General features: G+C 38.5%; 4 protein-coding genes across 12 annotated transcripts; 2 read left to right on the top strand and 2 right to left on the bottom strand.

The window, feature by feature from the left end:
* Nucleotides 1-27183: 27183 nt before the first annotated feature.
* Nucleotides 27184-39564, top strand: LOC107759763 (ATP-dependent RNA helicase SUV3, mitochondrial). Of its 4 annotated transcripts, XM_016577777.2 has the most exons (17): nucleotides 27214-27502; nucleotides 28096-28231; nucleotides 29371-29494; nucleotides 29730-29851; nucleotides 29946-30136; nucleotides 32401-32541; nucleotides 33245-33367; nucleotides 33926-34003; nucleotides 35344-35512; nucleotides 36186-36298; nucleotides 36486-36566; nucleotides 36840-36905; nucleotides 37054-37118; nucleotides 37394-37439; nucleotides 37526-37642; nucleotides 39018-39109; nucleotides 39189-39564. In XM_016577777.2, the coding sequence occupies exons 3-17, from the start codon at nucleotides 29403-29405 to the stop codon at nucleotides 39307-39309; spliced, it is 1617 nt and encodes a 538-aa protein (XP_016433263.1). In that variant the 5' UTR covers nucleotides 27214-27502; nucleotides 28096-28231; nucleotides 29371-29402; the 3' UTR covers nucleotides 39310-39564. The 4 variants fall into 4 exon arrangements, with proteins under 4 accessions (XP_016433261.1, XP_016433263.1, XP_075085668.1 ...); XM_016577775.2 differs by lacking the exon at nucleotides 28096-28231 and having other exon boundaries at nucleotides 27184-27502; XM_075229567.1 differs by lacking the exons at nucleotides 27214-27502; nucleotides 28096-28231 and adding an exon at nucleotides 27572-27710.
* LOC107759762 (uncharacterized) lies at nucleotides 39498-42626 on the bottom strand. Its single transcript, XM_016577774.2, has 2 exons — nucleotides 42453-42626; nucleotides 39498-41666 (listed from the first exon to the last, which is right to left on the bottom strand). Exon 2 carries the CDS (start codon nucleotides 41654-41656, stop codon nucleotides 39935-39937), a length of 1722 nt encoding a protein of 573 aa, XP_016433260.2. The 5' UTR covers nucleotides 41657-41666; nucleotides 42453-42626; the 3' UTR covers nucleotides 39498-39934.
* A 7966-nt stretch (nucleotides 42627-50592) lies between these two features.
* On the top strand, nucleotides 50593-55631 carry LOC107759761 (protein RDM1). 6 transcript variants are annotated; one of them, XM_075229562.1, is made up of 5 exons: nucleotides 50603-50736; nucleotides 51424-51527; nucleotides 51702-51851; nucleotides 53360-53497; nucleotides 55100-55631. In XM_075229562.1, exons 2-5 carry the CDS (start codon nucleotides 51467-51469, stop codon nucleotides 55480-55482), a joined length of 732 nt encoding a protein of 243 aa, XP_075085663.1. In that variant the 5' UTR covers nucleotides 50603-50736; nucleotides 51424-51466; the 3' UTR covers nucleotides 55483-55631. The 6 variants fall into 6 exon arrangements, with proteins under 6 accessions (XP_075085664.1, XP_075085667.1, XP_075085663.1 ...); XM_016577772.2 differs by having other exon boundaries at nucleotides 50613-50732; XM_075229563.1 differs by lacking the exon at nucleotides 51424-51527 and having other exon boundaries at nucleotides 50593-50732.
* A 361-nt stretch (nucleotides 55632-55992) lies between these two features.
* LOC107759760 (pentatricopeptide repeat-containing protein At3g22690-like) lies at nucleotides 55993-58728 on the bottom strand. The gene has a single exon (XM_016577765.2). The coding sequence runs from the start codon at nucleotides 58573-58575 to the stop codon at nucleotides 56062-56064; it is 2514 nt and encodes an 837-aa protein (XP_016433251.1). The 5' UTR covers nucleotides 58576-58728; the 3' UTR covers nucleotides 55993-56061.
* Between the last annotated feature and the right edge of the window lie 13361 nt (nucleotides 58729-72089).

Below are 72089 nucleotides of genomic sequence, written 5' to 3'. Positions count from 1 at the left end.
AAGGTCTGCTATGTTATTTATAACTCTTCTGTAAAATTTTGTATCATTTGGAGTTGAATTGATAGGATTCGGACGCTTGGTTGCAATTCTAGTAGTTCTTGAAATTTACTTTGAAACTTATACATTTTAGTGTTCTATTTGTAATTTTCGATGTTATTTTTGTGTTTTGATCACGCGAGTGAGTTCGTATGATGTTTTCAGACTTGTGTGGATTTGGTTTGGAGCCTCGATGTTTCGGATGAGTTTCGGGCATGATTCCGAATAGTTTGAACTGAAAATGAATTTGATGGTGTTGCTGGTGCTCAGTCATCGCAATTGCGAGCACCAGCCTCGCAATTGTGAAGGTGATAGTGGGGGGCTCTGATGTCTCAAATGCGACTTCCCCTTCACATTTGCGAAGCCAGCATGCCTGAGAGCTAGTTCGCAACTGCGATCATTTGATCGCATTTGCGAGATTGACCAGCTTCGCAATTGCAATGCCTTTGTCGCAATTGTGACTTATCTTAAGGCTGTCAGGGTTTGCAAATGTGACCCCTAATTCGCAATTGCGAGGGTTCACAAATGCGAACCTTGTGTCACAAATGCGATATCTGCAGCTGATCAGAAGGGCTGGGATGCGGGATTTTTCAACATATTCTCTAATATTAGAACCTTAGACTCGGTAAGAGGCGATTTGGAGAGGGAATTTTCATCTACAAACTTTGGGTAAGTGATTCTAATCTATTTCTAACTATATTCCATCAATATATCTTAGATTTTAACATCAAATTCATGTGAATCAAAGTGAAAATTTGTAAAACTTTGTCAATTTTTTGAAAAATAAGAATTTAAGTTTTGAGAGTCTATTTGTACTCGAATTTTGAAACTAATCATATATATGGACTCGTGGGGTTATGGGTAGTCGAAATCTACTCTTGGACCTGAGTTTTGATCGGGCGAGCTCTGGGTTGACTTTTGTTGACATTTGGGGAAAAGTATAAAGGTCATGGTTTTATCTATTGTAATTGTTTTCTTTGCATTGTTTGATGATATTAAATCAATTTTGTTTAGATTTGAGCCGTCTGAAGGCGAATTTTAGGGGAAAAGCTATTTTCGAGGGTTGAATTGGCCTAGTTGAGGTAAGTATCTTGCCTAACTTTGTGTAGGAAAATAACCCCTTAGGATTTGCATTCTAATATTTCTAGAAGGTTTCGGCACTAATTCGCTAAAGTTAGAAATTTGAAGGTTTGGAATGTTCATAAGTTTGACCGAGAGTTGACTTTGATGATATCAAATTTGGATTGTGGTTTCGGGAATTGGAATAGCTTCGTTATGTCATTTGGGACTTGTGCACAAAATTTGAGTTCATTCCGAGTTGATTTGATATGGTTCGGCACGACTTTTGGAAGTTGAAAGTTCAAATGTTCATTAAGTTTGATTTGAGGCGCGATTCGTGGTTCTGATGTTGTTATGCATGATTTGAGGCCTCGAGTAAGTTTGTGGTACAATGGGACTTGTTGGTATATTTGGACGTGGTCCCGAGAGGGCTCGGGTGAGTTTTGGACGTGGTTCAGATCATTTCAAATGGTTTTGCACTGCTGGTTTTCTGCTGTTACCAGTTGCTTCTGGTGTTTTTTGCGATCGTGAAGGTCGAGCCACGATCGCAAAAGGTGTTTTGGTATGCAGTGAACTTTCTCTCCACGTTCACGTGAGGATGAACGCGTTTGCATAGAGTTGGGAGTGGTCTTCATCGCGTTCATATCTGCTTCTATGCGTTCGCGTAGTGATTGGGCTGAGCTGGGCAGGAGGCCGGTTTCCTCTTCGCGTTCGCGATGTTGTTCCCACGATTGCGTAGTTATGTGAGCCTTGTGTATCGTGTTCGCGAGGCTTTTACTGCGATCGGATAGAGTAATTCTAGGGTAGTGCATTTTTCTTCTTCGCGATCGTGATGGTATTTCCGCGATCGCGATTCATTAATTCGTCCAGTGAATATAAAGTACTCTATTTCGGAGGTTTCGGTCATTTTTGCATATTTGGAGATATGGAGCTCAGATTGAGACGATTTTTGAATCGATTTTCACCATATGGATTGGGGTAAGTGTTCTCTACTCAGTTTTGATGTGAATTTTTGAGTTTTGAACATCGATCCGGAGTCGGATTTGAGTGAAACTAGTATGGTTGGACTCGTAGTTGAATGCGTTGTCGGATTTTGTGATTTTGTCCGGTTCTGAGGTGCCGGCCTGGGTTTGACTTTTTGGTTGACTTTAGGCTTTTGATTAAAGATTCGACCTTTATCGATTGGGTTTGTTTCCTTTGGCTATTATTTAATGTTCTTGAGTTGCTTTTGGCTAGTTTCGAGCCGTTTGGAGGTTGGTATGCGTGGGATGGCATTTTTGGAGTATCGTTTGGCTTGCTCGGTATTGGATTTGGCTTGTTCGAGGTAAGTAACACTTCCAAACTTGGTACTGATGAATCCATGTATATACGTGTTATGTGTTTAGTGTTGAGGTGATGCACATGCTATGTGACGGGTGTATGGGCATGCACCGTGTGGATTGTGACTCGGTTGATCCTTTGGTACTATGTAGCTACCAAATTTTGTTTTTATCCATGAAATTTCTACGTGCTAGAGTAATTGAGTTGTGATCCATGTTAAAAACCATGTTTAGGCTATATGCTTATCCTATTGGGACTCATTGAGGTCAATTCTGCTGTTGAGTTATTTGCTTAAATTGCAATTACATACTCAGTCATATTCATTCATTTGCATATCATATCTCAGTCTCTGTTATCATTTGTTGTCACATCATATCATCATTGTTTGGGCTGATTGGCATGACATCCGCGAGCCTGAGAGATTGGAGAGATTGATGATTGAGTGAGGCTGAGGGCCTGATTGTGAGTGATGATTATGGGATCAGGCTGCACACCACAGCAGGCCATATTGGCTTTATATATGTTATTATTATATGGATCGGGCTGCACGCCACACCAGACCTTATAGGCTTTATTATTGTGGGATTGGGCAGCATGCCGCAGCAGGTCAGATTGGCTTATATTAGCGCTTGGGCAGGATGCGCCCCTCCGGAGTCTGACATACCAGTAGTGAGCGCAGGCACAATGATAGATAAATACATACGTTCTTTGGTGAGAGGCTTATGATCCAGGCACCGTACAGTGTTGAGTGATTGTGTGTGTGTGTGATGAAGTGGCCATTTGAGGCAGACAGCTTGAGTATGTTGAGGGCGAGAGTACCTGGTAATATCATCGTGAAATCATTTATTTGACATGCATACTTGGAATATAGGCAGAGATGCATTTTAATTATGTTATACGGTATTGTGACATTCATGATCTGACATGTACATTTGACATGTAGGCATTGAGATGTATATTCCTCATGCTAGACAGCATATGATAATTGATGACTTGACATGCATATTGACATATAAGCATAGAGGTGTAATTTCCTCATGTTATCTGATAAGATAATATCTTATCTGTTGTTGAATGCTTTTGGGTAAAATCACAGTTTTCTGATATACTCACATTTTGATGATTTCGGTGAAAGATTTGGGTTTTACTGTTATACTTGAAAAGCATGCCTATTTTTCTGTAACTGTTAACGAGTTGAGCATCATATCTTTGAGTAGTTTCATGTACTACTTTTATTATATTGTTATGAGTTGAAGTTGAATATTGGTGTTGGACCCTGACCATTGTCCAAGCTCATCACTGCTCTCAACCTAAGGTTAGGTTTGTTACTTATTGAGTATATGGGGTCGGTTGTACTCATACTACACTTCTGCATCTTGCACGCAGATTTTGGATGTTGATGTTGCTGTGTATGGCGGGAGTTGGCATTGAAGAGGTACCTTCATTTCGGTCATAGCTGCCTCTTATTCTTGGTAGCTTTAGAATTATTAATTTGTTCATGTATATTTCAAACATATGATGTATTTATTTCATACCAAATTTGTAAACTCTAAATCTTAGAAGCTCATGATGTGTACTACCAGTCCTTGGGATTTTGTATAAAAGATCAGTTATTTCATCATTTATTTTCTCAATTAAATCTCATTTGAATAGGATTGTTGCTATTTGGCTTACCTAGCGGGTTGGGTTAGGTGCCATCACGACTAGTTAGATTTCGGATCGTGACACTACTTGGACTCTTTCCATGCTTTAATTGAATTGACATATCATGTTTTAAATTCTCATAGCCAATCTACTCTTACTTGTGTTAGTCTATCCTTACATGCCTTAAATGACTTTGTTAATACTTGTTCTACATCTTACTTGATATTTTGCTATTATGCTTTTGTTGAGCTTGTTGCCTCTTTTATTGTTACATGTATCTCTTCCATTGTTGATTTACCATTATTTTAAGTCATTGTTACATGTTATCTCTTCCTTTGTTGATTTATCATTATTTGAAGTTATTGTTACATGGTATCTCCTTCATTGTTGATTATCATTATTTGAATTCATTGTTACGTGTTATCCCTTCCATTATTGATTATCCTTATTTGAAGTCATCGTGATATGTTTTCTCTTCCATTGTGAATTATTCTTATTTAGTATTGTGGTTACACATTATCTTTCTCATTGTTGAGTTATTGGTGTTGAAGTTGTGAAAGTCGTTATCACATTGAGGCGAAGTGTTTAATGTTGAGATATCTTTCTTGTTGAGAAATTTACATTCATTGTATGATATTCTTGTACACATTGTGGTTGAGCTATGGGATATTGTTGTGGAACCATTGATATTGTTTATTATTGGAAAGTTGTGACATATAGGCACTTGTGGTGCGAGTTGTTATTATGACGTGATATTGATATGCATGCGGCGGTATAAGGATAGGGGTTAATGTGTATGCAGCGGCATAAGGTGGACTTATGTGTGTGTTACTTGTAAGGGAATTACGTGAAGCCACGCGGCATCATAAGGTGGGTGCGTGTAGCTATTTCGGAAAAATTATTTTCAAAACTATTTATATGTAAGGCTCACGCAACGGTATAAGGAAAGATTTTGATTGAAATTAAAAAATATTAATATGAGGCGGTACCTCGGTTATGAGTCTTGTTATATACGAGGCGGTACCTCGGTTGTGATTCTTATTGTACACAAGGTGGTACGTCATAGTGATTCTTGTTGTATATCTCATGTTGCAAAGAGTTATTGGTGAGAACACTTCTTGTTGTTTTGTTCTTCCTTGTTCTATCAGTTATTGTCCGTATATGATCATTATAGTTCTTTTCAATTGCTTCCTTAATGTTATCTCTATTCTTACAATCCTTCCATTAGTCTATGTTATTAACTTGCTCCATATTACTTATTTCTCTGCTTTCCATTACTTTTCATTATTACATTTTCATTGTGTTTATTATGTCCTAGTAGGTGTCTTGATTTGGCCTCGTCACTACTCTACCGAGGTTAGGCTTGATACTTACTGGGTATCATTGTGGTGTACCCATACTACACTTCTCCGCATCTTTTTTTGCAGATCCGGGTACTTCTGCTCGGGCCAAAGCTAGAGGTTGATTGAGTAGCTGCTTTTGGAGACTTCAAGGTATACATGCTCGACGTCCGCAGGCCTCGGAGTCTCCTTCTATTTTAGACATTCTACTATTTACTTCTTGTTTCAAACAATATTGTATATCGACACTATTAGTACTTTCTTGTAGAGCTTATGACTTCGTTCCACCAGGTTTTGGGGAGAGTGTGTGCTATTGTGCTGTCGAGTTTATTATTATTGTGTGAAGGTTTATTTGAAGTTTTAGTAGTATTTTCATTATTTCTCTATGCACGTTAGGCTTACCTAGTCGTAGAGACTAGGTGCCATTACGATATCCTACGGAGGGAAATTGGGGTCGTGACCATTTAAAGGTATACTAGGGTACCTGTTTAATTGCTAAGATCATTAGTCTACTAACCGGTGAGATTTTGGGTAAGTGTCACGACCTAGAATTTCCACCTTCGGGGCCGTGATGGCGCCTAATATTTCACTTGCTACGCAAGCCAACGTTAGAGGATCTTTAAGCCAATTTTCAATCAATTCAAGTAAGTAAAACCAATTAAGCCGAAAAGAAACTAAAACGGAATACAAATGGCATAAAACCAATAATATCTAAGTACAACCTGGATATGAAGTCACAAGTTCACGAGCTTCTAGAATCTCTACAAAATAGAGTTTGAAATAAATACAACTGTCTCGAATGAAAAGAACAGTAAATAGGGGAAATGGAAGGGGACTTCAAAGTCTGCGGACGCCGGCAGATCTACCTCGAGTCTCCATATGCCAATCTGAGCAGGTACGCCTCACGGACAGTTGGGACTAGTACCAAAATCTACACAAGAAGTGCAGAGTGTAGTATGAGTACAACCGATCCAATGTATTCCGTAAGTATCGAGCCTAACCTCGATGAGGTAGTGACGAGACTATGACAGTACACCCATGTAAATAAACCTGTACAAACGGAAATATATGTACATCATAACAACAAATAAAGAATTAACAAATACTAGTAGGAGTGGGCATGCGAAAGGGGTACAAGATACGGTAACTACAACAAGAAAAAATAACAAGAATCAGTCAATAAACCTTCAATCAACAAAATGAACAAGCATAATGGATATAACTGCACGGCATCACCCTTCGTGCTTTTACTCTCAACCTCACTATGAAACAGTAATAATGGCACAGCATCACCCTTCGTGCTTTTACTCTCAATCTCACCATAAAATGATAAATACGGCATGGCATCACCCTACGTGATTTTACTCTCAATTTCATCATGAATCAATAGATACGGCACGGCATCACCCTTTGTGCTTTAGCTCTCAAATACGGAACGGCATCACCCTTCATGCTTTAACACTCTCCCTTACCATATAACAGTGAACATATAACAATAGGGAGATGGAATAAGCAATATCAAGTCTTTTGTAAATCATAGTTCCACAATACCAATCTCAACTTTAGAAACAACACTCAATTATCACAGATAGTTCATAAGTACGGAAAGAACGATCAATTTATCAATTAACTAGTCTAAGCATGGATATCAGGATCAAAGAAAGAGATAAATTACAAGAAACAAGTCACACCCGCATGCTTTAACCCAATAATAATGCATAAGTAGTCGTCACCTCACCTATATGTTGTATCCAACATTTAAACAAGTAGCAAATAGGCAAACAAGTCTTAATCCCTCAAGTCAAGGTTAACCACGACACTTACCTAGCTCCAAAAGTCGACTCAAATCTATATCAGAGCCTTTCCCCTAGAATCCGTCTCCAAACCACTCGTATCTAACCACAATTGACTCAATACTGTCAAATATTACTAAAGGAATCAATTACAATGCCTAAATTTAGGGCTTCACACTTTTTCCCAAAAAGTCAAAAATCGACCCCGGGTCCGCTTGGTCAAAACCTGAAGTTCGGACCAAAATCTATTTTCCCATTCACCCCCAAGCTCGATTATGTAATTAGTTTCAAAATCCGACCTCAATTTGAGGTCTAAATCCCTAATTTGCAAAAACCCTCAATTCTTCCTAAATCCCTAGTTTTCTACCATGGAAAAACAAAGATTAGGGCTAGAAATTAATGGGTGATGTTAGAAATGGAAGAAAATGAGTTAAAGTGTACAAACCTATAAATTGATGTTGAGTTTTCTCTTGAAAATCACCTCTATGCCGAGCTCTAATGGAGAGTTTATGAAAAAATGAAAGAATCCCGTTTTTGGTTTGTTTTTAATCACTGGGCATCAGGCCTTCTTCGCATTCACGAAGGGCCTGACGCCATCGCGATGCAGCGGCTCAAATAACCTATTCGTTTGCGAAATACCCTTCGCGTTCGTGAAGGCTTACACCCACCAGCCTATGTGTTCGCGAGCCTTGTGCCGCGTTCGCGAAGAGTATTGGTCAACTCCCAGCCCCCACCTATATTTCACTACGCGTTCGCGATTGACTGGTCACGTTCGCATAGAGAAAAATCTCCCCCAACCCATTTTACCCTTTCAAAAGGTCCGTAGGCTATCCGAAACTCACCTGAGCCCTCGTGGATCCAAACCAAATATGCACACAAGTACAAAAACCTCATACGAACTCGCTCGCGTGATCAAAATAACACCTAGAATTATGAATCGGACACCAAATCAAATGAAGTTTTCAATGAAATTTTAGAATTTTTATTTTAACAATCGGACGTCCGAATCACGTCAAACAAACTCTGTTTCTCACCAAATTTGGCAGACAAGTCATAAATATAGTAATGGACCTATACCCAGTTTCGAAAGCAAAATACAGACCCGGTATCAATAAAGTCAAACATTGGTCAAACCTTAGATTCATGAAGCCTTTAAACTTCAAAATTTCGACAAAAAAGCAATAACTAGAGCTAGGGACCTCCAAATTTGAATCTGGGCATACGCCTAGGTCCCAAATCATGATACGGACCCACTGGGACCGTCAAAACATGGATCTGGGTCCGTTTGCTCAAAATATTGACCGAAGTCAACTCAAATGGATTTTTAAGGCAACATTTCATTTTTATCCATTTTTAACATAAAAGCCTTTTGGAAAAACACCCTTACTGTGCACGCAAATCGAGGAAGCCTTAAGGAAGCTATTGGAGGCTTCGAAACACAGAATTAAGGTTTAAAACTCTAGATGACCTATCGGGTCATCCATTCTTCACCTCTAAAACAACTGTTTGTCCTCGAACGAACATAAAAAAAGTACCTGGGTTGGTAAAAAGGTGTGGATATCTACTTTGCATGTCCGAATGGGGCTCCCAAGTGGCTACCTCAATGGGCTGACCTCTCCATTGCACTCTAACTGAAGGATAACTCTTAGATCTCAAATGTCGAACCTGCTAGGCTAGAATAGCCACCAACTCCTCCTCATAAGTCAAATCCTTATCCAATTGGACTGAGCTAAAGTCTAACACATGGGACGGATCTCCGTGATACTTCCGAAGCATAGACACATGGAATACTGGATGGACTGCTGATAAACTAGGTGGCAGTGCGAGCTTGTAAGCCACCTCACCCACTCTCTCCAGAATCTCAAAGGGTCCAATGTACCTAGGGATCAACTTGCCCTTCTTTCCGAACCTCATCACACCCTTCATGGTTGAAACCCGAAGCAATACACTCTCCCCGACCATGAATGCAACATCACAAACTCTACGGTCGGCATAACCCTTCTGCCTAGACTGAGCTGTGCGAAGTCGATCCTGAATAATCTTGACCTTATCTAAGGCATCTTGTACCAAATCTATACCCAACAACCGAGCCTCCCTCTGCTCTAACCATCCAACTAGCGATCCGCACCGCCTCCCATATAATACCTCATAGGGAGCCATCTGAATGCTTGACTGGTAGTTGTTGCTGTAGGCAAACTCCTCAAGTGGCAAGAACTGATCCCAAGAACCCCCGAAATCTATAATACAAGCCTGGAGCATATCCTCCAATATCTGAATAGTGCGCTCGGACTGTCTGTCCGTCTGAGGATGAAATGTTGTGCTCAGCTCAATCTGCGTGCCCAACTCACATTGTACCGCTCTCCAAAAGTGCGAGGTGAACTGCATACCTCGATACGAAATGAAAGACACGAGCACATCGTGAAGACGGGCGATATCGCGGATGTAAATCTCGGCCAACTGCTCTGACGAATAGGTAACCGCCACAGGAATGAAATGCGCTGACTTGGTCAGCCTGTCCATAATAACCCATATCGCATCAAACTCCCTCTGAGTCCGTGGGAGTCCAACAAAAAATACAAAGTGATACGCTCCCACTTCCACTTAGGAATCTCTAACTTCTGAAGCAAACCACCATGTCTCTGATGCTCACACTTTATTTGCTGACAATTTAAACACCGAGCTACATAATTAACTATGTCCTTCTTCATTCTCCTCCACCAATAATGTTGCTGCAAATCTTGATAGATTTTGGCGGCACATGGATGAATAGAATACCGGGAATTGTGGGCCTCCTCGGGAATCGACTCACACAGCCCATCTACATTAGGCACACAAATATGACCCTGCATCCTCAAAACTCCATAATCTCCAACTGTAACCTGCTTGGCACCACTGTGTCGCATTGTTTCCCTAAGGACAAGCAAATGAGGGTCATCATATTGCCGCTCCCTGATGCGTTCAAACAAAGAAGACCGAGCGACTGTACAAGCTAAAATGCGATTGGGATCTGAAACATCCAACCTCACGAATTGATTGGCCAAAGCCTGAAATCTGATGAAACCGGTCTCTCACCGACTGGAATGTACGCAAGGCTACCCATACTCGCAGCCTTTCTACTCAAGGCGTCGGCCACCATATTGGCCTTCCTGGGTGATACAAGATGGTGATATCGTAGTCATTCAATAGCTCCAACCACCTCCTCTGCCTCAAATTGAGATCCTATTGTTTGAACAAATACTGTAGACTCTGATGATCCGTGAAAACCTCGTACGACACGCCGTAAAGGTAATGCCTCCAGATCTTCAGCGCATGAACAATGGCTGCCAGCTCTAGATCGTGAACAGGGTAATTCTTATCATGGACCTTCAACTTCCACGACACATATGCGATCACCCTTCCATCCTGCATCAACACTGCTCCGAGACTAACACAAGATGTATCACAATATACCGTATAAGATCCTAAACCTGTGGGCAACACCAACACCGATGCTATAGTCAAAGCAGTCTTGAGCTTCTGGAAGCTAGCCTTACACTCATCTGACCATCCGAACAGGGAACCATTCTGGGTCAATCTCGTCAATGGGGCTGCTATAGATGAAAACCCCTCTACAAACCGACGGTAATAACCCGCCAAACCCAAGAAACTCTGGATCTCCGTAGTTGAAGTGGGTCTAGGCGAGTTCTGAACTACCTCAATCTTCTTAGAATCCACCTAAATGCCCTTTTGTCGATACTACGTGCCCCAAGAAAGCGGTCGAGTCCAACCAAAACTCTCACTTTGAAAACTTGGCATACAATTGGCTATCTCTCAGAGTCTAAAGTACAATCCGAAGATGTCGCTCGTGCTCCTCTCGACTACGGGAGTAGATCAAGATATCATCAATAAACACAATCACAAAAGAATCGAGATAGGGCTTGAACACTCGGTTCATCAAATCCATAAATGTTGCTGGGAAATTTGTCAGCCCAAATGACATTACTAGAAACTCATAATGCCCATATCGAGTCCGAAAAGCTGTCTTAGGGACATCGGATGCCCTAATCCTCAACTGATGGTAGCCAGACCTTAAATTAATCTTTGAAAACACCTTGGCACCCTAAAGTTGATCAAATAAGTCATCAATCCTCGGCAATGGATACTTGTTCTTGATGGTGACTTTGTTCAACTGCCGATAATCTATGCATATCCTCATCGACCCATCCTTCTTCTTCACAAACAACACAGGCGCACCTCAGGGCGAGACACTAGGTCTAATGAAGCCCTTATCAAGAAAATCTTACAATTGCTCCTTTAATTCTTTCAACTCTGGCGGGGCCATACAGTATGGCGGAATAGAAATGGGTTGAGTGCCCAGAGCCAAATCAATACAGAAGTCTATATCTGTGTCGGGTGGCATCCCCTGTAGATATGCAGGAAACACCTCTGGAAACTCACGAACAACTGGTACTGAATCCATGGAAGGAACCTCGCACTAGAATCGCGGACATAAGCTAGACACCCCTTCTCGACCATATGTCGAGCCTTCACATAAAAGATAACCCTGCTGGTAGAATAGCCAAGAGTCCCCCCCCACTCTAATCGATGCAACCCCACAAGGCTAAGGTTACCGTCTTGGCGTGACAATCCAATATAGCATAATAAGATGACATCGAAATCTACCATATCGAGAAGTAGGAGATCTATGCTATTCTCAAGACTCCCAATGGTAGCCTCACATAATCGATAGACACGATCTACAATAATCAAATCTCCCACATGTGTGGACACATACACAGGAGCACTCAAAGAATCACGAGGCACAACCAGATATGAAGTAAAGTAGGATGACACGTAGGAATAAGTAGAGCCCGGATCAAATATAACTGAAGCATCCCTATGGAAAACTGAAACAATACCTGTGATAACAGCCTCAGATGACTCAGCCTCAGGCCTAGTTAGGAAAGCATAACACCGGGGCTAGGCCCCACCACTCTGAACCACGTCCCTAGGACGACCTCTAACTAGCTGGCCTCCACCTCTAATGGCCTAACCTCCACCTCTAACAGCCTAACCTCCACCTCTAGCTGCCTGACCCCTGCATCTAGCTGGCTGAGCAGGCGGTGAAGTAGCCGGTGCTGTAACCATGGCACGAAAACCCTGTTGTTGTGAGTTGTCGGTGCTCGAGGTCAAAATCTAGAAATGTGCCTCGGGTCACCACGAGTATAATAGGACCTCAGCTATTGTGAATGCTGACCCTGAAACTGACCATGTCGACCTGAGTAACCACCCTGAAAACTCTGGAGCAGATGTGCACTAATAGGAGCTGGTAGTGCACTATAAGCCAGCTGATTGGGATAAGACATATGAGGGTCGCGACCCCATTGGTCTCAACTATACCCATATTCTGAAGCACCTCATGGCAGCGGTCGAGATAATTATGTGGGTCCTAAGAAGGAGCACCACTGAAATGAACTGGGAAGAGCTTTGTGAACTTGTCCAGTCTCAATAAGCCCTCAGAAGACATGGCGGTCCTATCACCGGCTTGTACCACAACAACTGGCTGAACTACCCCAACTAGCGGGGCTGCTGGAGACTGATACTGGGGATCCATCTACTCCGGAGTGTGAGTAGTGGGAGTATATGCTCCTCCCCCAGCCTGAGAGACTGCTAGTGCCACTGGAAATGCATCGGCCTGAGCCACACTCTTCTTAAGGCCCACCAAACAGACCAGAGCGTCCTGAAGCATTGGGGTGGCGATGAACCCCTCCGGGACCTAAGCTGGTCCAACAGGTACCATCTGAGCTGGAACATCCTCATCAAAATCTACATGAGGCTCCACTGTTGGTGTTGTTGCTCGAGCTCTAGGCTGAGCTCTGCCTCTGCCTCTGCCTCGGCCTCTAGCGCGACCTTGGCCCCATCCTCTTCCCCTAGAAGGAGCTGCCACTGGGGGCTTCAGCTGCTATCCATCTGAAGATGTTGCACGTGTTCTCGCCATCTGCGGGAGGACAAGAATAGAAGAGTTCAATCAGCAATGATAGAATAAAACCGCACGACAGAGAAGAATAGAAGTGAAATTTGTTCCTAAACTTCATAGCCTCTGGAAGATAAGTACAGACATCTCTGTACTAATCCTTCAGACTCTACTAAGCTTGCTCATGACTCATGAGACCTAAGTAACCTACTACTCTGATACCAACTTGTCATGACTCGGAATTTCCACCTTCGGGGTCTTGATGGAGCCTAACATTTCACTTGCTAGGCAAGCCAACGTTAGAGGATCTTTAAGCTAATTTTCAATCAATTCAATTAAGTAAAACCAATTAAGCCGAAAAGAAACTAAAACAGAATACAAATAACATAAAACCAATAATATCTAAGTACAACCCGGATTTGGAGTCACAAGTTCACGAGCTTCTAGAATCTCTACAAAATAAGGTTTGAAATAAATACAACTGTCTTGAATGAAAAGAACAGTAAATAGGGGAAATAGAGGGGGACTTCAAGGTCTGCGGACGCCAGTAGATCTACCTCGAGTCTCCAAATACCAATCTGAGCTGGTATGCCTCAGGGACAATTGGGAACAGTACCAAAATCTACACAAGAAGTGCAGAGTGTAGGATGAGTACAACCGACCCAATGTACTCCGTAAGTGTCGAGCCTAACCTCGACGAGGTAGTGATGAGGCTATGACAGGACACCCACATAAATAAACTTGTACAAACAAAAATATATGTACAACATAACAACAAATAAAGAATTAACAAGTACTAGTGGGAGGGGGCATGCGATAGGGGTACAAGATACGGTAACTACAGTAGGGAATAATAACAAGAATCAGTCAATAAACCTTCAATCAACAAAATGAACAAGCATAATGGATAAAACTGCACTGCATCACCATTCGTGCTTTTACTCTCAGCCTCAATATGAAATGGTAATAATGGCACAGCATCACCCTTCATGCTTTTACTCTCAATCTCACCATAAAATGATAAATATGGCACGACATCACCCTTCGTGCTTTTACTTTCACTTTCATCATGAATCAATAGATACGGCATGGCATCACCCTTCGTGCTTTAACTCTCAAATACGGCACGGCATCACCCTTCATGCTTTATCACTCTCCCTTACCATGTAACAGTGAACATATAATAATATGGAGATGGAATAAGCAATATCAAGTCTTATGTAAACAATAGTTCCACAATACCAATCTCAACTTCAGAAACAATACTCAATTATCACAGATAGTTCATAAGTACGGAAAGAATGATCAATTTATCAATTAATTAGTCTAAGCATGGATATCAGGATCAAAAAAAGAGATAAATTACAAGAAACAAGTCACACCTGCATGCTTTAACCCAATAACAATGCATAAGTACTCGTCACCTCACATATACGTTGTATCCAACATTTAAATAAGCAGCAAATAGGCAAACAAGTCCTAATCCCTCAAGTCAAGGTTAACCACGACACTTACCTCGCTCCAAAAGTCGACTCAAAGCTCTACCGGAGCCTTTTCCCTAGAATCCGTCTCCAAACCACTCGTGTCTAACCACAATTGACTCAATAATGTCAAATATTGCTGAAGGAATCAATTATAATGCATAAATTTAGGACTTCCACACTTTTCCCCAAAAAGTCAAAAATCGACCCCGGGCTCGCTTGGTCAAAACATGAGGTTCAGACCAAAATCCATTTTTCCATTCACCGCCGAGCCCAATTATGTAATTAGTTTCGGAATCCGACCTCAATTTGATGTCTAAATCCCTAATTTGCAAAAATATTCAATTCTTCCTAATTTCCTTGTGTTCTACCCTGGAAGAACAAAGATTAGGGCATGAAATTGATGGGTGATATTAGCAATGGAAGAAAATGAGTTAAAGTGTACAAACCTATGAATTGATGTTGAGTTTTCTCTTAAACATCGCCTCTAGGCCGAGCTCTAATGGAGAGTTTATGAAAAAATGAAAGAATCTCGTTTTTGGTCTGTTTTTAATCACTGGGCATCAGGCCTTCTTCGCGATCGCGAGGCACCGGCTCAAATAGCCTATGCGTTCGCTAAATACCCTTCGCATTCGTGAAGGCGTACACCCACCAGCCTATGCGTTCGCGAGCGTTGTGTCGCGTTCGCGAAGAGTATTGATCAACTCCCAGCCCCCACCTCTATTTCACTATGCGTTCGTGATTGACTGGTCACATTCGCATAGAGAAAAATCTCCCCCAGCCCATTTTACCCTTCGTGATTGCGGGAGTATATTCGCGACTGCGAAGAAGGAAGCACCAGAAACCAGCAGAAGTGAAAAACCAGCAAACTTTCTAAGTTCAAAAGGTCTGTAGGCTATCCAAAACTCACCTGAGCCCTCGGGATTCCAAACCAAATATGCACACAAGTCCAAAAACCTGATACGAACTCGGTCGCGCAATCAAAATGCCAAAATAACACTAGAATTATGAATCGGACACCAAATCAAATAAAGTTTTCAATGAAATTTTAGAATTTCTATTTTAACAACCGAACATCCGAATCACGTCAAACCAACTCCGTTTCTCACCAAATTTGGCAGACAAGTCATAAATATAGTAATGGACTTATACCGAGTTTCGAAACTAAAATACGGACCCGGTATCAACAAAATCAAACATTGGTCATACCTTAGATTCATTAAGCCTTTAAACTTCAAAATTTAGACAAAAAGCGATAACTCGAGCTAGGGACCTCTGAATTTGATTCCGGGCATACGCCCAGGTCCCAAATCACGATACGGACCTACCGGGACCATCAAAATACGAATCCATATTTGTGTGCTCTAAATGTTGACCGAAGTCAACTCAAATGGATTTTTAAGGCAAAATTTTATTTTTTTCAATTTTTAACATAAAAGCCTTTCGAAAAAATACCCAGACTATACACGTAAATCGAGAAAGGATTAAGAAAGCTATTGGAGGCTTTGAATCATAAAATTAAGGTTTAAAACTCTAGATGACCTATCGGGTCATCACTTTCTCCACCTCGAAAACAATCGTTCGTCCTCGAACGGACATAAAAAGTACCTAGGCTGGTGAAAATGTGTGGATATCTACTCCGCATATCCGACTCAGACTCCCAAGTTGCTACCTCGACGGGGTGACCTCTCCACTGCACTCTAACTGAAGGATAGCTCTTAGATCTTAACTATCGAACCTATCAGGCTTGAATAGCCATCGGCTCCTCCTCATAAGTCAAATCCTTGTCCAATTGGACTGAGCTGAAGTCTAACACATGATACTGATCTCCATGATACTTCCGTAGTATAGACACATGGAACACCGGATGGACTACCGATAAACTAGGTGATAATTCGAGCCTGTAAGCCACCTCACCCACTCTCTCCAGAATCTCAAAGGGTCTGATGTACCTAGGGCACAACTTGCCCTTCTTTTCGAACCTCATCACACCCTTCATGGGTAAAACCCGAAGCAATACTCTCTCCCCGATGATGAATGCAACATCACGAACTCTACGGTCGACATAACCCTTCTGCCTAGACTGAGCTGTGCGAAATCGAACCTGAATAATCTTGACCTTATCCAAGGCATCCTGTATCAAATCTATACCCAATAACCAAGCCTCCCCCAGCTCGAACCATCCAACTAGCGATCGGCACCACCTCCCGTATAATACCTCATAGGGAGCCATCTGAATGCTCAATTGGTAGCTGTTGTTGTAGGCAAACTTTGCAAGTTGAAAGAACTGATCCCAAGAACCCCCAAAATCTATAACACAAGCATGGAGCATATCCTCCAATATCTGAATAGTATGCTTGGATTGTCCGTCCATCTGAGGATGAAATCCTGTGCTCAGCTCAACCTATGTTCCCAACTCACGCTGCACCGCTCTCCTTAAGTTCAAGGTAAACTACGTACCTCGATCCGAAATGAAAGACACAGGTACACCGTGAAGATGGGTGATCTCGCGGATGTAAATCTCAGCCAACCGCTCTGATGAATAGGTAACCGCCATATAAAAAAAATGCGCTGACTTGGTCAGCCTGTCCACAATAGCCCATACCACATTAAACTTCCTCTGAGTCCATGGGAGTCCAATAACAAAATCCATATTGATACGCTCCCACTTCCACTCAGGAATCTCTAACTTCTGAAGCAAACCACCAGGTCTCTGATGCTCACACTTCACTTGCTGACAATTTAAACACAGAGCTACATAAGCAACTATGTCCTTCTTTATTCTCCTCCACCAATAATGTTACCACGAATCTTGATACATTTTGGCGACACCTGGATGAGTAGAATACCGTGAACTGTGGGCCTCCTCAAGAATCTACTCACGTAGCACATCTACATTAGGCACACAAATACGACCTTGCATCCTCAAAACTCCATCATCTCCAACTGTAACCTTCTTGGCACCACCGTGCCGTACTGTGTCCCTAAGGACAAGCAAATGATGTTCATCATGTTGTCGCTCCCTGATGCACTCAAACAAAGAAGACCGAGCGACTATACAAGCTAGAACACGACTGGGTTCTAAAACATCCAACCTCACGAACTGATTAGCCAAAGCCTGAACATCTGATGCAAGCGGTCTCTCATCGACTGGAATGTACGCAAGGCTACCTATACCCACTGCATTTCTACTCAAGGTATCGGCCACCACATTGGCCTTCCTGGGGTGATACAAGATGGTGATATCATAGTATTTCAATAGCTCCAACCACCTCCTCTGCCTCAAATTGAGATCCTTTTGTTTGAACAAATACTGTAGACTCTGATGATCCATGAAAACCACGCACGACACGTCGTAAAGGTAATGCCTCCAGATCTTCAGCACATGAATAATGGTTGTCAGCTCTAGATCGTGAATATGGTAATTCTTCTCATGGACCTTCGACTACCGTGATGCATATGCGATCACCCTGCCATCCTGCATCAATGCTGCTCCGAGCCTAACACAAGATGCATCACAGATCCTGACCCTATGGGAAACACCAACATCGGTGTTGTAGTCAAAGAAATTTTGAGCCTCTGGAAGCTCGCCTCACACTCGTCTGACCATCCGAAAGGGGAACCCTTCTGGGTCAATCTCGTCAATGGGGTTTCTATAGACGAAAATCCCTCTACAAACCGACGGTAATAACCTGCCAAACCAAAGAAAACTCTGGATCTCCGTAGTTGAAATGGGTCTATGCCAGTTATAAACTATCTCAATCTTCTTAGAATCCACCTGAATGCCCTTTGCCGATACTACGTGCCCCAAGAAAGCAGCAGAGTCCAACCAAAACTCGCACTTTGAAAACTTGGCATACAACTGGCTATCTCTCAGAGTCTGAAGTACAATCCGAAGATACTTCTCGTGCTCCTCTCGAATACGGGAGTAGATCAAGATATCATCAATAAACACAATCATGATAGGGCTTGAACTCCCGGTTCATCAAATCCATAAATGTTGTTGGGGCATTTGTCAGCCCAAATGACATCACTAGAAACTCATAATGCTCATATCGAGTCCGAAAAGCTGTCTTAAGGACATCGGATGCCCTAATCCTCAACTGATGGTAGCCAGACCTCAAATCAATCTTCGAAAATACCTTGGCACCCTAAAGCTAATCAAATAAGTCATCAATCATCGGCAATGGATACTTGTTCTTGATGGTGACTTTGTTCAACTGCCGATAATCTATGCATATCCTCATCGACTCATCCTTCTTCTTCACGAACAACACATGCGCACCCCAGGGCGAGATACTAGGTCTAATGAAGCCCTTATCAAGCAAATCTTACAATTGTTCCTTTAATTCTTTCAACTCTGGCGGGGCCATACGGTATGGCGGAATAGAAATGGGCTGAGTGTCCGGAGCCAAATACATACAGAAGTCAATATCTCTTTCGGGTGGCATCCCCAGTAGATCTGCAGGAATCACCTCTGGAAACTCACGAACAACTGGTACTGAATCCATGGAAGGAACCTCCGCACTAGAATCGCGGACATAATCCAAATAAGCTAGACACCCCTTATCGACCATATGTCGAGCCTTCACATAAGAGATAATCCTACTGGTAGAATGGACAGGAATACCCCTCCACTCTAATCGAGGCAATCCTGGCAAGGCTAAGGCCACCGTGTTGTCGTGACAATCCAATATATCATGATAAGGTGACAGCCAATCCATACCCAAGATGACATCAAAATCTACCATATCGAGAAGTATGAGATCTACGCTAGTCTCAAGACTCCCAATGGTAACCTCACATGAATGATAGACACGATCTACAACAATAGAATCTCCCACATATGTGGACATATACACAGGAGCACTCAATGAATCACAAGGCACAACTAGATATGAAGCAAAGTAGGATGACACGTAGGAATAAGTAGAGCCCGGATCAAATAGAACTGAAGCATCCCTATGGAAAACTGAAAAAATACATGTGATAACAACATCAGATGACTCAAACTCAGGCCTGGTTGGGAAAGCATAACATCGGTGCTGGGCCCCACCACTCTGAACCACGTCCCCGGGATGACCTCTAACTGGCTGGTCTCCACCTCTAACGACTTAACCACCACTTATAACAACTTGGCCTCCACCTCTAGCTGCCTGACCCCTGCCTCTAGCTGGATGAGCAGGCGGTGAAGCAATCGATGCCGGAACCATGGCACGAGGACCCTGCTGCTGTGAGCTGCCCGGTGCCCGAGGGAAAAATCTAGAAATGTGCCTCGGGTCACCACGAGTATAATAATACCTCAGCTGTTGTGACTGCTGACCCTGAAACTGACTATATCGACCTGAGTAACCACCATGAAAACTCTGGAGCGGAGGTACACTAATAGGAGTTGGTGGTGCACTGTAAGCTAGTTGATCGAGATGAGACATATGAGGGTCGCAACCACCTGGAACACTATGAGATGCCTGGAGCGTTGAATGATACTGCCTAGGAGGATGGACTCTACCAAAAGTACCCCTGCCTCCATACGAGGTGCCACTGAACCCACCGAAATGACGAGGCATCTTATCAGACCCCGGTCCCCTCTCCTGATCAAGAACCACCTCGATCCGCCTAGTAACATTAGCAGCCGTCTGAAAGGAAATCTCACTCCCGGTCTCCTTGGGTAGCCTGATAGAGTGAGCGAGTCCATCAATAAACCTCCTCACCCTCTCTCTCTCTCTCTCTCAGTAGGAAGCAGAAGGAGAGAATGACGGGCTAGATCCACAAAATGAGTCTCGTACAGAGTAACAATCATACTGCCCGGCTGGAGACGCTCGAACTGCTTGCAGTAATCCTCTCTCAAAGTGATAGGGAGAAGATTCTCTAGAAATAGATGTGAGAAATGCTCCCAAGTAAGTGTAGGTAACCCAGCTAGTCTGGTCAATATGTAATCACTCCACCACCTCTTGGCGGAACCCGTCATCTGAAATACAACAAAATCGACCACATTGGTCTCAACTATTCCCATGTTCCACTGTACCTCATGGTAGCGGTCGAGATAATCCTATGGGTCCTCAGAAGGTGCACCACTGAAGTGAACTGGGAAGAGCTTTCTGAACTTGTCCAGTCTTAATAAGCCCTCAGAAGACATGGCGGGCCTATCATCGGCCTGTACCGCAACAACTGGTTGAACTACCCCAACTGGCGAGGTTGCTGGAGACTAATACTGGGGAGACATATGCTCTGGAGTGTGAGTAGTAGGAGTCTGTGCTCCTCCCCCAGCCTGAGAGACGGCTGGTGCCACAGGAAATGCATCGGCAAGGGCCACACTCTTTATAAGGCCCACCAAACAGACTAGAGTGTCCTGAAGCACTGGGGTGGCGATGAACCCCTCCAGGACCTGAGCTGGTCTAGCAAGTACCGTCTAAGCTAGAACCTCTTCAACAAAATCTACCTGAGGCTCCACTGCTTATGCTAGTGCTATTGCTCGAGCCCTAGGCTGAGCTCTGCCTCTGCCTCGGCCTCTGGCGCGACCTCGGCCTCATCCTCTGCCTTTAGTAGGAGCTGCCGCTGGGGGATTCAGCTGCTGTCCAGCTGAAGATGTTGCACGTGTTCTCTCCATCTGTGGGAGGACAAGAATAGAAGAGTTCAATCGGCAATGATAGAATAAAACCGCACGACAAAGAAGAATAGAAGTGAAATTTGTTCCTAAACTTCATAGCAACACAAACCTACTTCAACATCCAATTACCCTGAAAGCATACCCATAGTCATGGCTGGAAATTAGTCTACAAGACCATGCATTAACATTCACAATAGAAATAGATAGTCAAGACATGATCACCATGATTCAGAATCCGAGACATAGCTCAAATTGTCACGGAGGGGATGAGGATGGGGGTAGACCTCTACAATCAATACCTATGGACGATGCACCTACCATAATCCCTAACCAACTACCACAACACCACCCTCATTCCCCCATTCCCCCATTGTACCCACAACTGTCTCAGTTGCACCCACAGAGTCAATACCCACCAGCTCAACCGGCCATGGAACTCCCATTTTAGCCTCCACAACTACCAACTCACTCCCTTGTTCCATGGATTCAACCACAAGCAGTGATAGCCATGCCCACACCAATGCATGCACAAACATCACCATATTAACCAGTCACCCCATCGACTAGTCCACTACCCTCACCTCATCACCCTCTCAACGAACTCGACGAAATTGCACAACTAGAAGTGCCTGCAATGATGGTGGACATACAGGAAACACGACCAATTCTATGCTTGCTCAACGAGAACAGGTCCTACAACCTCAAAGAACAGTATGAAAGAAAAGTGGTAATTATTTGCTCGCGGGAAATCAAAAGTTGTTCCCTAAATATAAGGCCAACAACCAATCCAGAGGTAGGGGAATATGGGATAGTGATGATTCCATCACTGAGCCAGATGACGGAGACGCAGGGGGAGGGAACACAACATCCTACACCACCACAAGTGAACAATAGATCCATACAGTTTATCTTTTGGAACTGTAGGGGTGCACAGTCCCAGATTTTCGCAAAAACTTTCGTTCACTCATTAACTACCATCGGCCTGAACTAGTGGCACCGCTGGAAATACACATTCAGAGTCATACTCATCTGCGAGATCACTTTGGATTTAATAGTATGGCTCAAGACCCAGCAGAGGGACAGTCTGTAGGAATAATTTTGCTTTGACACAATGAACTACTCAACTTGGACCAAGTAGCAATCATGCATCAGGAAATCCATTCTATAGTACAGGTACCACCAAATCCCTATACTTGGCTTTTTTCTGCCATTTATGCAAAAAATGACTTAGGTGCACGTATAACTCTTTGGGAAAATATGAAAATATTGCATGATACTATACACATGCCATGATTTGTAAGAGGAGATTTTAATGAAGTAGTACGGGCATATGAAAATTTTGGAGGAAATCCTATTAACAATACAAGATGTAATAAATTTATACATTGTCTTAATTATTGTAATTTAATTGATTTAAGTTACAGAGGTAGTAGATACACATGGACAGACAAAAGAATATTTACTAATAGGATTCTTGAGCGTCTAGATAGATGTGTTGGGAATTATGAGTGGCTTACTAAGTTTCCTGAAGCCTATGTCCAACATCTACCTAGAACACACTTCGATCATTGCCCGTTATTAATTAATTTACACAAAAATTATAAAAGAGACCGAATATTCCATTTTGAAATAATCTGGACATCACACCCCCATTTCATTACTTTAGTCTCTAATAATTGGACCCCTAATAAGCATATCATTAATGCCATATTTCACTGAAGAAGTCTAGGAATGGAACAAATCTTCCTTTGGAAATATTCTAAAGAAAAAAACCATCCTAGCTAGACTAAAAGGGATTCAACAGTTACCTAGATACCATACAAGCACCTTCCTACATTATTTAGAAATTGATCTTATTAACCAATATAGTGAAACCTTACGACTAGAAGAAGATCTCTGAAACTTAAATGTGTTAATTGGCTACAAGATGGAGATGCCAATACAAAAAAAAAATCATTTAACGTCTCTCCAAAGATGGAGACGAAATCATATCATGGCTTTAAAAGATTCAGGGGGTAACTGGATTTTTTGAACAAAACAAAATCAAAGAACTGGTTGAATCATATTATAAAACTCTATTTATAACCACACACACCTACTCCACAAATTATTATTCAGTAGCTCTGTACAATATAATCAATGTTGACGATCATCACACATTTACTGGCACACTTAGTATCAAGGAAATCACTACCGCAATAAATTTTTTCAAACCATTAAAAGCGCTAGGACCCGATGGTCTGCACCCATATTTCTACCAAAAGTACTGGTCACAAATGCTAATTGTGTTACATCCTTTTGCCAAGAAGTTTTCACTAACCAACACATTCCTACCCTTGCAAACAAAACAGATTTGTGTCTCATTCCAAAATATTCTCACCCGTCTTCCATTACCCAATATAGACCCATTGGCATTTATAATACCCTCTATAAAATAATAATAAAAATAATTATTAATAGGGTTAAGCTAATATTACCAAAGCTTATTAGTCCAGAACAATCTTCCTTTCTTAAAGAACGTCGTACTTCTGATAATGCCATAATCGTTCAGAAAATTCTCAATTATTTTAGAAAGAAGAAAGGTAAACAAACCCACTTCCTTTTAAAATTAGATTTAGAAAAAGCTTTCGATCAAATGGAATGGGCATTCAGTAAAGAAACTTTGCATTATTTCAATTTCCATACCACACTGATTTTACTAATTATGTCTTGTATCACTACCTCATCAATATTCATCCTTTTAAATGGGCACCTTACTCAATTCTCCACACCTACAAAAGGAATCTGTCAAGGCGATCCTCTCTCACCGTGTATATTCATATTATGCATAGAAAGACTATCTCTTCAAATTCACACAACAGTAGACTATAAACAATGGACTCCCATTCAATTATCACGTAGAGGTCCACCCACATCACACGTATTCTTCGCTGATGATATCACCTTGACTTCACGTGTAACAACTACCAGCATTTATACAATCATCAATATCCTTAACCAATTTACTTATAATTCGGGGCAAAAGATCAATTACACAAAGTCAAAAATCTTCTTCTCCAAAAATACCACTCAATATGATAAACAATTCGTCCTTACTTCTTTTAGTATGAAAGAAGGTGTCAAATTTGGTAAATATCTAGGATTCCCACTATTCACTCAAAGATCCATAAAAGTTAATTAACAATTTATCCTGGATAATTATAAAACAAGGCTCGCTAGATGAAAAATTAGCATGCTTACTATAGCAGGTAAAACTATTCTAATTCAATCCACATTAAATTCACTACCAAACCACGTTATGCAATTCATTAAAATTCCTAAACATATCATCTCTTCTACGGAGCGATACCAACGCAACTTTTTGTGGAGTACTACTCAAAGCAAAAGGAAACTACACCTCCTAAAATGGAATACTATACAAAAATCTAAAGACAAAGGAGAGTTGGGTATCCAAAATCTAACAATAAAAAATAATGCTATACTGGGAGCCTTAGAATGGCGAATGTTCACTTCGCCATCAATACCGTGAGCCTCTATACTAATTAATAAATACACAATGCACTCCCACCCAACTCAACATTCAAATATATGGAAAGTTATCAAACTAGGTTGGGAATTTTGCCAACAAGGTATAGTGTGGCACATTGCCGCATGACAACATATATGTTTTTGGACGGAACCATGGATTGGGCCAAACATAATACTCAGAAAACTTATCGAAGGCTCACTACCAAACCAAGAGTTAAGCTCAAGGGTTAAGGAGCATTTGACTAAAAATATGATAAATATCAATAACTTACCCTTTGAGCTACTAATATCTATTGTTAGATGTGTGCGTCAAATATATGTACCATCACTACATAATCCATGAGTTTATACATGAGTTTATGACCAAATTATCTGAGGACTAACACCTAACAAAAAAATTACAATACAATCTCTTTATTAAATACTACAGAACACACAAGTTATTACAAATTTCAAGTGGATATGGGCCTTACAGTTACCGCCAAAATTTAAGTACTTTCTTTGGTTAATTGAGCACAATCGCCTACCAACTGTGACATACCTATACAAACTTCATATTACTACATCCACAATTTGCTACATTTGTCACCAAGATGAGGAAACCATTGCCCATCTATTATTCAATTGTCCTAATACACAACATCTTTGGAATAACATGGGCCTCACAAGTATAATACAAACCCTTGGGGCTAACGAGAACCACCATTAAAAAACATCCACACCCTCATCCATATTCCACAACCTCTGCCATACAACCTCCCCGCCAAACTACTTTTACCCTATGCCCTATGGCATATTTGGAACTGCCGCAATAAAAATATTTTCGAAAATATTGAAGGAACTCCTAATCTTCAACATATCATATCTCAAACGGCAGAATATCACTACATTATCCAAAAGGCATATACACGAGCACCAATTCGATCCAAGTACGTCAAATGGCACCCTCCCCCCTACTAGAGGTAAATTTAAGCTCAATACAGATGGCTCTTCCAAAGGTACACCGCCTAGAAATGGATTGGGTGGGGTATTCTGCAGTTCAACTTGAAGCAGGCCGGCAGGAGACTCCACCTATATGGAACTCTGTGCTCTGCTAGAGGGATTGCAAATTGCTTGGAGACACAATTTAATACCATTGGAAATCAATGTGGACTCCCCATAGGTAATATCTATGCTACAAAACCAAAACATACACTACTCATCGCTATTGTTTGAATGCAGGTACGTATTCCACCAACTAGGTAGATCACGCATAATGCATACATTCAGGGAGCAGAACTGCATTGCATATAAGTTAGTACAATATGGAGCAACTATGGCCATGAGCGAGACTTCAAATATTCTCCTCGAAACGCCAATTTTTTTGTTAAATGAACTGCTTCCAGATCAAAACGGTAGTGTATACTTAAGAAAAATAAATAGTTCAGCACCAATATCTCCACTATCTTTTTGTTTAGAAGAATAATCTAACAGATATAATAGCATGGGCTCCCATACAAGTCAGCCCATTCACTTACTTAGTACTCTCTCCGTTTCAATTTAGATGAGGGAGTTTGACTCGGCACAGAGTTTAAGAAAAAAAGAAGAAGGCTTTTGAAACTTGTGGTCTTAAAAGCTTAAGGGGTAAAAGTTTTGTAGGGCCATAACATTTGTGTGGTTATAAAAACTTATCATTAAGGGTAAAATGAAGAGTTTAAAGTTGAGTTATTTCCAAATTTAAAAATATGTCATTTATTTTGGAACACACTAAAAAGGAAAATATTTTATCTAATTTAAAATGAAGGGATTACTTTTTTTTGTAACCCAAGGCCATCTAGGCCCCATGGCCCTTGTACTCTAACTCATCTTTAATACTCCCTCCGTTTTAATTTATGTGAATCCATTTGACTGAGTACAAAGTTTAAGAAAAGAGAAAAACTTTTGAATTTGTGGTGTAAAATGAGGCACATATATTTTGTGTGGCTATAAATCATTGCATAAAGTTAAATTGTTTCCAAATAAGGAAATGAGTCATTCTTTTTGGCACGAACTAAAAAGAAAATAAGTTCAAATAAATTGAAACAGAGGGAGTATAATATAGTTTCATCCGTTGACCCAAAAAAAATATTATCAAAGAATAAAGTGCTCTTTAGATTTATTCAAATTTTTGCTTTGTATGGTAATATTTTATAGATTATTACCGAAAAAATAAATTTATCTAACACTATATTTTCTAATATGTCCAAAAAAGAATAACATATTTTTATATTTTAAAATAATTTAACTTTAAACTTCTTATTTTAATGATTTATAAACACATAAATATTTAATTTAGACCACAATTTTAAAATTTTCTTTCTTTCTTAAATTTTACGCCAATCAAACATCACTTTGCATAAAATGTTTTCCTTATTTTTACTTTTAGCAACTATAGAGAAAATGATTTGTTTTTTGTCAAAATAATTAGTTTTTCGGAAAATTAAAAGAATTAACAGTTGAGACCCGAAGGCAGCGGTCGGAGTAGACGCAACAATTTTCTCAGCACCTTTCTCCTCCCATGATTTCTTCTTCTTCTCAATTTCAAATAAGAATTGAAAACACCCATCTCTAGCAATATTCCCAAGAAAAAAAAAAACTGTGTATATACTTTCCTTATTCTTTTGTATAAATTAAAAGAAAAAAAGGAAAAAAAATGGTAGCTTTGCTGTTCCGCCGGAGACTATCACTGGTGAGCATTCCGCGTAAGAGTCTTATATCACATGGTAAATTTTTCAACTTTACTTTATATCTAATATTACCCTTTCCTTTATTCGATGTAGTTCTCAATAGTTCTTATAGTTTTCTCAAAAGATAAGACAGAGAAGCAAAATAGTGATCCTTTTTAAATTCTTGAAAGTTAGTTTCTTTTTCTTTGTTGGGAAGAAAATGATTGATAATTGCATAGACTAGTGGAGAATGAAAAATCTGGAGGTAAAAATTGGATTTCTATTTCTTAAATAAAACTTTTATTTTTATTTTTTGTTTCAGTATTTTATAGAATGATAGTGAATTTATTTGCTTAAACTTTGATTTTGAATCATATCTGAATTGTCAAAATATATAATAGAGCAACTGCTAATCTGTATGCAGATATATAATGGTTTTAATAATGTTTCAATTGATAGCTAAATGTGGGATATTTTTGGATTTTAAAGTTCATTTACTGTATTGAAGGAATGTTGGTTGAGAAAGCTATGGTATTTGCACTTTGACTTTCATCGAGTCGAATGAGGCAATCTTGAACTCCTTGTAGGAAATGAGAATTTTGTATTTTATTTATGATTAAGATTGAGATTAAGTTGTTTATATTGTTCAGAAGAGAAACAGGCGCAAATTAAGCGGAAACGATTCATATAGTCGACGCCAACTTGTTTCGTATTGAAGTACAGTAATCGTGGCTTTTTGTATTGGACATAAGCACAAGCGAATTGACATCTACCGACGAAGAGTTGGTTTGTTCTGAGCAGAAAAACTCATTGTTATTTATATCATCTTTGAGCAGAAAATCTTGTTATTTATATCATATTCGCACCTTTGGTTTTTGGTTTCTCTAGCAAGTCGTCAACAGAAAAATATAAAGATTAGTTTTCCCCGATCTGGTGTTAATACTTATTTGTCTTTCATAATTTGATGCAAGAGGTGATACTGTCTACTAGTAGCCTATCCAGAATCCAGATCTTACTCATGAATCAGCACATGCGATGTCAATGTTACATCTCAAGAAATGTGAAGTTCATCGTAACATGGTAAGGGGGAGGGTGGTTTCTATTACTGACGTTGATTGAGACGTCAAGACCTTCTTAGTTCCTTGACCTCCTTCTGTCTGTATGTTATTAAACTGTTCATGCTGTCTTGTGGAGAACTAGTATGATTACTTGAGATAAGACGATTGCTCATATCAATTTTCTATTTATATTGAGATGACAATCTGAATGATTTGTGCTCAGTCTATGTAGGGCCTTTGGATAGTTCTTGCTCTTTTTGTGCTGTAGCTATGTGTGCAGACATAGATTGACGGCGTGCCAAGTATATGTCTCTGTGCTTTACTGATTCTACTTGCAGATTATAATAAGGATGTGTTTGGTTTGAAGGGGAAATGTTTTTCTAGAAAATGTTTTCCCTGAAAATAAGTGGGTTTTCTGGTGTTTGGTAAGTAAGCAGAATATATTGTCCCAAGAACATTTATATTTATTTATGCAAACACAATGGGGGATGGGGTGGGTGGGGGTCGAGGTTGGCAGTCGGATGTGGCGTGGGAGGGGTGTTGGGTCGGTGGGAAGCGGCAGGGGGCAGGGTTGCGTGGTGGATTGGGGATGGGGGTGGGGGGTGGGTGGGGAGAGATGAAACCACCAATTGGAGAGTTTCGGACTATGTTTTCCCACCTCTTGGCAGGGAAGTCATTTTCTTGAAATTGGAAGAAAATGGGTTCATAAGGAAAATATTTTCCGAAACAGTTAAGCCAACCAACATGGGAAGTTGTAGACATTTTCTATTTGGTCATTTCTAAAACTGTGAAGTTTTAGTTGGAGGACTTGCATTACTATTGCAACCAACCAATTATTAACGATTCTAGCTCTTTCTTGTTGGACAGGTGGCTGGGAGTTGTATTGGCTCCCATGGAATATGGAAACAGAAGCTTCTTTTGCTATTTGTAATCGCTTAAGGCAATTCAGCAGTTCCACTGCTGCTAGAAAAGTCGATTTTACAGACCTTACGTAAGAATTGTATCTCATTTCTTATTTACTGCATGAAAGGAGATCATCTATTGTGTTTGTTGGTTCCTTGAATTTTATATAGTAACCTTTTTGTTTATACCTATTCTTCATCCACTGGATGCATATTAATACAAGTTGTATTACCTGATAAAAAAGGAGAACTAGATCATCTACTGTTGTACTGTGATTTTTGTGGAAGTCCATTTTGATCTCTGTGATCCATTTCTAATTTCAGCCATCCGCATACATGGTACCCACATGCTCGAAAGAAAAGCAGGAATGTCTTTTTACATGTGGGCCCAACAAATAGCGGCAAAACATATTATGCCCTAAAACAGCTCGAGTCGAGTTCTTCTGGTAAACTGTAATACCAATACCTTGAAACGTTCTGAGTTTAACTAGTCTGTTTCCAATTAATGGAATTACCTTAATAGTGGAATCTGATATTCAGGTGTTTACTGTGGGCCTTTGAGGTTATTAGCATGGGAGGTTGCTAAAAGGTTGAACAAGTCAAAAGTTCCTTGTGACCTTATTACTGGACAAGAGAGGGAGGAAGTTGATGGTGCAAGACATAAGGCTGTTACAGTAGAGATGGCTGATGTTGCATCTGACTACGACTGTGCGATTATTGATGAAATTCAGGTGTGCCTTTAACTTATAACGTCATCATTTTTGTGTTTTATGTGTATGTGTGTTTACACTATAAAAATATGAGTAAGCGAACCATCTCCCACATATACTCATGTCTCTCAAAGCCAAGTCATCTCATAGACTGAGATGTGGCCTTTCACTTTGAGAAACTAATCTGCCTTCTTCTAATAATCGTCTTATAGATTCATGGTGCCAACCTGTTGCTGATTTTTCTAGCTGCTTGGTCTAGCTGGATCTATTTTCAGGCTGACCTCAATGACTAGAGTGTAGCTTTTTAGGGATTAGCTGTTGCCACTTGCAACTAGTGATACGATCCGAGATAAACAAAGCAGCGGAATATGAAAATAACAATAATTAAAGCAAAACAAATGATAGGTTTGATTAAGATAATCAAAAGTAGTCTGAATAAGGAAATTTAGAAGAAAATCTAGAACCCTAAGTGAACGTCTCAAGCAACAATCGAAAAACTATCCGATCGCCTCCCAAGAACAACAAATTAGAACCCTAGATATAAAGAAAAGAGAAGAAGATTACTCTCAAGAACCCAAGTCTTGAAAACAGGTAATCCAAAGTCGAACTCAAACCAAGAGGTTCCAAATCTCTCTCAAGAGTTTTCTTATGTCAAAAATATGCTAAGTTCCTATGTTGCTCGAACTCTCCGAAAATGTTGCTGGGTGTGTGTCGGATCCTCCAAAAATAGTGTATTTTTGGAGGATCCGACACGGGTGCGACATCATTTTGGAGAGTCCGCGCAACATAGCTAAGTTCCCAATAAAATAACCGTAGACTGTTATAAATACCCAATGGGTAAAATAGGAAAAGTTTCAAAGTTAATTTCTCAAAAAATCTCGCCAGGCCAAACCGTAGCCGCAACCGTAACACACAACTGAACCGTGACGAATTCCAGAACCTTATTTTCTTCGGTTCTTCAGGCCCCTCTTGAACCATAGCCAACGGTTGGTGAAACCATGTCACACAGTTTGACTTGTTGATTCTTCAATTCTCAAGACTCCAAACATGGTATTCTTTGCATGAATCCTCCAAGTAACTCTCCAAACATCTTCTAGTCAATTGTTGAAGTTCATGCAGCTCCTTTGCGTGCATCCCTTGGACGTTCTTGGACTTGGAGCGGGTCAACGGTCCACTAGATAATTTGGGGTCATTCTCAATATTCTCCATTTTGCCCGGACTATCCAGGATCATATCAACTAGTTTACCGTTGACTTGGCACTTTTGAATCTGGTAACAGCTCTGAAGGTTAAAGAACGTGTTTGGGCGGAGTTGGCACCTTAGAGTGTGAAGGAAGCTTCCTTTCTAGTAGCATCCTGACAGGTTGCTTTTGGGATTGGTTACCTCTGTATAAATCATTTTGAAGGGAAGCTAATACACTTTCCTGGCTGTTCCAGTTGAACTCCTCCTTTTTGAGCTTCTTTTGGGGTTTTCTTTTTTTTTTTTCGGTAAGGAAAGATGAACATTGACAGAGAACCTGTGGGTGATATCCGTTCTGATAATAGAGAGACAAAGAGGGTACATCATATGCTGTAGCGGGATGCATTTCCCGACACGCCTTAGTAACTGGTACATTCTTCCCCAAAATACTAAGGCAACAAAATTTCTATTACCGAAGTGGGCTAATTGAGTCACCTGGAAGCACTACATGAATGCACCTTGAGTGGTTTTGACAAGGGCAGAAGCTTTCAAATAGTAAAGCTTTGAAAAGCATGCTTACCTCCTTATCCTATTAGATCATAGTGTCTTCTTCTAATAGTTCATCTGCAACGGCAAGTTTAACTCAATTTAATTTTCTCAATGAGAGATAAAACATCATAGAAGTGAAATCAGGAAGAGACTCTCCTTACCTAGATTTCCATTACACTATGTAGCCTTTCTAGTTTCTTCAGAAAGTTCAAATTTTGTTGCACTGGAAAACAATAAACTTTGACTTAATATTGGCCTTCAATACAACAACTATAACAACTACTTTGCCTCAATGCCAAGCAAATTGGGGTAATATTGGCCTTCAATCTTGTAATCAAAATCATACAGAGATTTTTTTTTTTTTTTTTTTGGGGGGGGTGGGGGGAGTGGGGAAAAGAGAGAGAGTCACTCTTTGGTATCAGTCTTTTCTTTAAGCCTCGTCGCATTTTCTGAACCAAATGTGTTTCCGTTGCTATTACCTAGTGATCCAGTTCTCTTTGTTACTCTTTTCTTCTGTCCTTGGATATTTTACTGTGTATGACATATTCTTTTTTCAGATGATAGGGTGTAGGTCAAGGGGCTTTTCGTTTACACGTGCATTATTGGGATTAGCTGCTAATGAGTTGCATCTGTGTGGAGATGCAGCAGCTGTTCCTCTTGTTCAGGAAATCCTCAAAGTGACTGGAGACACCATCAAGGTACTGAGCTTTTCTTCTCTGATGTTTAATTTGAAAAAATTACTAATGTGCAATCTGGCCATTTCAATTCTTTTGTCTAGAATTATCTGTTATCCTTGGTTCATTTTAGACTGTGATTGAAGACACCATCTTCAAACTCTGCTAAGGGATAAGGAAAGCTGGATAACCCTTAACTATTTTAAAGAAGATACTCATTTATATGGCCAGTTAGGTGACTAACATATCTTGAACAACATAGTTGAGGCTGAGGACGTATTTCTGACGAATTTCCCCTTTTATTCCATAGTCTTATATGATACTCATTGAACTTGATGTGTACGTCTAGTGCCTAAGTTTAATGGGCTTGGGCTTGTTTGCATGAGACGTAGCTTACTTAGTTCGGTGCCAAAGGAAAGACAAAGAACTAGGAATTCTTCCTGTACTCGCACTGTAAATAGGGTGAATACACAGTTTTTGTGTAGTTTATTTATTAATATACAAATATGTTACCATCCCTTAAAAACACCAAGCTTTCTCCCCACAAGACCCAACAAACACTCCTATCAATTTTTATGATACTCCAAGTTTGTCATAAAAAATAATTATGCTACTTCAAGCTGCTTTGTAATTGCTTCAAAGTTTATTTATGCTAGTAACTTTTTGTTTATTTCTTTTTTGTGCCTTCTATAAATAATGTGACTTTCTTGCTTCCCTTTGCTGCCAGGTTCAATACTATGAGAGGCTCTCACCTCTTGTCCCATTAAAGGTTCCTTTAGGATCTTTCTCCAATATAAGGACTGGTGACTGCGTAGTCACCTTCTCGCGTACGGAGATATACAGGATGAAGGTGAGGAACAACTTTACACACTAATGTCACAGCCACACCCTGGTGCAGTAGGACAGAAAGAAAGAAAGAAAGAAAGAAAGAGTGACGCAAATTAGAGGAAATTACCTTTAGGGGGTAACTTCTTGTATACCATGTATATACTGATAGAAGTAGTTGAAATCAGGTGACATTAGTTGTAATCTGTTGCTACTTTTTTGCAACTTGGTAGATAGCAGGATTAAACTGTTAGGAGAAGTTGGGATCAAGTGAATTTAAATTACTGGAGTAACTGGCTTGGCAAGTCATAATCACAGCACAACTGGGTGGGGCATGCAGTGAATTGGTATGTAGAATGTATGCCCTGATAGGAGCAAGTTGAAATCAACTAGCATTCAGTTGATGAAGTTCTGCTATGAGTTAAAATCTAGTTCTGCGTTGGATAATCCCGCTGATCAAAGTTTAGATTTTGTAATAGCCATTGAACTTCTTATCCTGTTATGCTCAAAGGATATATAACTGATATTTAGATTTTAAATTTCTGTTTATCCTGATTCATACTATTGCTCTTGATGTTAACAGAAACTAATTGAAACGGGGGGAAAGCATCTTTGCTCTGTTGTTTATGGTTCATTGCCGCCAGAGACTCGAACTAGACAGGTTTAATTCTGATCCTTTCTTTTTGTCTGCATTGGAGTTAAGATTGGTTCGTGTCCAGTCATCTGCTGAGTATTCCTACAATTGTTGTTTGATGTTTTATACTTCAATAACACACAAGAGGGGGGTGATTTGTGTGGTGTCCAATTTTTCGCGTGCACAGATTATAGAAAGACCTGGTTCTTCTATGTGTTCCTTATATTACTGTTGCGGAATAATAAATGCAGAATGTAAAAAACACAAGTATTTTTACGTGGAAAATACCTGGCTCAAAAGGTGAAAAAACCACGACCTACAACTCAGTAGGATTTTTCCCAACACTTTACTAAATTACCGAGCCAAAAACAGCATTTACAAAACTCTTTGTAAACCTAAGGATTACCTCTAACCCTTTGTGGCAGCCAGCCTCAAACTGTTGCGACAATTTCAAGTTAACTCTAACTTGAACACTACACTCAGAGTACCTAGTACAAATGCTTCTAGAGAAAGCTGAAAGGTACAACTCAAAAGCCCTACTACAATTGAACTAGAATAAAAGACAGACACTTGGAAGTGGTTCTTCTATCTGGTTCATGTAGCTTCAGGTTCGCACACTTGAATCACACAGGAATTGCTTGCAAAATGCCTTGCTATTTTGCTTTCAACTCTCGTTTAACTTCAGCGTTTTTGTGTGCCTGTAAAATGAGAACATCCTGCAATATATAGAGTTAGTAGAATAAGAAATAACTAGAAGTCTAATGCTTTACTCTTCCTTGGTGGAAGAGTTGTAGTTATCTTCAACTTCTAACTCCTCCCTTATCTAGGATAGAGTTCTCTTCGAGTAAGAAATCCTTCTCCTTATCAATTATGCAACCTTTTCGTTCAGGAGATATCAGATATAACCACTTAAGCTTATCTCTTTCACGTGCATGTCTTGTGCTCGAATCTGCCCGTATCTATGTACGTTGTGTATGGACCTGGTTCATGCTTGAGTTACTTTGTCAATCATCAAAACAAACTTACTTAGGCCAACAATGTTGCCTGCATTTGTTTCTTGGTTAGTTGTAATCCGTTTTTGTTCAGGCTGAGGATATAACTCACTTTATCAACATTATCATCCTAGATGATTCTCTTTAATCATCAACTTTTTACTCTGGCCTTCCTGTCATCTGGCCATACTTATTCTTCTTACAATTGTTTTTTATTTTTTATGTTTTTCCTTCAGTGTGCTATGATAGACCTAGTTTATGTTACAGCTTGAATGGCATTCCATCTGTGATGACTTGCCTAAATTGCAATCTGTTTTGATGTCTATTATCATGCTCTGACAAATTGGTTAGTAAATATATTCTGTAAGATTGCAGGCAACATTGTTCAATGATGCAAGCAGTGACTCTGATGTTCTTGTAGCGAGTGATGCTATTGGGATGGGTCTCAACCTTAACATTTCTAGAATTATATTTTCAACATTAAAGAAATTTGATGGTGTTGAAATGCGGGATCTAACTGTGCCAGAGATAAAGCAGATAGCAGGTATGTTATTTTACTGGAGCACAACTTGGTATAGTGGATCAGATCTGATTGAGTACTCATCTTTGGAGGGATGCAGTATCATCCTTTAACTTCTAACTTACACTGCTGGTGGTCGGAAATGGTTTAGTAGTTTTCTATACGGTGTTTCTGCTTAATTAACAATGCAGTGACTCTGTTTATACGTAAAGTCTAAAGCTTATTGTTGTGATTGGATGCATGTTAACCTCCTTCCTTTTAACATTTGAATTATAGGAGATAAGTTAAATAAAAGCTTAATGTTGTGATGAGACACATCTTAACCTCCTTCCTTTTAATGTGTAAATATATAGGAACAGAACAATGTTATTGCCATGAGAAAAGATACTACCCAAATCAAAGTTTTCTTAATTTCTGATTTGCTCAATTAGTAACGTCTCGTTATTGATGGAAAAATCTGTTTGGAAAGAGTTTTCAAAAAATTCTTCCTTGGTGTCTTGGACTTTGGGCTTTTGGATAGCCGTTTTAGCTGCTTTACTATGTAATCCGAATAGAGTGAGTTTCAAATCTAAACGGTATAGACACTTAGAATGATTTTCAGGAACTCTCTTGAGCATCATCCAACACTTATGCATTTAGTATCTCAAGTATCAATGTTCTCTGAAATGACTATTTCGATGATTACACTTTCTTGTAGGGAGAGCAGGCAGGTACAAATCCAAGTTTTCTGTTGGTGAAGTAACTTGCTTGGACGCAGATGATCTGCCACTACTTCATTCTTCGCTGGATTCTCCATCTCCTGTACTTGAGGTAATTTACTTGCTGCTGAATTAGTGCCACCCTAAATGCTGGAATATCATACTTGCTTTTCTTGTCATTTTATGGTGGAGGCAGCTTCCCTGACAAAATAAATTCTTTAAAATGCTCCAATTTTAGTGGGATTATCTATTCAAGAGATTAGATCATGGTAACTGAAGAGCAATAATTTACAATGCAGCGAGCTGGCCTCTTTCCAAACTTCGACCTTTTATACATGTATTCTCGTCTACATCCAAAGCATGGCCTACATGAGATACTGGTAAGTTACCAACTCAGATTCTCCCCAACATATATTCTCATAGTCTAGTTTTACAGTATTCATCTAACCATAACTTCCAAACAAACTATCCTCGTTTGTGTTTCTATCTTCTCCAAATGCCATTACTAGAAAATTATGGATGTCAATGGATGTGTTCTAGTACAATGGCTTTTGCCACTGAAACTGTTAAACACTGAGTGGTTTATTACCATTTTGCCTTTCTGCGGGATTGCAAGTTGAGTGCTCAGAATTATTCTACCTTTGTCTTTGCAGGAGCATTTTCTGGACAATGCCAAGTTATCGGAGCACTATTTCATTGCTAATTGTGAAGAAATGTTGGTATGGTATTCTTGCTCAATTTGTTTCCTTTCCTTCTAGTAGCAGACTGTTTTTCTAGATTGTGTTCTGTCCTTGCAGTTATTCATTTTGTTGGATTCCTGATCTTTCTGCTCTTTTTGATTATTGATTGTACTGTACCTTGGAACAGAAAGTTGCTGCTCTTATTGATACACTACCCCTCAGTTTGCACGATAAATATCTCTTCTGTATAAGGTAACATCTTTGGCTCTTACAAAGAAGATAATTGGAAGTTATGACATGTTTATAGCTTTCTGTAGCTTGACAATAGTAACAGAGAACATTTTAGGCATGCAAGCAAATGCAGCCAGAGTTACTGTATCAGCTTTGAAATTATAACAACAATTATGAGTATATATAAACACCCCAAGAAATTCTTAAACGGATATATGTTATTTGCATATGCTCCTGATAGAGAATAATCCGATGTCAGAAGAGTATCATTGACTCATTTTATTTCTGGTATGTAGTCCAGTTGACATGGATGATGACATTTCATCTCAAGGCCTCACTCAAGTAAGATGATTTTTCACCTTATAGCATTTCAAGGATGATTGTTTTGGATGAGGAATTTACATGATCACTCTGCTTTGATGCATCAGTTTGCAACAAATTATTCTAAAAATGGCCTGGTACGGCTGCGTGAAATATTTACTCCTGGGACGCTTAAGGTGCCAAAATCTCATACTGCACTTAAGGAGCTTGAATCAATTCACAAGGTTAGCATGTCGTATTTTGCTACTTCACACTTTGTCCACACTTGTTAAGCAGTTCAAGTATTTAGACTGATTTCTGAATGCTTTATGCTTATGAAAGCATTTTGGTAGTCATTACCTTAGTGATTATAATAATTGCATTTATTTTACTCAACTAGTTTAGAGAATCCCTAATTTGTTTTGAAAGACAAATTGTTTACAATAATAGTATGAAATGGGCCCCAATAAAGTGGACGGATATAGAGGGTTCATGTAGCCAACCTGAAGTAGTTTTGGGTATTGAGGTTAAGACAGTCCTATTGTGCAAGGGTAGTGTAGAAGTTCTTGTCACTCCGTCTCGGCTTCTTCTATTCTATGAAAGTTTTCCAGTTTTTGTGCATAGTTATTGTCAGTCACAAACTTTTATGAAATTCCGATTATGTAAATTCTGTTGAAGAGTGGGCTGCTCTAGTGGTGAGAACCTTCCACTTCCAACCAAGAGGTTGTGAGTTCGAGTCACCCCAAGAGCAAGGTGGGAGTTCTTGGAGGGAGGGAGCCGAGGGTCTATTGGAAACAGCCTCTCTACCCCAGGGTAGGTGTAGGTCTGCGTACACACTACCCTCCCCAAACCCCACTAGTGGGATTATACTGGGTTGTTGTTGTTGTTGTTGTTGTTGTTGTTGTAAATTCTGTTGAAGTATGTTAAATTTTCATTTTATTTCTCGACTCCTTGAGAATTTCATGTCCACAAGCTCCTTATCACTTGCGTTAGAGGGAGATTGACCCAGTTTTTTGGTTTCATATGCACCATTTCCTGCTCTATGCTATCAAATGTGCAAACAAAGTCATACAACAACAACCCAATATAATCCCACTAGTGGGGTCTGGGGAGGGTAGTATGTACGCAGACCTTACCCCTACCCTGTGGTAGAGAGGCTGTTTCCGATAGACCCTCGGCTCCCTCCCTCCAAGAACTCTCCACCTTGCTCTTGGGGTGACTCGAACTCACAACCTCTTGATTGGAAGTGGAGGGTGCTCACCACTAGAGCAACCCACTCTTGTCAAATAAAGTCATAACGCTTGAAAACAAGTTGAGGGTGTAACAGTTTTCTTGTTTATTTGAAAATCACTTGCCTCCTGTCACTGCTTTAACATAGACATTAACTTGGTGCAAACTTGTTTTCTGATGTATGTGTTTAGACTGATGTTACTTGGCGACGAAATTTTTGACCAACACAAATGAGCATATCATACACATGAAAACTGATATACACTTCATTTCAAGATGGTTGCTAAATGTGTTTATTTGTTATTGTTGATGAATTTATGTAGGTTTTCACTTGGTAGAATTTCAAATAGATTATACTGATTATATATTTCTTGTGAAATTCAATTGAAGGTTTTGGATCTGTATGTTTGGTTGAGTTATCGCTTGGAGGAGAGCTTTCCAGATCGAGAGCTGGCTTCCTCACAGAAGGCTATTTGCAGCATGTGAGTATAACTTTTAAAAAAAAAGGCCTTTTTTCTGTTTCAATAGTGTCCTTACTCTGATATAATCGTTCATTTTCAGGTTGATAGAGGAGTTTTTGGAAAGACTAGGATGGCAAAGGCCAAGGACAAAGAGATTAACTCAACATAGTAGATTGAATTCACTGTTCTCCAGGGAAGCGAGACAGCATATTAACTCTTAGTGTTACTTTCCAAGTATGGAAGCTTCTGAATCAAAAACACTTGTCCCATGTTTAACAATGATTCTGGTCAAGAAGTTTGGCTGGTTTCCCGTGAATGCATTGGTAGTGATTGTTGTACTTCTCCTTTTTAGGTCCAGCAAATTGGATGTGTTAACTGTACATTATGCTCAAAGATATGTTCCAACACATACTCAACAGTACTCTCTATTTCTTTTCATTTGAATACAATAAGATACGTCTTTCCATTTTGTCCAATTTTCTTTCAAGCAAAGGAATCTTAACACCTTAATGATATGAAATTATGAAGAGCAAATATAGGAGAAACTGCTTGGTTATTATGTCCTAAAACAAGAAAAGAATCCTTAATCCAATTATGAGGCCTGATATGTAATAACTCTACAATGGAAAAGGAAAGTTCTCATAAATTTAGGACCAGCTAATTAGTAAGGTGACTTTACAGAAACCATGGCATTATCGACCAAATCTGACTTCACTTCACTTCACTGAATGTAATGTTATGGGGCTTTAAAATATGCCTCTGAATGATAGAACTAGCTCCATAATAGTTGCAACTAATATCACGAAAAAACAGTGTACAACATTTCCCTTATAAACAAGAAAAGATTCATTCTTCAATCTTTAAATGTCTCTCGGATGAAGTGCCTGATTCTTGCTGCTTAGCTTGTAACATCAGTTCTTCGATACGTTTCTTTTCTTCCTTCAAACCCCTTTCCTCAAGTTCTTTGACGAGATTATCATACATGGTATCCGTAGGGAGGAACCCTCGAAGCACTGCTAGCTCAAAAACAGCACAAGCACGCTCAGGATTCCTATTCCTACAAAGACCGCAAACCAGAAGAGCATATGTTCCAAGATCCATGCTCACGTCATTTTTGAACATGTGATTCAATAGAAAGGATAGCACCTTCATTCTTCTCATTCTGCAGCACATTTTAAATAATGGCGCGTAAGTACAAATATCAGGCTTGCATTGACTCTCCTCCATTTTCTGGAGAAATTTTAAAGCATCCTCCTCTTTAGAGTTCTTTACAGCAATTGTAATCATGGTGTTATATGTGAACGTATCAGGTGAAACTCCTTGCTTTGGCATATCTTCAAATATATCATAACAATCCTTCAGTCTCCCAGTTGCTCCTAACAAGTGGATCAAGCTGCTGTAAAACGAATTATCAGGAACACAACCATTTTGTTTCATCTTCTCATATACATCCAAGGCTTTATCCACTTCCTTTCCCTGCCCTAGTGCTTTCATGTTTATGGTATACGTCACCACAGTTGGTGAGCATCCCTTCATTTGCATCTCTTTGAAAATAGCATCAACTTTGCGAAAGTCTTTTTCACGACAATAGGCTTCAATGAAGCAAGTATATGTAACCACATCAGGGCTAAAACCACGCTCCTCCATATCTTTAACAGTTTCATTTGCTTTGTCAATGTTTCTAGCTTTGCACCAACCATGCACTAAGATATTATATGTTTGGACCGTTGGAGCTATATGATCCTTCAAATCTAGGTAAACTTTATGAGCATGCTCCACACTTCCTCCCTTCACCAATGCATCGATTAATGCATTCATACCATTTGTATCCTTATGAACGCCAAATTTCTGCATTCTTGTAAATGCCTCTATTGCATCCTCATATTTACCAGCCTTGGCAAGCCTTCTCATGATTTTAATCATAGTATTCAATGAAACATACCCTTGCAAGTGACTCATTTCGTCCATCAATTCCCTCAAAAGATCAAACTTCTTTGATTTTCCCAAGTTGTCAACCATTAGATTATACAAATCAGAGGAAAGTGTGACACCCTTTTGCACTTTTGCCCATTTAAAGAACCCGTAAGAAGGTATCCACTCACAACTGAACCTCTTCAAAATTTGCTCAACCAAACACTCTGAAACATCAAATGTGCAGTTATTCAATGCATCTACAACAGCATCAGGTGATTTGAAATGAAACCTCAATAATTTGCTAATCTTATCAACATCGCTGTCTGCAATATCGCTTGCCAAACCTCTCACATCAACTTCCTTTGCACGAAGCTTCTCATTTTTTACCCATTCTGAGAATGAGGGAAGTAAGAAGTCATCATCTCCAAAGTCAACCACTGTTTCCTCTTTCTTTACAATTTTAACCCAATCTGGAAGTTCTGGTGACTCGGTCACCTTTGGCTGCTGATCAGTATTAACTGTCTCTGTCACAGTACAATATCTATTGCACAACAAATCATCAGAAACATAGTAAACAGAACTTCTCCGCACATTCAGACGCCTTCGAGCTCTCAAACACCAGAAGTAGGGGAAATGCTTCAAGTTTGATATCATTTCAACTTACCTGGCAATGAAATGATAAAGGAAGTATCAGCACTGAAGCATCTTTAAGATACCCAATGAAAGCTCATTTGGCTTCCCACATAAAGAAACCTAATAGTATCGCATAAAACTCTGAGCACTTTTGTAGCCGTTGGTTACTAATTTTGTTCCACAAAAAGTTATACAGCAGAAATCTATATACTAGTACTTATTTTTCTGGGATTGAATGTGAAATAACAATACATTAATTAACAATACCCTTAAGACATCTTGTATTAGTTTTACTTAATAGATACTCCTACAAAAATTCCTCTATAGTGAAAATAAAAACCATAATAGTAGTAATATTTAGTTGGAAGATTTTTATTTTAATTAAAATTTGTACACGTATAATAATTAGTAAAACACTCTTCTAACCAATTCCTATATCATTATTATTCGCGGCATAAAAATCCCTGAATTATTCACCGCATAACAACTAATCAGTCTACCAAACAACCCTAAGTTGCTCCCAAATAGCTAATTCAATTTTATGCACTACCAAGTATAATTCATTAGAGCAACCCAGCAAAACAAGTTCAAGTTTGGCTTTTAATCACCAAAAAAGAGAACAATAATAGTATCAAGACTCTAACTTTCAGCATACCCAGTTCACTGATTTCAGTAAAGAATGCTTCCACTAAAGATACAGGCATAAACACATACTTAGTAGTTATTATAGTCCATTTCCACTATAATTCATAATTTACCAGTTAAAATCAGCAAAAAATGATAGACAGAAACAAGGGAAAGTATGTGAAAAACATACAATTTGATTTACAACTGAGGAGTTTGCTGCAGAAAGAGAGAAGAAGTTGGCGGCTTCAGTGACTTTCAGGCGGAAAACGGGTTTGGATTTGGGTATGTTTTGTTTGTTGTTCATGCTTTGCCGTCAGAAGAGCTTTGGGCTTGGGATTTTAGCGAGAAAAATTTCACAAAAGAGCCACTGCTCTTGGAATTTTAACAAAGGGCCAAATATACCTCTATACTTTCGAAAATGGTCTAAAAATACCACTCGTTATACTATTGGGTTATGTATACCCCTACGGTCATACTTTGGGTTCAAATATAACCCTTATTTAAACGGAGGAACACATGTCATCGTCTTGTTGGTCAATTCTAAACATCTCCTAATTAATTAAAAAGACTCATTACCCATACCCGAAAATCAATTTTCTAAAGCAATTTTTTTTTTTGTAAAAACTGGAAAAAACTAAATTTTATTTTACTAAAAATTAAAAAAAATAAAAATATTTTTTTTCCAGTTTTTTCAAAAACACTGCTTTAAAAAAAACTGAAAAATATTTTCTAAAATAATGTTTTTGTAAAAACTGAAAAACAACTGAAAAGCAATTTTCTAAAGCAATATTTTTTGTAAAAACTGGAAAAAATTGAATGTTTTTTTACTAAAAATTGAAAAAATCGGAAATATTTTTTTAGAAAAATATTGCTTTAAAAAAACTGAAAAATAATTTTTAAAGTAATTTGTTTTGTAAAAATTAAAAAAAAAACTGAAAAATAATTTTCTAAAGCAATGCTTTTTTATAAAACTGAAAAAATAAATATTTTCTTTTTTTCAGTTTTTAGGTAAAAAGATTTTAGTTTTTTTCAGTTTTTAATTGTTTTAGAAAATTGCTTTTTATTTTTTTTAAAGCTGTTTTTTTGTAAAAACTAGAAAAAACAATATTTTCGTTTTTTTTCCAGTTTTTAGTAAAAACAATTTTAGTTTTTTCTAGTTTTTACAAAAAAAATTGCTTTAGAAAATTAATTTTCGGGTATGGGTAATGGGTCTTTTTAATTAATTAGGAGATATTTAGAATTGGCCAACAGGACTATGACACGTGTCCCTCCGTTTAAATGAGGGGTATGTTTGAACCCAAAATATGACTGTAGGGGTATAGATAACCCAATAGTATAAGGAGGGGGTATTCTTAGATCATTTTCGAAAGTAGAAGGGTATATTTGGACCTTCGCGTAAAATATATATTCCCGTTAACTTATCCTAACAATGGTTATTTTTTAATTACAAAAATAAAAAATAACTAGTCAGTGCTAGGATCTTACCGTTTAAGTTTTGACCTGTTCGTAAAAGTTTAGCAAAAATAATTTTGCACCCAAAAAGTTACCTGTTGGAGACATAATTAAGTAAATAAAAGTGTGTTTTAAACTATTAAATGAGATGGTTACAATCTTCAACATGATATCAAAGCAAACAGAGATCCTAGATTCGAGTCTAACCGCCACCTAATATCAAAAAAAAATTTCACATGCTTGGCTCATAAAAAAAAAATCTACGCACTTCAATATATTACAACAAATCCCGCAAAAATTTGCTCAGACATAACATTTCACCGATACTTTTTTTCTTCAAATAGGCATGTATCCAAATTAGTCCATATTTACTCCAAGTTTAATGTCCAACCTTCTAATATTAATTTAAACAATTTTCATTATTACTTTTAAAACTTAATAGCCTGTTTGGCCAAGTTGGAGAAATCAACTTATTTTAAAAAGTATTTTTTTTTCAGAAGTACTTTTGAAGAAAAGTAGTTTGTGTTTGACTAATCACTCTGAAAAGTAATTTTGAGTAATAATTTATGTTTGGCCAAACTTTTGAGAAAGTGCTTTTAAGTATCAAATTACAAATAAGGACATGAATAAATTTACTTAATAGTTAATATTATAAGTAAATAAATAATCTTAAAAATTTGTTATTACAGGCAATAATTAATTTTTTTATTTTATTTTGAGTAAAATATGAAAATAAAATTTAAAAGTACTTAATTCTTTTAATATAAGTTAAATATATTAAAAATCATTCAACAACTATAAAAGCATTCACCCTAAAGTCACTATATATTAGAAAGTTATCCTAAAAATAATAAGAATTATTTATACATTAATATCCTAAGTATTAGGTTTAACGGTTATTTTGATATATACTATATTTTATTAAGGGTATTTTTGGTAAGAAGAAAAGTTAAAACTGCTTCTTCTTTTGGGAAGAAACTACTTTTTTTCTACTTCTCACAAACTGCTTCTGCTTTTTCCCAAAAGTATTTTTTTCTCAAAAAAACTTGGCCAAACAATTCAAAGTTAGGAAAAAAAATACTTTTGAAAAAAAACATAAGCAGTTTTGGCCTCTTGAGAAGCTTTGCCAAATACGCTATAGACTCATTTTTGTTATAAAATAAAAGCAACTTAGTAAAACATGAACAAGACATGTTGTTATGAAATAAAAGCAATTTAGTAAAACATGAACAAGAAATGGAGATAGAGAGAAGGAAGAGATTTTCTTCTTCAATTGTATGTATTTTCTTATCTATTACAAGGCCTTTATATATGCATGAAAAGTGAAGAAAAATATGTCATTGAATATGTCATTAAGCATAGAAATATGTCATTGAATATGTTATTAAGCATTTGAAAAAATCATGGAGGAAGAGTAGACATCCACCATAATTTGATTTTTCTTATAACACTCCCCCTTGGATGTCCATAGATAATGTGCCTCGTTAAAACCTTATTAGGAAAAAATCCTATGGGAAAAAAAATCCTAGTGAAGGAAAAAGAGTACACATATTTAGAAATCCGTCTTTTGGTTGCCTCGTTAAAAACCTTGCAAAGAAAACCCAGTGGGACAAAACCTTGTAAGGAAAAAAGAGTACAACGCGTATTAACTTCCCCTGATGAGAGCATCAATTCACATCCTTGAGCCTTCGCATCCTAATCTTGTACACTAGTTTCTTGAAGGTTGACGTCGGTAGAGATTTGGTGAACAAATTAGCCATATTATCACTTAAACGGATCTGTTGCACATTGATATCACCATTATTTTGAAGATCATGTGTGAAAAATATCTTTGGTAAAATTTGCTTTGTCCTAATCCCCTTTATAAATCCTCCCTTCAATTGGGCTATGCATGTTGCATTGTCTTCATACAAAATTGTGGGTAATTTATCACACTTCAAACCGCATTTGTCTCGAATAAGATGTATTATAGACCTTAACCATACACATTCTCGACTTGCTTCATGAATATCAAATATCTCAGCATGATTAGATGAAGTAGTCACGATTGATTTCTTAGTCGATCGCCAAGATATGACAGTGCCTCCATATATAAACACATAACTTGTTTGAGATCGAGCCTTATGTGGGTCATATAAATACCCAGCATCGGCATAACCAACAAGATCGGGACTACAATCATTGACATAAAATAATCTCATATCGGTAGTCCCTTTTAGATACCGCAATATGTGTTTGATTCCATTCCAATATCTCCTTGTAGGAGCAGAGCTATATCTTGTTAAGACATTAACTGAAAAAGTTATGTCAGACATTGTAATGTTAGAAAGATATATTAGTGCACCAATTGCACTAAGATATGGTACTTCGGGACCAATAAGCTCTTCATTATTTTTATGAGGTCGGAATGGATGTGCTTTATCCATATATAATCGCTTTAAAATTATTTTAGTGTATGCTGATTGATGGACAAAAATTCCATCTTTCATATACTCAATTTGTAGACCAAGACAGAATTCTGTCTTTCCAAGATCTTTTATTTCAAATTCTTTCTTTAAATAGTCTACTGCTTTAGGAAGCTCTACTGCTTTAGGAAGCTCCCTGGGAGTTCCAATGATATTTAAATCATTAACATACATGGTGATTATAATAAATTTAGATCCAAATCTTTTTATAAAGATATAAGAACAAATTGAATCCTTCTTGTACCCTTCTTTCAACAGGTACTCACTCAGGCGACTATACCACATGCGCCCTGATTGTTTCAATCCGTATAAGGATTTTTGAAGCTTTATTTAATAAATTTCTTGGAAACCTTAATATGCTTCAGAATAATTTAAATCCTTCAATGATTTCCATTATATGCATATCACGTTTTTCTTGTATTGCCAGATTAAAACCTGAAATAGCGACATCCACCACAGGAGAACATGTCTCTATATAATCAATGCCAGGATATTTATAAATTTTCTTGTGACACAAGTCGTCTTTATGTTTATCGACTTGACTTTTTTTTTCGCACAAGAACGCATTTATACCTCCACTGGCTTTATACTTTTAGGTGTTGGGACTATCCGTCCAACTTCATATTTTTCAGGTGAAATTAATTTTTGTTGTGTATTTTTCATTTAGCCAATCATTTATCTGTCCAAATTTCATGATAGATTTGAGCTCAAGGTCCTCGTCAATATTAATAATATTGAGCGCTACATTATATTAACAATATCGTCGACGATCATTTTATATCGGTTCTACTATTACCCAATAAAGATATAACTTATTGAGATCTCTTTATCTTATTATTTTCAGGTACCTGAGCCTCTCCCATGAGGTCTTATGAAGTGTTATGTCGTAGTGCTATTCTATAGCACTTGCCTCCTTATTATGACCATCTTGAACATTTGCTCCTCTCCCTTTTCAAGGAGTTTTATCTTTGGAACCGATTAGTCTATTATGCTTCATGCATGCCATAGACTACGAACTTTATTTTATTTGGAGCATTAGCAGCTGAATATGATATTTAACTTTGGGTCAGCAAATACGTCTGGAAATATTTTGCAAATGAATTATCCCTTGAACTTCAAGTTCACATTTTCTCATACGAGGATCTAGATGTACTCATAATAATTCATTACATGCATTACTTTTTCAGCTGCCCATTTTCTCCCCCTATTGTTGGGATCACCGACACATATCCCTAGCCTTATTTGGGGATTCATCTTTGTATATTGTGGTAGAATAATTAAATCATATAGCACATTCATATTTCTAGATGGAAATTATTTAGTTCCTGACCCTGAACCGATTGTGATAGGGAGAACTTATCATAATTTGTCTAGATGCGTACAAGTGTTGTTGTATATTAAATAATACATCACATACCAAATTTTATTTTGGCAATTTTGTTCTCATAACTAATGGTTTAGCTATAATTGGAGGCATACAATTTCTGCTAAACCAACTTGAATTTAAATCAGTATTATCAATATAAATAATCATAATTTATATTTTAAAACTGTGCTCTAATAATTTGAGCAATCAATCTTGCAAAAGCCAAACTGCAAGTTGATAACAAATGCACATGCGACCAAAGAATAGATGCATCTATTAAAATTATATAATAGTAAACGGCCGACATGGCATGTGACTGGGCCTATATATTTATCACCTTTTATTAGTTCCAGAAATCAAAGGATTCAATCCCAACTTTAACTGATATATCATGAGAATAAGCAGCACAAGAGAATTCTTGAAAAATCTTATATTTCTTCAATATATGTCAATGTAATTCTCAATTAATTTTTCGCATTATAATTGAACCGAGATGGTCAACCGGTCATGCCAACTAATATTTATTTTAGTAAACCTCTAGTTTACTTGTGACATATGATTCCATCATCATGCTTATATTTGTGTAGTTACAAATAGAAAGAAAATCGGGTAATCTTTCATATTTATCCGTTATGATTATAGAAATATGAAAATATTCAATATTCCTTTCATTTATAGTCTCAATATGCCAACCACTTTGACTTATACATTTGAAACTCAAAAAGTTTCTTTTGAGACTTTACAATATCAATGTCGTGAATACTTTTATTCATCCGAGTAGTAACAAATTAATTTTTCCGGAGCTCTTAACAACTTTTGTACTACAAGATCTTTTGTCACACCATTCATATAGTAAATGTCTCCTTCATGGAGAAAATTATATCATAATAAATTGTCATTGTCAAAATCATCATAAGCAAAGTCATTTTTTCTTTAATTTTGCCTTTAATAACCTTCTATAAGGCACAACAAAATATTTTTTGGCGTATCACATGTACGCGACCAATGACATATTCATGTAACTACACAATAATATTTATTCTCTTTATTTCACTCAAACCTCCCTCAGAGGTGAGTTATGTGGTATTCATCCAATCATGCATTGCATGTCTTTATTCATTACTTTTATCACATATTACAACATTCACCTTTAGGAATGGGTCTGCATTCTCAATGCTTATCACACGTCACATTCTCTTCAATGAATGTATCATAATCGGCGGGGTGCTTTATTATTTTGCATACCAATTTGATGGTAAACATTGCCTTCACATTTTGAAGAACTATTTTATTATTGTGAAGGCAATGTTTACCTCGAGTTAAACTATTCATAATGTTATTTGGATATAATTCTCAACAATACACTTTCGTTTACTCAAATCAGCTAAGTAATTAGTGTCAAACATATATATGAAAATATAAAATAATATTGAAAATTCACATGTGGTCTTTGTTGCAATAAGCTTACTTCAAGATGAAAGTGATATGACTAAAACATTAAAGAAAAATAATGTATCAAATTGAATAATATAGTATTACTAGTTACCATGCACTTTTATAAAAACTAAGTATTATGCTCTCTAATAAAACAAAGAGATATAGCAGAACCTTTAATTGAAAAAATCATTGACAATATTTTTTAACACTAGTGAAAAAGTCAATACTAGAATGACTCTACCATCTTGTTGCCTCCCATATCAGTTATAAAATAGGGGCAGTTATGTATTTTAAGTCACAAGAAACTAAATCCTTTTTTTTAATTTAATGGAATGTACTAAGAATATCGTGTACAAATAATAAAAAATTGGGTTGTAGAGATACAAACTCACTCAATTTTTCAATATACGAGAATTAAAAGTTTTGATCGGCCAATACTAATTCAAAATATTTTTCCATTTGGATCGTATATTTATTTATCAATAACGTATGCTAGTTGTGCTATTAAGATTACCCAAAAAAAACTTACCTTACATTACCTTTTCAAAAGTCAGAATGGCACATGATGGTCAAGCATATATTTTATAGGAAAACGTTCAGTTAAGGGAAACTTTACCTAAGGTTCTTACTTTTTTTTTTAACTAAGGAACCAAAGTTCCTCAAATGACTTTGCAAAAGCTGTAGTAGCTCCCCAATTTCTTATACTTCTTTTAGTCTTTGGTTTAGTACGTAACTCTTGGCTGCATCATTATATACTTCTGATTCTTATAATAAGATATATATAACCAGGATACGAGATGAAAGAGATCAGACCAAACTTACAACAAATATTAAAAACTCGTTCATTAAAATGGATATTGATAATGCAACAAAATAAAATAAGTAAAACATGGAGTAGTAATTAGTTTACATTTAAGTATTTTCCTTTATAAAGTAAAACACTTAAGAATATGAATGGATTTGTAAGAAAAAAATACTTAGCATTGAAAACTTTCATAACAAATAAAGAACCTATGAGAAAAACGAATAAGAAAATGAATTAATTAAAAAGGATTAGAAAACGTATCTTAGCATTAGCATTATATGCCTTATCACAGTGTACTGGTCTCCTCAACCTTATTGTTACTTCAGTTATATTTGATACAATTCTTTGAAATTGCTAAATGAGAAAGAAAAGCTTATCTCTTCAAGATGAATATTAGGCACGGCAGGAACATGCCTTTTATGATGTAGGACAATTTTGTAAATGTAAGTAACTCAATTGATTAGGGCATCGTGCTGATAATGTGTTATAAAATAAAAGTAACTTAGTAAAACATGAACAAGACATGTTGTTATGAAATAAAAGCAATTTAGTAAAACATGAACAAGAAATGGAGATAGAGAGAAGGAAGAGATTCTCTTCTTCAATTGTGTGTATTTTCTTATCTATTACAAGACCTTTATATAGGCATAAAAGTGAAGAAAAATATGTCATTGAATATGTCATTAAATATAGAAATATGTCATTGAATATGTTATTAAACATTTGAGAAAATAATGGAGTTAAAGTAGATACCATAATTTGATTTTTCTTATAACAATTTTGTCTTTTTTTTCAATAAGTTTTCTCCCAGCTCAGTAAAACGGACCCAACCCCAATTAATATGATATCTTTGACCACATAGAATCTGACCAAATTACCCTGGTCTGCCACCTTGCTCCGCTCCGGCGATTTCATTGCCGATCATTATTCCGGCGAAATTGAGTCGTAGGTTCTCTTCTTATTCCCCCCACAAAATCCTCTTTCCCTTTTTCTAATGTAGAATACCAGTTCTTTTGCGAATTGCTCTGTGTCTGCTCAAGTTGCTTGAAGACAAAATTAAAATTTCGATTTCTCCATTTCTTTCCCATGCTAAAAAGCTCCAATTTTGTGATCATTTATTGTTTATTCAGTTCCCTTTGAGTATTCCCCTTGTAATTCTCTCGACATTACTTTTAAGAAGAAAAATAAAGGAAAGTTGACAAAGAAAAAAATTCTAAGAGAAAAACCCTTTACATGGTATTGGTAGTTTTTACTAATTGGGATGGAAGTAATTCATGAATTATCTATCTCTAATCATTGTATGGGTTGTCCTTCATTTGTCTTGACATACACTAAAAGAGTGGGTTTTAATACTTAGTACTCTTGCCTGAGATGAATTTAAGGGGGAAAATATGGCCAGTTAGGATTCATATAACCGACCTTAACTTGTTTGGTACTGAGGTATAGTTATTTTTGTGTTGTACGTAGTACTCTTAGTTTTATCTTGTATTTTGCATGCATTAATATTTTTCTTCTTCTTAGTGAATACAATAGATTAAAGGTTATATGCACATAAAAGAGAAGTCTTGGTGGTGCTTGAACTTTGTTGAATCTGCTATTTCGCGTGAACTTAACTGTTGGCTATTGAAACTTGCAGCTTTCGGCTGTGAAAATCAAAGATAGTTGTCATTCAAAGCTGTATGAATTACCGACCAATTTCTCATTCACTGATTGATAAGTTTTTGCTAATGGAATCAAGTGGTACCAGTTCTGACTTCTTCGTTCACTCCCCCCTCACTTTTAGTGGGCTATTACCAACTAAGTTTATCTTGTGACCTTTGTACTGTAAACTAGTTTGATTCAGTACAGCTGAGAGTTTCCATTTACAGGATTGTTAAATGTTTTTGTTTTCTCTAAATGTCTGCACATTTTCAGCCATGAAGAGGGCTATGCCATTTGGTGAACAAGTGGATGTCTCATCTGATGAATCATCTTCGTCTGATGGGGATGACCATAAAGCAGAAAGCGAGCAGATGAGCAACAACATTGCTGTCGACCAAGTTGTTGAAGAACTTGTTTCTGAAGGTACTAAAACTATTTGTGATCATTTAGACATGGTTAAGTGTGAAAACGAGCAAATGCCCAATTTTCATAAATGACTTTATTCATAGAAATGCTACTGAAGGTATTTGTCATCATTCAGACATGGTCAGGTGTACTTCCATTTTGAAGTTCTCTTTTCATCTTTTTTTCTTTTTGATAGATATTAGTTTTTGTTCTGCCATCTATTCAAGCGGTTATATGGTATTCCTCAGCAGTAATTGATTTTAGTCGCTGTTACGCAGAAATTTTTTATTTTCTTCTCTTGATTAAGCTGGGAAGTTTTGTAGGTTGAAATTATTCTGTTTTTGGCTAAGTTTTTAGGATATGTTAGCCCTTTGGCACAATGCTTCATGTTAGTTTGATTTGAGGAGAGTCAAGTTCATCTCCTTGTTTAAATATAACAACTGATGTTCCAATATGAGGACTAGGGCAGTCAAGGACAAAACTAGGAATTTGAGTTAGCTGGGGGCAAAATTTACTCACATCAAGCTTGCGAATCTATGCACATACTGTGATGCATTGCTTATGCATCTACAGGCCAGGTTAAATATAAGTAAAGAAACGAAGCAAAATACATAGAAGGGAACTGTAAAATTCATCTGATATATGTCGGGAAGTTTGTTTAATAGTCTTGGTGCTAGCATGGTATTCTGAAATGTCTTTCCGTAATTTAGAATCTTCACATGACACTGTTGACATGAAGCTTTATGCACATTTAGATAAATCTTCCAATAGTATTTGTAACTGTCCACTATCTGTTTTGTAAATTCTAAGTGGCTCAAAAGTAATATATTGAAAAAGCATGATTTATGAAACCTTGGTATTTGCCAGCCAAAGGTCATACTGACTATTTTTTCAAAAACATGTGAAGTTAAAACCTTTAGGCAAGAACACTGTCAAGCATAAAATGCCAATAATCAAATCACTAGATAATCCTTTAGAGATAAATCATACCATTTTGGATCTGAATTTCAATCACACTCTATGTTTTTTTTATCAAGTTCAATCACACTCTATGTTCCAGTAAAGCAATGAGAAAAGTAACTGCCAACAAAGACGTAATTTCTGCTGCTACTTGAAAATATAAACAGATTAGCCATAATATTATTCTGAGATACGGATTTTAGCTATATTTAAGGAAGCAAGCATTTTCGATCTAATAAGTCATCTAAAGTTCATCATGCATATCCTTGGGAACAAAAGCAAATAAGCAAAAATGCATATTTCAACCGAAAAGGATGCTTTTCTTTAAAAAAAAAAAGCATTTTCCAAAGGCCGAGGGGAGCGGGTCATTCTCCTCGTGGTATGGAAAGTGGAAACACAGCTTTTACTGTACATTAATGAATTACCTTGTAATTATTTCCCCCGGAATCTTCCAAAAGAGGACATGCAGAAAATGTGATCTAGTTTTTGTCTCTCCTGTCACATTATACTCAGTTACTCACCACCTGGTCGCTCTCCCCCTATATTTCTCCAACCTATTTTTCCAGAACACCCTGCTACTAAACGAGAAGCCCGCTGTTCGGTGTACGCAAAGAACAAAATCAGAAGAAGACCTGAGCTTCTCTGGATCCTCCGGCTTTTTTTCCCTCTTCTCATTCTGCTTTTAATGGCAGATCAGAAGTCGGGTATTGATTCTTTTCTACCATTCTTTCCGTTTCCTGCTTGCTTTCATTTTTCTGTTTTTTCTGATTTTGGATTTGTGTGGGATTTAAAATTGTAGAGCATTAACATTATTACGGGGATGCATGACATGGAAAGCTTTGCTGCTCTTCTAAACTAGTTTTGGAAAATTTGGAAAATGGAAACATGCGAAAGAAACTTTGGAACAAAATTCTTTTTTTAAAACAGAAACAGAAAATGCTATGAAATCACTCAATTTTTTTTTTCCTTTTCTACTTTTTCTTGTCCAATAAATGGATCACTCAACATTAATGCTATTGGGCTGAAGGAGCTTTAACAATTATACTATAATAAGTGAGTGCCGCCTTGTATTTATCTTGATGAAATCAATTAATCTGGCTATCTACTTACCTATTAAAAGAAATATCTGGCTATCTACTGCAAGGGAGTATTGTTTCTATCTTTTTTCCTTCAGTTCCTTGTTTTGATGGAGCTTTGATGGTTGAGTGGAGAAAAATGTGATCTAGACCTGATGAGATGGTTCAGCCTATCCTTTTGTCTGGGAGCCAGAATTTGAAATTTTGATCTACTGGTCGTTCTAGCCATAGGTTACCAGGCTGATCAACTCTTTATCAGGAAGAATTTTACATTGACCAGGAATGAGAGAATAGGAAGAGAAACTGATAAAAAATAGAGCATAGGAAGAGAGAAAGTCAGACAAGAATTAGCATATAAAAGAAAGATCTGTTCTGCCCTTTGCTTTTCCCACCAGTGGGGAAGGTTTCCTGCATTAGTCAATGTACGCAGAATGAATCAGTCCCTAAGAAACCCCTGAAAGGATTGCCCTCCAATGGGTGCACGGAAGTGAAGAAGAGCGTAGCACTATCAAAAGAGCCAGATGTTCCTGGAAAAGCTCATCCATGGATCTCGTTTCTGTTACATATTAGTCAATCAATCAACTACACCTCAATTCCATATTTGTTGGGTTCAGTAATATGAATTTCTGTTCTGCTCTTTTTCTTTTGTCTCTCTTTTTGAGCTCATTTCATTTCAATACTAAGTAAATTTGTCTTTTTAGAGAAACTAGGGGTTCTCTAAGTCTAGAACTTTTCCCTATCTCACACTTATACTGATGCTCACCTGCAGCTCTCTAACTAGACTGAAAAGATCTCGTCAAGCACCATACTTAGCATTATTACCCCAAAAAGACCATTTATATGGATCGTCTGCTTCTATTTTGTTATATTCTTATTAAGTCCGACTGATCAAAAAAACGTTCTTTGTTAAGTTCGCATTGATTCTGTGACATTGGAGATTTGGAGGTTTTTTGAGACATCTTCCATAAAACAGAGGATCCTTGTTTTGTTGCTTAACATAGAATAGTTTCTTTACAAAGTGAATGTGCAGGTTGAGAGTCTGTTTATTGATTGTACTGATACTGCAATGAGATCTTTTCCTTTGTCAGGAAATCCATTTAAGAATTTTTATTCAAACTAGTTTCCAGTCAATTGAAAGGTGCATGGTTTAACTATCATGTAGGTCCATGACCATCATTCGATGAGTTACATCTATATAACTGGTCTAACAGGCTGTGGTGTGCAATGCAGATGCATTACTCAGAAGAGCGAGAATGTACCAAGAGTACATGCAACTGGTTCCTATCCCCACACAGACTCACTCCACTATTCCTTGCATCTCTTGGGCAGGATTGGCTGCATCAATTAAGAAGTTATATGGGCAACCACTGCATTACCTGACCAACCTCTGCATGAAGCAACGGGATCAAATGAGGGTTGGGGCCGATGATGAAGTTGATCCATTGGAGATGCTCATCCATCCGACCAAAGCCGAATCAAGCATCTGGCTTATGGAAGAAGTTCACAGGCGTACTTCGTCTCCTCATTACCTTGCCAAACTCTGGCTTGCTGATCCCATGTATCATGTTTATATTGATCCAGTTTTCCCAAAGTTGCAGAATCCATCCAAATAGATTCTTTCTGCAATACCAATCCATGTGATGGACTTTGTCTATAATCCTGAATTTCTAGTTAAAAAAACAAAATCGCTATCTCCATCACCCAGCCCAAGACAAATTTTATATTTTAAAAAGTGTTTATCAGATGGCTGCTTTTGAGTTTATCTCATGTTTTCATATTGATGTAGTACTTTTTTATCCACAGTAGCTGTTATGATAAAGTTTTTGAGAGATGGAAATATGCATCAAATTTTCAAATGTTTCTTCACCTACCGCGATAATGGACTTGAGAAATACCAGATAAAGAGATCAGAGATGTCTTAAGCTGTTATAACAAAGTATCGTTCTCTCTCTCTCTCTCTCTCTCTCTCTCTCTCTCTCTCTCTGGCTTTTTGAGAGATGGAGCGAGTTCACCTTGTTATATACACATGTGGAATGACTTATCTACATTCTTGGAGAAGTACAAAGAATTTCCAATAATTAAGTATTTATTAGACCAAATAAATGGAATTTATAATCAAAGCATTTGATGAAGTTACACAATTAAATTCGAGAAAGTACCAATACTATGTACTATCATATACAACAATGCAGCTACCAATAATCACCACAAGAGCACAACCCTCTCTGGAAAAAATGGAAACGGTTGTTATCTCTGACAATAATATGCCGTTCATATACTCTTGACACCAGTTTTGCAAATGAGTGGCAATCAGAGCACATTCGAAGGTTTTTCACAATCCGAATGGGATGTCCCTGAGATGTCGAGATGAGTCCAAATGCCATGGCTATTTTCTCACTATGTCGATAAAGCAAGAATTCTTTCTCTTGCTCATCAACATCCATCATAACATTTGTTAGATCAGGGACATGACCTGCCTCTCTAACCCTGCACTTCATTTCTTCTAGCATTAGACAAATACTGGTCTGCTCTGCGTGAGATTCATCACCTGAAGTAAACTCGTGAATGGTTCCATTCACCTCGATTGAGCTTGAACCGGGGTTCTTCTTTATCCCTCTTTCCTTCATAGACATCCTTACCTTGGCAACATCGGTCCACTTCCCTCCCGAAGCATAAATATTTGATAGAAGCACATGGATTCCAGCTTTATCTGGGGATGATTCAGAGATCATGTCAGCTGCATAAGTTGCCATCTTGTCGTTTTTATGCATTTTACAAGCAGCTAGAAAAGCCCCCCAAACTGCATCATTTGGCTTCATTGGCATATTTTTTATAATATCAATAGCTTCTTTCAATAAACCAGCACGACCAAGCATATCAACAATGCACCCATAATGCACTATCTGTGGTGAGATTCCACGGATATCTTTCATAGTCCTGAAGATTTCCATTCCCTCTCCTACTAAACCCCCATGGCTACATGCTGTTAGTACAGCCACAAACACAACTTGGTCAGGTTCTACCCCTTCCCGGAGCATCTCATAGAATAGTTCCACTGCCCGCTTACCATTTCCTTCCATAGCCATAGCCCCTATCGCTGCAGTCCAGGCAGAGACATCCCTCTCCTTCATTTTATTGAACACTTTCATTGCACTTGCAGGATCGCCACACCTAGCAAACATGTCAATAAGCGCAGTACTTAGCTGCATATCTAGATGAATTTCGTATTTCTCAATGTAATTATATATCCACTTAGCAATATCATTAGCACCTAAGTATCCACACGCAGATGCAACACTGACCATTGTCACCCTATCTGCTTTAATTCCCTCATTCTGCATCACACGAAATAAATTAATTGCATCTTCAAACATGCTCTGTTGTACCAAACCACCAATGATGGTGTTCCATGACACAATATCACTCTCCGGCATTTCATTAAAGGTTCTGCAAGCTGCCTCCACATCACCATTTCTCAGAAAGCCTGCAATTAGTGAATTCCATGATACCACTGTCTTGTTTGACATCCGATCAAAAACTCTGCAAGCCCATTCTTGACACCCACACTTCATGTACATATCGATGATGGCATTACCAATGGAATCCCAATTCTCTAACCCGTTCCTCAAAATATAAGCATGACACTGCTTTCCTAAGAAAACATCAGCCATCTCTGTAGAGGCTGATATAGCAGACAACAAAGTTACTGTATCCGGACGAGGTCCTCCACAAGAAAGCATTTCACCCAAGACATCAAGTGCTTCTGTTGCCATCCCATGGCGTACATAGTTTGATAAAATCGTATTATAAAGTACCAAATTACGATCAACACATTCCTCAAAAAGCCTTTTCGCCTTAACCACGGATCCACATTTCATATACATATCTACAAGAGCATTTACCATAACAGTATTGACCTTTAATCCAGCCTTTCCAATATAACCACACACTCTTTCCGCCAATCCCAAAGCCCCTAACTTCCCACAAGCCGAAATCGCACACACCATCGTCACGGAATTCGGCATAATACCCTCCTCCTCTACCATCTCAAAAAACAAACGAACTGCCTCCTCAGCCTTCTCCCTCCTTGCGTACCCGCAAATTAAACAAGTCCAAGACACCAAATTTCTGTCAGGCATTTTATCGAACACCTTCCTCGCTTTATCAACCTCCCCACATTCACCATACAAATGTATCAGAGAATTCAACACAAACATATCATCACCAAAGCCCCATTTTAACGCCAAACCCTGAATTCCACTTCCCTCAAAAAACCTCCCATCCTTGGCACAAGCACTCAAAACCAAAGGAAAAGTGTAAGCATCAGGCTCCACATTTTCAAGAACCATTCTTGCATAAATCAACACAGCATCAGAAAACAAACCAGCTAAAGAATACCCTTTTATTAAAGAATTAAACTTGTAAGTATTATTTAAACCTTCTTCACTATAACAGAAATTGTCAAAAGCTGTTTGTGCATATTTTAAGCTATCATATGAGCCTATTTCGGAGCATTTAGCAATCAGTTTACCAAGAAAACCAGGGTTTTGATTGAATCCTTGTTTAGTGAAACGGGCATGCAGCTGTTTGATTTCGTTAAGGTTTTTGCATGATTTGATTAGGTCGGTTGTTGTACTTCGATTTGATTGAGGTTGCTGTGGAGTGGAGAGAAGAGGAGATAGATATAGATTTACGGTTGCTGCCATTGTTGTTGGAGGTGTTACGTCAAGTTTTCAACTACACCCAACTGACTCCATGCTTGAATCTGATGAGAACTACAACTTCACCATTTTCACAGATGCAGCGCGAAATTTTACCTGATGAAAGCATAATCGTACGGTTTTTTATTCTAGTTCTAATATTTTTTAAACTTATGGTCTTAAATATTTAATACTCTTTCTATTTTAATTTATATAATACTCTTACTTTTTTATTTTCGAGATTTAAATATCTTTAACTTTTTTCTAAAATAAAATTTATGTATCTAAAATAAAAGTACTTCAAGTTATAAAAATTAATAATTCAAAATATTTAAAAAATATATGCAAAACTTATAGTCAAGGAATAATTCTTTTGACTCTTGAAATTTTAACACTATCACATAAGTTGGGACAAAGAAAGTAGCATTTATGTGATTATAAATTTTTTGAAACTTGTAATCTTATACATGTGTTATATTATTTCCGTGACTAAAAATTAGAGGCGGTGTTAGAATTTGAAACTTATGGGTTTGTGACTCTAATTATTTTAAGTTAATGAGTTCTACATTAATAATTTGTACATATTCAATAAAATTTTTAAGAAAAATATAGGGTTTGAACCAAAACTATTGGGTTCAGTCGAACCGGTAGGCAACATATTGGCTCCGCCCCTACTATAAATGCTTCTCATTAAGTATATATTGAAATATGTTATTCTTTTTGGAACTAGTAACGAAATAGTATATATAATCTTACCGTAACATTCATTCTAAAAATAATTGTTCCATTTTCTATTCTTAGTTATAACTAGGAAACAAATAATTGTTGCTCTGATACCAATAACGAAAAATAACAATTCAAGAACATACAATTCTCTAAGATATGAGGGTAGGGATTTTGTTCAAATTACCAAACCCTTGTTTCGGCTAATGGCTTTTCTCTCAAAAGCGAGAACTTTTTCTTCCTTAACGAGGATTCAATCATTTGAATATAACTACCAAGTATGTAGATAATCACCCCTATCCAAATATTTTCAACCCACGTTCTCATGCATTTTCAAAACTAACTTATCAAGAATGTCGCTTCAATCTTCTTTACATAACTTTCTGAAATTTTTTTGTTTTATCTTCTTAAACATATACAAATACATTAAACATGATAGTACTCCGTATCTAAAGCAACTGAGAGACAGGTAGTGCAAATCAAACCCCAACTGAGGTTCTGATTTTGACAGTGGAGCAATGGCAGATGACATTACTGAACATTTATATAAATTTTGTTCTTCCTGAGGAGGAAAAGATATTATAGCAATTAATTTTTTGAAAATTCAGCCAAGCATGAGCAAATAAAAAGTAAGCATGTTTGATAAGATGATATCCAATAAAAGGTGAACTTTCATGGAGTTAAAAATATTGTGCCTTTGGTTGGGAAAATTCTAATACCTTACAAGGAAGTTGGATAGAACTTTTTTCAATTCATATATATATTCAAAGAACAAATACCTCGATCTTTGAAGGATTCTCAAAAAGTCAACAAAAGTCAATTCGGGCCCGTGTTCCCTAAACTCGAAACAAATACCAAAATCTGATGATCCATAACCCCAAAGTCTTGTGTGAAAATCTCCATGAGAAATCACCCCTCACCAAGCCTAGGGTTCAAAATATAAGAAATAAGCTCAAAATCCCAAAATACACAACTTATAAAGTCTGCTCAGGGGGTACCCTTTGCGATTGCGATAAGGCCCCCGCGATCGTGAAACACTAAAAGCGACCTACCAAACTGCCTTTCTACGCAAACGCAATGCCTCAGTCACGAACGCGATAACCAAGCTACTAACACTACGCGAACGCGGACGCTTCTACACGAACACGATGAACAAAGCACCAGGACCCAAACTCTTCCTCTATGTGAACGCGTGCAGTCGTTTGCGAACACGAATACCTTCTACTAACACTTTGTAAACACGTGATTGTCCATGCGAAGGCAAAACCAAAAGCTCCCAGCTCCCAACAAACACTACACGAACGCGATTATACCTTCGCCATCACAAAGAACATCAGAGACATCAGAACACCAGCAATGCAAACATCATCTGAAATGGTCCGAAACTCACCCGAGCCCCTCGGGACCCGTTCAATCATATCAACAAGTCCATATACAATATCCAAACCTATCCAAAGGCTAAAAATATCACAAATAATATCAAAACAAAGAATCGAAGATCAAAATCATTCTCTTAACTTTCAAACCTTCAAACTTTGCCGAACGCGTCCGTATCACACTTAAACATCCCGGATCACAACCAAACTTTGCACACAAGTTCAAATCAATAAAACAAACCTATTTAAGGCTTATAGGAGTCCAATAACACTGAAGTCAACTCCCGGTCAAACTTATGAACTCTCCAATTCTTTAAATTGCCAACTTTCGACAAATAGAGCCAAAACCCTCTAGGAACATCCAAATTCAAATTCGAACATATGACCAAGTCCAAAATCACCTTACGAAACTATTGGAATCACCAAATCACCAATCCGAAGTCGTTTGCTCAAAAGTCAAGCTTTGTTCAACTCTTCCAATTTAAAAGCTTCCAAATTGAGAATCACTCTATCAAGTAAATCCTAAGCCACTCGAAAATCAAAATCAACCATGTATGCAAGTTATAATACACCATGTGAAGCCACTGGAAGTCTCATATCACAAAACAAAATACTAGAATTCAAAACGCCCGATCAAGTCGTTACGAATGTATAGTCCATAATTGTACTTGTTATAGAAATTTGTTTCAGAACTTTGTAGAAGATCTCATGCTTCTTGAAAATATTTATAGAGATTTTTTCGGGGAAGAAGAGAGCATTTATTTTTATTCTTCTGCTTTTCAGAAGAGAATGTATATGTTGGATTGATAAGAAGTTCCTTCTAATAGAACTTCTTTTATCTTTTCTGTTGAACAAACACAGTGCGTCATTGAATTTCTAACGGTTGTTTTATATTTTCTCTATTCTTCTTCGGGTTGACCTACATGGATGATACAAAATTTCCTTCAATGATAATTTCATAGAAATATAAATACATGGTAATTAATTTTAATACACGATGATTAATATACAATTATATTTATTTGATAATTAAATTATAACTATAGTTGCAACACCACCATGTACCAGTTAGGTGCTCGACTCAAATCTCATCAATTATTTTCTCATTTTCTACTTTCATCTTCTCTAAATTCATGGACTCACTTCCCAAAAAAATATTTACAAGTATATTATGCAATCACTGATCAAACAATTGTCCATTACCCAAAATATTATTTAATAATGTTATGATAAGTCCTAATTAGTAAAAAAATTCTCCATTACCCCAAACGTTTGGGTAGGATACGATATAGAATATGCTTCTTTTGTACAATTGTTATTACTCACAGCGATAAGATATAGAATATGCTACTAAGGAAAGAATTTAGAACTCGCGCGAAGGGATTTCCTCCGCATATTATGATTAAGGACCTTAATTTAACAATTCATTTAAGTTGTGCTTTTAAATTCAAATTTTAAATTATTTTTCCATCAAGAAAAGACAAGACTAGTGGATTTCTTTCAGCTAATGATCTATCTAGCATGAAACATTAGGTTTTGTAGTTTTATCAAAAGCATTGTTAATGTCATTTCTTGTTTAAGATGGTGTTGACACTAGCTAATTATGTGTTGGCTTATATTTGAGGTTCAAGTTCCATTAAAATATTAATATGCTTTCATTAATCTACATTTTATGCGTCAAAAGTTTTTTATTCCCCCTCACCAAATAATTGAGAATAATTCAGCCCATTAGGATGTCTTTATATTACATAAGGGTATAGCTGTTGAAAGTCTAGTAAAAAGGAGATTATACCTCGAGTCCCTGGAATATAATTTCGAGAGTGAATAAAGATTAACTAGATAAAGCATATGAAATAGTCGAATTGCAACTTGCACCTTGTGACTCATACAAAATAAGAAGTGATGGGAACAGTAACAAACATGAATGTGAACTTGTTACATTAACATGGACAAACGACAAATATGACAGATTAAGAGAGACAGTCCTAAGATTTAAAGGGCCGATAAACCCTTATATTACCGAATTAGATTAAATAGAACTATGTATACATATAGTGTCACGGCCCAAACGTGATCGCGATGAACATACTCCAAATCAAGCTACCTGTCACGATCCAAAATTTCCGCCCTCGGGACCGTGATGACGCCTAACATTTCACTTGTTAGGCAAACCAACGTTAGAAATAGTTTTTAGCCATTTTTAACCATTCAAATTAAATGATAATCAAGAAACTGAATAAATTGATATAGAGTAAGTAAACTAAAATAACAGTGATATCCAGAAATGCTACTCGAGGTCTCGAAATACGGAAATAAAGGTTAAATCTCAAAATGACCTATCGGGCCATCACATTCTCCACCTCTAAAATAAACGTTTGTCCTCGAACGGACATAGAAAAGTACCTGAACTGGTGAAAAAGTGTGGGTATCTACTCTGTATGTCAGACTCGGATTCCCACGTAGCTGCCTCGATCGGCTGACCTGTCCACTGCACTCGAACAAAATGGTAAATCTTAGACCTCAACTTCCGGACCTGCCATGCTAAAACGGCCACCGGCTCTCCTCGTAAGTCAAATCCTTGTCCAATTGGACTGAGCTAAACACTAATACATGGGACGGATTATCGTGATACTTCCGGAGCATGGACACATAGAACACCGGATGGACTGCTGATAAACTACGTGGCAATGCCAGTCTGGCCACCTCACCCACTCTCTCAAGAATCTCAAAGGGCCCGATATACCTAAGGCTCAACTTGCCCTTATTTTCGAACCTCATCATACCCTTCATGGGTGAAACTCGGAGCAATACCCTCTCTCCAACCATGAATATAACATCACGAACTCTACGGTCGGCATAACTCTTCTGCCTAGACTGAGTTGTGCAAAGTCGATCCTGAATCATTTTTACCTTTTTCAAGGCATCCTGAACCAAATCGGTACCCAACAACTGGCAAATAACACCGCCTCCTGTATAATGCCTCATAGGGAGCCATATGAATACCCGACTGGTAGCTGTTGTTGTAGGCAAACTCCGCAAGTGGAAAGAACTGATCCCAAGAATCCCTGAAATCCATAACGCAAGCGCGAAGTATATCCTCCAATATCTGAATGGTGCGCTCGGATTGTCCGTCCGTCTGGGGGTGAAATATTGTACTCAACTCAACCTGTGTGACTAACTCATGCTATATGGCCCTCCAAAAATGTGAGGTGAACTGCGTACCTAGATCAGAAATAATGGACACGGTTACACCGTGAAGACTGACGATCTCGCGGATGCAGATCTTAGCTAACCGCTCTGAAGAATAGATAACTGCCACATGAATGAAATGTGCCGACTTGGTCAACCTGTCCACAATGACCCATACCGCTTCGAACTTCTTCTGAGTCTGTGGGAGCCCAACAACAAAATCCATAGTAATACGGTCCCACTTCTACTCAGGAATCTCTAGCCTTTGAAGCAAACCACCAGGCCTCTGATGCTCGTACTTTACTTGCTGACAATTCAGACACCGAGCTACATATGCAACTATATCCTTCTTCATTCTCCTCCACCAATAATGCTGCGGTAAGTCCTGATACATCTTGGCGGCACCCGGATAAATGGAATACCAGGAACTATGGGCCTTCCCAAGAATCAACTCACGAAGCACATCCATATTGGGCACACAAATACGACCCTGTATCCGCAACATCCCATCATCTCCAATAGTAACCTGCTTAGCACCACTGTGCCGCACCGTGTCCTTAAAGACAAGCAAATGGGGGTCATCATAGTGACGCTCTCTGATACGCTCATACAAAGAAGACCGAGAGACAGTGCAAGCTAGAAGACGACTAGGCTCCGAAACATCTAACCTCACGAACTGATTGTACAAAGCGTGAACATCTGATGCTAGCAGCCTCTCCCCAACTGTAATGTACGCAAGGCTACCAATACTCACCGCCTTCCTACTCAAGGCATCGTCCACCACATTGGCCTTCCCGGGATGATACAAAATGGTGATATCATAGTCTTTCAACAACTCCAACCACCTCTTCTACCTCAAGTTGAGATCCTTTTTCTTGAACAAATACTGTAGACTCCGATGATCCGTGAACACCTCACACGACACGCCATAGAGATAATGCCTCCAAATCTTCAGCGCATGAACAATGGCTGCCAACTCTAGATCATGAACAAGATAAGTCTTCTCATGAACCTTCAACTGCCGTGATGCGTATGCAATCAACTTGCCATCCTGCATTAATACTGCACCGAGCCCAATACGAAACGCATCACAATACACCATATAAGATCCTGAACATGTGGGCAACACCAACACTAGCGCCGTAGTCAAAGTGGTCTTGAGCTTCTGAAAGCTCAACTCACACTCATCGGACCACCTGAACAGAGCATCCTTCTGGGTCAATCTAGTAAATGGGGCTGCTATGGATGAAAATCCCTCCACGAACCGGCGATAATAACCCGCCAAACCCAGGAAACTCCGAATCTCTGTAGCTGAGGTATGTCTAGGCCAGTTCTGAACTGCCTCAATCTTCTTAGGATCCATTTTTATGCCCTCTGCCTATACAACATACCCCAAAAAGGCGACTGAGTCTAACCAAAACTCACACTTTGAAAACTTGGCATATAACTGACTATCCCTCAGAGTCTGAAGTACAATTCGAAGATGTTGCTCATGCTCCTCTCGACTGCGGGAGTAGATCAAGCTATCATCAATGAATACGGTCACAAAAGAATCCAAATAAGGCTTGAATACCCGGTTCATCAAATCCATACATGCTGCTGGGGAATTTGTCTACCCAAATGACATCACTAGGAACTCATAATGCCCATACCGAGTCCGAAAGGCCGTCTTAGGGACATCCGATGCCATAATCTTCAACTGATGGTAGCTAGACCTCAAATCAATCATCAAAAACACCTTGGCACTCTGAAGTTGATCAAATAAGTCATCAATACACGGCAACGGATACTTGTTCTTGATAGTGACTTTGTTCAACTGCCGATAGTCTATACATATCCTCATCGATCCATCTTTCTTCTTCACAAACAACAAAGGTGCACCCCAGGGCGAGACACTAGGTCTAATGAATCCCTTATCAAGCAAATCTTGCAACTGCTCTTTCAATTCCTTCAAGTCCGGCGGGGCCATACGGTATGGTGGAATGGAAATGGGCTGAGTGCCCGGGGCCAAATCGATACAGAAGTCAATATCTCACTCGGGTGGCATCCCCAGCAGATTTGCAGGAAACACCTATGGAAACTCACGCACAACAGGTACTGAATCCATGGAAGGAACCTCTGCACTCGAATCACGAACATAGGCCAAATATGCTAAACATCCCTTCTGACCATATGTCGAGCCTTCACATAAGAAATGGCCCTACTGGTAGAATGTCCAGGAGTCCCTTTCCACTCTAATCGAGGCAACCCCGACATGGCTAAGGTCACCGTCTTAGCGTGATAATCCAATATAGCATGATAAGGTGACAGCCAATCCATGCCCAAAATAACATCAAAGTCTACCATATCAAGAAGTAGGAGATCTACACTAGTCTCAAGATTCCCAATAGTAATCACACACGAGCGATAGACACGATCTATAACAATAGAATCTCCCACAGGCGTGGACACATACACAGGATCACTCAAAGAATCCCGAGGCACAACCATATACGGAGCAAAATAGGATGACATGTAGGAATAAGTAGAGCCCGGATCAAATAGAACTGAAGCATCTCTATGGCCTTAGGTCTGATAACGACGTCAGATGACTCGGCCTCAGGTCTAGCTGGGAATGCATAGAATTGGGGTTGGGTCCCACCACCCTAACCTTCTTCCTCGGACGGCCTCTAGCTGGCTGGCCTCCACCTCTAACAGCCTGGCCTCTACCTCTAACAGCATGGCCTCCACCTCTAACGGTCTGACCTCTACCTCTGGCTTTCTAACCCCTGCCTCTAGCTGGCTGAATGGGCGGTGGAGCAACCGGTGTCGGGACCATGGCACGAGAACTCTGTTGTGGCATGCCGCTCAATAATTTCGGACAGAACCTCCTGATGTAACTAGTACCTCCACATTCAAAATACCCATCTTCCTGTTGTGGCTGCTGAAGCAGACCCAAACGGGCTGGATATCCATGATGATAGCTCTGGATTGGAGGCACACTGGCTGATGGTGCACTGTAGGCTGGCTGCCCAGAATGAGATACATAAGGACCACGACTCCCTGAAGCACTCTACCAAAAGTACCTCTGCCTCCAGATGAGGCACCACTGAAACTACCGGAATGACGATGCCTCTTATCAGAAACCGGCCCCCTCTCCTAACCATGAACCATCTTGATCCGTCTATATCTACAGCCCTCTGGAAAGTAATATCATCTCTAGTCTCCTTGGCCATTTGTAGCATGATAGTGAAAGTGAGCCCATCAATGAATCACTTCACTCTCTCCCTCTCAGTAGGGAGCAAGATAATGGAGTGGCGATCTAGGTCTATAAATCGAGTCTCATACTCGGTAACATTCAAACTACCCTGCTGAAGACGCTCAAACTGCCTGCGGTAATCCCCTCTCATAGTGACAGGAATGAACTTCTTTAGAAATAGCTGTGAAAACTGATCTCAGGTAAGTGCAGGTGAACCAGCTGGTCTAGTCAACATACAATCTCTCCACCATCTCTTGGCGGAACCAATCATCTGAAACACTGCAAAGTCGACCTATTGGTTTCAACTATACCCATGTTGCGCAACACCTCATGGCAACGGTCCAGGTAATCATGTGGTTCCTCAGAAGGTGCACCGCTGAAACGAATAGGGAAGAGCTTGGTAAACTTATCCAACCTCAACAAAGCCTCAGAAGACATAGCAGGCGTATCACCGGCCTGTGCCGCAACAATCGGCTGAACCACCCCAACTTGCGGGGCTGCTAGAGGCTGATACAAGGGAGCCGCCAGCTCCGAGATGTGAGTAGCGGGAGTCAGTGCTTCTTCCCTATCATGCAGACTATAGCGTCCTAAAGCACTTGGGTGGCTATGAACCCTTCTACGACCTGAGCTGGTCCAGCGGGTACGGTCTGAGCTGGAACCTCCTCTTCATGATCAATCTGAGGCTACACTGCGGGTGTTGCTGCTCGAGCTCTAGGCTGAGCTATGCCTTTGCCTCGACCTCGACCTCTGCCCTTGGTAGTAGCTACCACTGGGAGCTCCGGCTCCTCTCCGACTACAGATGTTGTGCGTATTCTTGCCATTTCCGAGAGAACAAGAATAGAATGGTTCAATCATCAATGATAGAATAAAATCGCACGATAGAGAAGGAAAGAAGTGAAATTGTTTCTTAAACTCCGTAGCCTCTAGAAGATAAGTACAGACGTCTCCGTACCGATCCTCCAGACTCTACTAAGCTTGCTCATGACTTGTGAGACATAGGCAACTTAGCACTCTAATACCAACTTGTCACGACCCGGAATTCCCACCCTCGGGACCGTGATGGCACCTAACATTTCACTTGCTAGGCAAGTCAACATTAGAAATAGTTGTTAGCCATTTTTAACAATTCAAATTAAATGATAACCAAGAAACTAAATAAACTGAAATAGAGTGAGCAAACTAAATAACAGTGATATCCAAATACAATCCCAGAACTTGTGTCACAAGTACACGAGCGACTAGAGTATTACAAATAATAGTCTGAAAGAAAGCGTAACTGTCTGAAACAAAATAAACAACTAGAGTAATGTAGAGGGGGACTTCTGGGCTGCGAACGTTGTGCAGCTGTACCTCAAGTCTCCGTCAAGCACAAAATTCGAGCAATCTACTGACTGCCACTAGGACCGACTCCAAAATCTGCACAAGAAGTGCAGAGTGTAGTATGAGTACAACCGACCCCATGTACTCTGCAAGTGCCGAGCCTACAATAACCTGTACGCAATATAATAATAATAATAATAGGAAAGGAACACAGGGAAGATAAAGCATTAACTTATGAAAAAACTCAATTCTTACACTCAGAAACTCGGAATAACCGAGCTCATAATTTCATGTAACAATACTGGAAATCATAATCAATAAATTCGTTGCAGCGCGCAATCCGATCCCACCGTACACACACAATCCTCTCTTATTTCACCATATCAATATCAAAATCACATATAAAACCGTTGCGGCGCGCAACCCGATCCCACTATATAATCATAATCAATATCAAAATCTTCCCTTATTTCACCATATCAATATCAAATCACATGTAAAATCCATTGCGGCATGCAACCCGATCCCACTATATCAATATTAAAATCCTCCCTTACTCCACCATATCACAACCGTTGCGGCGTGCAACCCGATCCATAAGCAAATTCAATAAATGTAATCAATCCAACGACTCAATTCACAAGAATCTCTACGATTAAAGGAACATGAAAGCAAAGCAATCAATGAACCCCGTACCAACTCAAGGAATGCTATAATTAATACAAAAGCAACAAGACAAGCCAAATATACGACAGTTAAAGTGTACAAGTCAGACAATTAAGGCAAGTAGCAATTAATCATGGAGTCATGGAAGAAACGAACATTTCAATAAAAGAATGATTAATGACAAATATCAACTTATGACATAGAAAGCAATTAAAGCATGTAATAGTTAAGACATGGAATAAGATAATTCATCAAATACGGAAAGCATGGAAACAATTATTTTGACGGCATATATACTCTCGTCACCTCACATATACGCCGTTACACACGTAATTCACATAAATATAGTTCAAGGGTTCCTAATTCCCTCAAATCAAGGTTAGACCCAATACTTACCTCGCTCCGCAAGCAAATCAAAGCTCAACCGGGGCCTTTCCTCTAAAATTCGCCTCCAAACCAATCGAATCTAACCAAAATTGACTTAATATCAACAAACAATGCTAGGGAAATCAATTATAATACATAAAGTTAAGATCTTTACACTTCTCCCAAAAAGTCAACAAATGTCAACCCCGGTCCCGCTTGGTCAAAACCTGAGATTCGGACCAAAACCCAATTATCCATTCACCCCCGAGCTCGATTATGTGATTAGTTTCAAAATCTGACCTCAATTTGAGGTCTAAATATAAATTTTACAAAATTTCCCCCCCTCCCCCCCAATTCTACCCAATTCCCTAATTTTAGAAATCAATGGGTGTTGATAGAAATGGAAGAAAATGAGTTAAGGTATACTAACCTACGAAGTGGGGATGAAATTTCTCTTCAAAATCGCCTCTAGGCCGAGCTCTAATGTGAAGATGGTGAAAAATGAAGAAAATCCCATATTTGGAACATTTAAGTCACTGGGCATCAGACCTTTTTCACGCTCGCGAAGGTCCTGGCGCGATCGCGAAGTGCAGCGGCCCAAATGACCTTCGCGTTCGTGAGTTGTTCTTCGCGTTCGCGATAGCTCTTTCCCCCTGGCTATTGCGTTCGTGACCTAAACCTCGTGTTTGCATAGAGGAAATCCCACCCTAGCCTAGGTTATTCTTCGTGATCGCGGAAGTGCCTTTGCGATCGCGAAGAACAAAGCACCAGACACCAGAATCCCTGAAACCAACAATTGCCTAAGTCCAAAAATCATTCCGTCGCCTACCTGAAACTCACTCGAGCACCTCCGGCCCCAAACCAAACATGCACACAAGTGTAATAACATTATACGAACTTGCTCGCACGATCAAAACATCAAAATAACACATATAACTACGAATGGAACATCAAAATGAATGATATTTTCAAAGAAAACTCAAGATCATGCAAATTTTAAACCGGACGTCCGAATCACGTCAAATCAACTCCGTTTTAAACCTATACCAAATTTCAGAACCGAAATTTGAACCCAGTAGCAACGAAGTCAACCTATGGTCAAACTTAGGAATTTTTTAAACCTTCAAATTACTAGTTTTCAACAAATCACGTTAAATCAAGTGAGGGACTACTAAATTCGATTCCGGACATATGCCAAAGTCCCAAATCACAATACGGACCCGCCGGGACAGTCAAAATAATGATCCAATTCTGTTTACACAAAACGTTGATCGTAGTCAACTCAAATGAGTTTTAAGGCAAAATTTCACATTTTCTTCAATTTTCACATAAAACTTTTCCGGAAAAAGACACGAATTGCGCATGTAAATATAGAAAGGCTAAATGGAGCTATTCGTGGCCTCAGAACACAAAAATGAAGGCTAAAACTCAAAGTGACCTATCGGGTCATCACATCAGCCCCACAAACACATCGCGTTCGCGACCATTACCACGGGAATGCGAAGAACAACCTGATCAAGCATCGCGATCACGACCCCCTTTACGCTATCGCAAAGTACAAAGTCTTCACCCGATCCAACAACCCTTCGCTATCATGATACCCCCTATGCGATCACTAAGCACACGTCTGACACCAGAAACCAGCAACAACCAAACAAAGAAAATTGGTCTGAAATCACCCTGAATCACACCCGAGACCCCCCAGGACCCCGTCCAATCACACCAACAAGTCCTAATACCTTATCCAAACTTATCAAAAGGCTCGAAATGCCACGAATAACATCAAAATCATGAATCATTGATCAAAATCTTTCTTTTCACTTTCAACCTTCAAACTTCACCGAACAAGTCCGAACCATACTTAGACATACCGGATCACGACCAAACTTCACGCACAAGTTTCAATCAATAAAATGAACTTATTAGAGGTCCCGAAACACCGTCCGAATTCCTATAACACCAAAGCACACTCCAAGTCAAACTTAGCAAATTTCAAAACTTCTATAATGCAAACGTTCGATAATAAGCGTTGTAACACTCCTTGACCATATGATACTCAATCCGAATATACGACCAAGTCTGAAATCACCTTATGAACCTATAGGAACCGTCAAATCTCGATTCCGAGGTCGTTTACTCAAATGTCAAACCTTGGTCAACTCTTCCAATTTAAAGCTTCTGAATTGAGAATTATTCTACCAAATCAACTCTGAACTTCTTGAAAATCAAAGCCCACTTCACGTGAAAGTCATAATACATATAGTGAAACTACTCAAGGTCTTAAACTGTCGAACGACATGCTAGAACTCGAAACAACCGGTCGGATCATTACATATAATTATAAGGCTTTGTGTCATATAATGATACTATATTACTAGAATGGTATGATGATGTCAGCTATATCAGACAGTTACGGGCATCAGATAGATTTTAGAATAGTAGAGTTGATACTGGCCTATAGACATAAGATATATATGCTCATATTTATAAGCCCACCTGCAACTAAAATACTTCCAGATAAGATTTTCCAATTATCACCGTATAGTTATAGTTATGACTGTTGGAATTGAAATAACATAGTGTATGCGGAAGCTAACAATACAAAGCTTGGTGTACGATAAATCAGACAAGAAAGAAAATAT

This window comes from Nicotiana tabacum, chromosome 14, assembly GCF_000715075.1.
Source record: "Nicotiana tabacum cultivar K326 chromosome 14, ASM71507v2, whole genome shotgun sequence".
In the NCBI taxonomy this organism is placed as follows: Eukaryota; Viridiplantae; Streptophyta; class Magnoliopsida; order Solanales; family Solanaceae; genus Nicotiana; species Nicotiana tabacum.
This window is presented reverse-complemented; position numbering and strand designations above follow the sequence as displayed.

Coding starts and splice junctions, on each gene's coding strand:
- LOC107759763 (XM_016577775.2), top strand. CDS start 27,433: ATGGTAGCTTTGCTGTTCCGCCGGAGACTATCACTGGTGAGCATTCCG. Junction 32,542..33,244: donor TGACTGGAGACACCATCAAG/GTACTGAGCTTT, acceptor CTTTGCTGCCAG/GTTCAATACTATGAGAGGCT. Junction 34,004..35,343: donor CAGAGACTCGAACTAGACAG/GTTTAATTCTGA, acceptor GTAAGATTGCAG/GCAACATTGTTCAATGATGC.
- LOC107759762 (XM_016577774.2), bottom strand. CDS start 41,656: ATGATATCAAACTTGAAGCATTTCCCCTACTTCTGGTGTTTGAGAGCT.
- LOC107759761 (XM_075229562.1), top strand. CDS start 51,467: ATGAATTACCGACCAATTTCTCATTCACTGATTGATAAGTTTTTGCTA. Junction 51,528..51,701: donor TTTGCTAATGGAATCAAGTG/GTACCAGTTCTG, acceptor GCACATTTTCAG/CCATGAAGAGGGCTATGCCA. Junction 53,498..55,099: donor AATGGCAGATCAGAAGTCGG/GTATTGATTCTT, acceptor TGTGCAATGCAG/ATGCATTACTCAGAAGAGCG.
- LOC107759760 (XM_016577765.2), bottom strand. CDS start 58,575: ATGGCAGCAACCGTAAATCTATATCTATCTCCTCTTCTCTCCACTCCA.